Source organism: Heterocephalus glaber, unplaced genomic scaffold, assembly GCF_053883595.1.
Source record: "Heterocephalus glaber isolate CG9 unplaced genomic scaffold, H.glaber_assembly_v1.0 deba00000470, whole genome shotgun sequence".
Classification (NCBI taxonomy): Eukaryota; Metazoa; Chordata; class Mammalia; order Rodentia; family Bathyergidae; genus Heterocephalus; species Heterocephalus glaber.
Genome location: NW_028258145.1, coordinates 1,975,459 through 2,043,784, shown reverse-complemented (window position 1 = coordinate 2,043,784; position 68,326 = coordinate 1,975,459). Strand labels below are relative to the sequence as shown.

Genomic DNA, 68,326 nt, shown 5'->3' with positions numbered 1-68,326 from the left:
ATTTGTTGGTTGATGGCATTTAGGCTGTTTCCAAGATTTAGCTATTACAAATTGTGCTGCTATAAACATGGGTGTGCATATATCACTGTGGTGTGATGCTTTTAATTCTTTTGGGAAGACATCAAGAAAGAATAGCTGGGTCAGATGGAATCTCTAGCTTTACTTTTTGAGAAATCTCCACACTGATTTCCACAGTAGTTGCACCAGTCTACACTCCCACCAGCAGTGGAGAAGGGTTCCTTTTTCCCCACAGCCATGCCAACATTAGTTATTGGTTGATTTCTTGATAAAAGCCATTCTTTCTGGAGTGAGATGAATCTCAGCATTGCATTAATTTGCATCTCTCAGATGACCAGTGATGTTGAACATTTTTTCATATACTTACTTGCTGTTTCTACTTCTTCATCTGAGAAGAATTTCAGATGATCATTTTTGCATTGGGTCTTTAAATTTGGGGGGTCTGATTTTTAAAAAATTCTTTATATATTCTAGATAGTATTCCTTTGAGGAATAGCTGGAAAATTTTTTTTCCCACACCATGGTTGTCTCTTCACTCTGTTGGTGGTTTCTCTTGCTGTGCAAAAGCTTTTTAATAAGATGAAATCCCAATTGTTGATTGTGATAGTTCTTGTGCTATCAGGGTTTTGTTCATAAAGTCTTTGCCTACACCAATGTCTTTGAGAGTTTTATCTATTCCATCTTCCAGCAGATTAAGTGTTTCTGTTTTCATATTTAGATCTTTGATCCATTTCAATTTTAGTTTAGTGCAGTGAAAGACATGGGTCTAGTTTCAATCTTCAGCATGTAGAGAGCCAGTTTTTCCAGCACCATTTATTAAAGAGGCTGTCTTCTAGAGAAAGTGTTTGGCTCGTTTGTCAAAGATCAGATGGCTGAGTATGTCTGGAGTTGTTTCTACATCTTCTAATCTGTTCCACTGATCCGTAGGTCTTTTTTTTTTTTTTTTACAGTACCATGCTGTCTTTATCATGGTAGCTTTGTAGTATAACTTCAAGTCAGGGATTGTGATGTCCCCTGCCTTGCCTTTGTTGCCCAAATTTCCTTTGCTATTCTAGGTCTCTTCCAATTCCAAATGAATTTTAGGATTGCTTTTTCTATGAGATATGGTGTTGGAATTTTGATTGGAATTGCATTAAATTTGTATAACAATTTTGGAAGTATGGTCATCCTCACTATATCGGTTCTTCCTACCCAAAAACAAGGGATATCTTTCTGTTTTCTAATATCCTCTTTGATCTCTTTTTTCAGAGTACTGTAGTTTTCAATGTAGAGGTCTTTTACCTCTCTCATTAGGTTAATTCCTAGGTATCTCATTTTGGGGGATGCTATTGTGAAAGGTGTTGTTTCTTTAATTTCTCAGTGAGTTTGTTATTCATGTACAGAAAGGCTATTGATTTTTGAGTTTGTATCCAGCTATACTATTGAATTTGGTTATTAAATCTAGAAGTCTTCTGGTGAAGCTTTTGGGGTCTTCTATGTAGAGTATCGTGTCATCCACAAATAATGATAATTTAATTTCTTCCTTTCCTATCCTTATTCCCTTTATTTCTTTCTCTTGTCTAATTGCTGAGGCAAATGTTTCCAGAACTACACTGAACAAGAGTGGTGACAGTAGACATCCTTGTCTTCTTCCTGATTTTAGAGTGAAATCTTTGTTTTTGTCCATTTATAATGATGTCGGTTGTTGGTTTGTCATAGGTGGCTTTTATCAGATTGAGATAAAGACCATCTATTCCAATTTTCTGTATAGTTTTTTTTTTTTATCATGAATGGCTGTTGGACCTTGTCAAATGCTTTTTCTGTATCTGTTGAGAGGATCGTATAGTTTTTGTCCTTGGCTTTATTAATATAGTGTATTACATTTATTTGTGTATGTTGAACCAACCTGCATCCTTGGAATGAATCATATTTGGTCATGGTGTATAAACTTCTTGATGATTTGCTGCATTCTGTTTTCCAGTATCTTATTGAGGATTTTTTGCATCTTTGTTCATTCGGGAGATTAGCCTGTATTTCTCATTTTTAGGTTGGGTCCTTCTCTGGTTTTGGTATCAGGGTAATGCTTGCTTCCAGGAATGAATTTGGGAGTTTTGCTTCCCTGTCAATTTCATTAAAGAGTTTGAGAAGTAGCAGCATTAGGTCTTCTCTAAATTCTTGTAGAATTCAGCAGTGAATCCATCAGGGCCTGGGCTTTTCTTTATTGGTAGTTTTAAAATTACATCTTCAATTTCATTGGCTGATATTGGTTTATTTAGAATTTTTATATCTTCTTGATTCAGTTTTGGTAATTCATATGCATCTAGGAATCTGCCCATTTCTTCTGTGTTTTCCATCTTATTAGAATACAGTTTCTCAAAGTAGGCACGGATGATCTTCTGGATTTCTGCAGGATCAGATGAAATTAAAGAAGAAATCAGACAGTTTCTGCAATTAAATGATAATGACAATACAACATACTGGAACTTATGGGACATAATCCTACTAGGACTGTGTGAAAGCAGTCCTATGAAGGAAATTTATAGTAGTAAATATCAGGAAAACAGAGCAGGCTCAAATAAGCAACCTAAAATTGAACCTCAAGCTTCTAGAAAAAAAGAGCAAGTCAAGCCCAAAGCTTGTATGAGGGAGAAAATTATAAAAATCCGAGCAGAAATTAATGCAATAGAAACTAAAAAAAAAATACAAAGAATCAATGAATCAACGAGGTGGTTCTTTGAAAGATTAAATAAAATTGACAAACCCTTAGCCAAAAAAAAAAAAGGAAAGAAAAAACTCAAATCCATGCAATTAGGAATGAAAAGGGTGAGATCACAACAGATCCTGTAAAAGTTTTGCTCTTTAAAACACACTGGGATAAAAAGGAATAAAAAGACAAGAGACAAACTATGAAACTATAGAATCTCAAAAGTGGCAAAAGAGGCAGCCCTCCCCCATCCGACGCTCTCTAAGCTGCGACCGGCCAGGAGAGACAAGCACCTTGAAGCTCAGCGGCTGTCCCGGGCCACGCCCACGGCACGGTAAGGTCCGCTTAGCCGCGCTGGCGCCTCCAACGCCCAGTCCCGTCCCCCCCACCCCGTGCTCCGCCTACCTTCTGGCTTTTCTGCTACCTGGCCCCACACTACAGAGGCACAGGAGATTATAAAGACCCTTGTCCTGAGCACTACAAGATAGAGCAGAAGTTAGTAACAGAAAGAGGACCTCTCAGGCTCCTTGATGAAAACTGAAGCTCAGCAGAAAAGTAGAGAATCTTTACAATAAAGGCACATCAGACCACTGTACTTGGTCTGCTGCTGGCTTGCTGAGACTCATTGACTTGTATATGCACAGGGATTCCTACGTTGCCTATTGTGACAGCAGAGACATAACCTGAAGGAGGCCCATAATTTCTATTGCTATTTGCAAAAAAGAAAAAAAATTTTTTTCTCTTATTTTTAATTCTTAATTTTTACTTTTTTTCTACCCTTCAAAGTTTTGCTTTTCTTTCTTCTCTTTCTTTTATCTTTTCTCTCTCTCTCTCTCTCTCTCTCTCTCTCTCACTCATTCTCTCGCTGTCCCACATTGCTCCTCATCTCCCCATTTGTTCCTTTCTGCTCTGAATTCGGATTTCTCCCTTATTGTTTTTTTCTTCTCTTTTTCCTTCTCTTGATTATCATTAGGTTTAAAGGAAAGCAAATTCGGTATCTAGCTTCCCTGTTGCTGTTAGATGATTCTATTCACATCTTTGTTCTTTCATTCTGCCTTTTTCTCTTGCCTTTAACAACTTCTTAGAGTTTGTGTGATCTTTCTGTGTCTTCTGGCCTCACCACTAATCTTACCTGATCTTTCTACCTGTCCCTCCCTCCCCAACTCCTTTTAACTCCCCACCCCAAAGAGGAAAGATGCTATATTGAAGAGTTTATTCATTATAAACTTATGTTGGGTTGGTCCTTGGTTTTAATTTAACTCACATAGTTAAAAGTGATAGATTAAGAACTACCACAAATTGTCATTTTCTAAGCTGTGCTTGATGCTATGGTATTGCTGACTATGTCATTTGGGCTAACATGTTGTGATTGATCTAATTAGTTTTCCTTCCTGGTATAAGAAAATAAAATAGCTTCAGAGTCATTAGAGTCTCAAAACCCAAACACAAGCTATATCTGGAAGACACCTCTGAAAAGCAATCATTCCACAAGAGTTTCAAACACAAACAACAAAGATACCTACATTAAGCAATTTTGAAATATCAACCCAGGAATTAAACCAAGGACAGTATCAAAGACAAAAATGAGAAGACACTTAAGCAAGGCACAAACGCAGGCTTCCACACCACAAAAAGGAAATTCTGGGGGAAGTGAGGTGGAAAAGTCTGATAAGCAACCACTTGGACACCCTGAACTGATAGCACAGGAAGTAACAAAGCAGATGCATGAGGCTCTAGAAAATTGCAAAACAGAAATAATCTCCCAGATGAATACAGACATGGTGAGCAGAGTGAAAGACATGATTAGAAGCTCTAGAGGAGAAACAGATAAGAAAATAGATGAGATCAGAAACATGCTGGAAGCCATGAATGCCCAGCATAAGAAAGAAATGGAAAACATGATCACCCAACATAAGAAAGTAATGGAATCCATAAAACAGATTCAAACAGATATCCAGGAGATTAAAAACTCTATTGAAAGCATGCAGAGCAGACTAAGAGAATCTGAAGACAGAATATCAGATATAGAAGACAGGATAGGGGCTGGGGATTTTGCTCAGTGGTTCTGCCGCCTGCCTCACAAGCCGAAGGACCCAAGTTTGATCCTCAGTACCAAAAAAAAAAAAAAAAGACAGGATAGCATTTAAGGACTGTGAAAACAGAGATTTCTTAAAGATAGTAAGGGACCATGAGAAATCAATCCAACAGCTGCTAGATGATGCAAAGAAGAATAACATAAGACTCATAGGAGTCCATGAAAAAACAGGAGAAAATACAATTGACATTAAAAAAAACTGTTCACAGAAGTAATAGTAGAAAACTTCCCAGACAGAGGTAGAGAATTGGATGTACAGATAAGTGAGGCATACAGAACTCCAACCAGCCATGACCAAAAAAAAAATCGACACCTAGACATATAATAGTCAAGATCCCAGAAACCCAACAGAAGAACAAAATTCTACAGGCAGAGAAAAGAAACAAATCACCTACAAAGGAAAGCCCATCAGAATCACGGCAGATTTCTCAACACAAACCCTCAAATCAAGGAGAGCCTGGAGTGAAGTATTTCAAGCCCTAAAAGAAAATAACTTCTAACCTAGACTGTTGTATCCAGCAAAATTATCTTTCAAAATCGATGGGGAAATTAGATACTTCCGTGACAAAGAACACCTGAGAAATTTCGTGAACACCAAACCAGCACTCCAAACAATTTTAAGCAATATCCTAGAAAAAGACAATGAAGGTCACAACTCCTTGAGGCCCAGCAGAAAGAAGGCACCATGCAAGGTAAGACACTAAAGTGAAAGGGGGGAAAATAAGAAATAAAAGAGCCAACAAGAGTAAAACATCATGACAAGGATGAGTCAATATCTGTCAATAATAACTATCAATGTTAATGGCCTCAATTCACCAATCAAAAGAAACAGACTGACAGAATGGATTAGGAAGCAAAACCTAGCAATATGCTGTATACAAGAAACACACCTAACTCAAAAGGAAATCTATAGACTGAAAGTAAAAGGATGGAAAACAGTTCTCCACGTGACAGGAACACAGAAAAAAGCAGGGGTAGCGATCTTATTTGGAGACAAAGTAGATTTCAAACCAAAACTAATTAAGAGAGACAAAGATGGTCACTACATCCTTGTGAAAGGAACAATCCAAGAGGAAGAGAGGACAATCCTAAATATATATGCACCAAATACGAATGCCCCCAACTATACAAAACAAATATTAATGGACATGAAAAACCAAATAAGCACTAATACAATTGTAGTGGGGGACCTCAACACCCCTCTATCACAAATAGACAGATCAACTAGAAAAAAAATTAACAATGAAATTCTAGAACTGAACCAAGGTATTGAACAAATGGACTTAATAGATGTTTACAGAGTGTTCCACCCCACAAAATCAGAATACACATTCTTTTCAGCTGCACACAGGTCATTCTCCAAAATAGATCACATGCTAGCTCATAGGACATATCTAAGTAAATGTAAAAGAATTGAAGTTATCCCCTGTATATTATCAGACCATAGTGCAATACAATTGGAGATCAATAACATAAGAAAGCGCAAAACTCCCTCAAACACATGGAAATTGAACAACACCCTCCTGAACAACCAATGGGTGACAGAGGAAATTAAAGGAGAAATGAGACAGTTTCTACAAGTAAATGATAATGCCAGTACAACATACAGGAACCTGTGGGACACAATGAAAGCAATTCTATGCAGGAAATTTACAGCACTGAATGCCCATATTAGGACAACAGAGAGAACTCAGTTAAATAACCTCATGCTCCTAGAAAAAGAAGAACATAACAAACCCAAAGCTCATACAAGAAAGGAAATTATAAAGATCTGAGCAGAAAGCAATGCAATGGAGACTAAGAGAATGATACAAAAAAAATCAATGAATCAAAGAGTTGGTTTTTTGAGAGAATAAATAAAATCGATAAACCTTTAGCCAACCTTATCAAAAAAAGGAAAAAAAGGGCTCAAATCCATGCAATTAAGAATGAAAAAGGGGAAGCCACAACAAATCCAGCAGAAATCCAGAGAATCATCAATACCTACTTTGAGAACCTGTACTCTAATAAAAAGGAAAACACAGAAGAAATGGACAGATTCCTAGATACATACAAATTATCAAAATTAAATGAAGAGGATACAGAAATTCTAAACACCCCAATAACAATGAGTGAAATTGAAAATGTAATAAAAAACTTACCAACAAAGAAAAGCCCAGGTCCTGATGGCTTCACTGCTGAATTCTACAAGACATTTAAAGAAGAACTATCACCATTACTCTTTAAACTAACTCATCAAGGAAATTGAAAGGGAAGCAAGGCTTCCAAGATTCATTCCTGGAAGCAAGTGTTACTTTGATTCCAAAATCAGGGAAAGACTCAATTCAAAAAGAGAACTACAGACCAATCTCCCTAATGAACATATATGCAAAAATCCTCAACAAGATACTGGCAAACAGGTTGTGGAGAAACATACCGTCTGCCTTGACCTTTCTCTTTGACTTCTGTCGGCCCTGGGCCGCGTGGGAAGGAACCTGGGCGACACTCAAGTCCCACAATGGTGACGGGTCTGGAAGTTACCACACTCGAAGAAACACTTTGAACTCTGGTATCTACATGGAATGTGCAGGCAGTGACCTTTGAGGATGTGGCTGTGAACTTCACTTTGGAGGAATGGGTTTTGCTGCATTCATCCCAAAAGAAGCTTTACAGAGATGTGATGTCAGAGATATTTAAGAACTTGGCTGCTATAGAACAAAACTGGAATGGCCAGCAAATTGAAAATCAGTGCAAATGTTGGAGGAGAAATCTAAGTGAAGAGATAGAGGAGTGCTGTCAATATAAATTATGGTATCAACATGAAGAAATGTTTTTTGGGACTCCAGATCATAATGTGAACATGAAGCCACTTTTTACAGAACCAACTGAAAGGATTACTTGTAGAAATCCCCTAATTCTTCCATCATCACTAAATGTGCCTTTCATAACTCACACTGCACTCAAATCATATGAGTATCAGAAATTTGAAGAGAAGCTGTCTAACAAAAATGAACATGGGGAAACCTGCAGAGATTTCCAGTCCTTTCAGAAGGATGCAAGAACAAACCCTAGAGAGAAACCCTATGAATGTAAGCAATGTGAAAAATCCTTCTCTGATTGCATTAAAGAAACTCATATTGGAGAGAAGCCCGCTGTATGTAAACAAGATGCTAAAGCCTTCAATACAACCAGTTATTTTCAAATTCATGAAAATAATCACAGTGAAATGAATGTCTCTGTATGTATACAAAGTGGAAAAGCTTTTAATTTTCACCGCAGTGTTCAAATACATGAAAGGGCTCAGACTGGAGAAAAACCCCATGTATGTAAACAGTGTGGGAAAGCCTTCACTAATAAATTTTCTTTTTGCAGACATTAAAGAACTCACAAAGTGGAGAAACATGTATGTAAGCAGTGTGGAAAAGCCTTTACTGATAAAAGTTCATTTTGCAGTCATGAAAGAACTCACACAGGGGAGAAACCTTATGTATGTAAGCAATATGGGAAAGCATTCAGTAGAAACAGGTATTGCCAAATACACAAAAGAACTCACACTGTTCAGAAACCCTATGTATGCAAACAGTGTGGGAAAGCATTCACTTATGACAGTTCACTTTATAAACATAAAAAAAAAGATACTGCCAAACAGAATACAGAGGGTCATCAAGAAGATCATACACCCTGACCAAGTTGGATTTATCCCAGGGATGCAAGGATGGTTCAACATATGTAAATAAATAAATGTAATACACTATATTAACAGAGTCAAGGACAAAAACCACATAATCATCTCAATAGATGCAGAAAAAGCATTTGACAAAATCCAACACCTATTCATGATAAAAATGCTACAGAAAATTGGAATAGAAGGCCTTTATGTCAACCTGATTAAGGCTATCTATGAAAAACCAACAGCCAACATCATACTAAATGGTCAAAAACTGAAAACTTTCACACTAAAATCAGGAACAAGACAAGGATGCCCACGATCACCACTCCTGTTCAATATCGTTCTGGAAACATTAGCCATAGCAATTAGAAAAGAGAAAGAAATAAAAGAAATAAAGATAGGAAAGGAAGAGGTGAAACTCATTATTTGCTGATGATATGATACTTTACATAGAAGACCCAAAAAACTCAGTCAAAAGTCTTCTAGACCTAATTGACAGATTCAGTAGAGTAGCTGGATACAAGGTCAACACTCAAAAAACAATAGCCTTCTTATACACAAATAGCAGACCCATTGAGAGAGAAATTCGGGAAATAACTCCTTTTACAATAGCATCTAAAAAATGAAACATCTAGGAATCAACCTAACAAAGGAAGCAAAAGACCTCTACACTGAAAACTACAGCACTCTGAAGAAGGAGATCGAAGAGGATATAAGAAAATGGAAAGATATCCCTTGTTCCTGGGTAGGAAGAACAAATATAGTGAAAGTGGCCATACTTCCAAAACTAGTATATAGATTCAATGCAATGCCAATTGAAATTCCAACAATATACTTCACAGAACTAGAGAAAACAATCCAAAAATTCATTTGGAAGCAGAAGAAACCTAGAATAACAAAAACAATTCTAGGCAACAGAGACATGGCTGGGGGTATCACAATTCCCAACCTGAAACTATACTACAAAGCTACTGTGATAAAATCAGCATGGTACTGGCAGAGAAACAGACCCAAAGATCAGTGGAATCGATTAGAAGATCCAGAAACAACTCCAGACATAATCAGCCATCTCATCTTTGACAAAGGAACCAACCACCCTCATTGGAGGAAAGATAGCCTATTTAATAAATGCTGTTGGAAAAACTGGATTTCAACCTGTCAGAGATTAAACCTAAACCCATGCCTATCACTGCACACTAAACTAAGATAAAAGTGGATTAAAGATCTAAATATTAAGTCAGAAACACTAAACTTGCTGGAAGATAAGTTAGGTAGAACTCTTGATGACATTGGCATAGGAAAAGACTTTATGAACAAATCTTCAGTAGCACAGGAGCTAGCACAAAGAATCAACAACTGGGATCTCATTGTATTAAAAAGCTTCTGCACTGCAAGAGAAACTACCAACAGAGCTAAGAGACAACCTACAAGGTGGGAAGAAATATTTAGCACCTGTAGCTCAGACAAAGGTCTACTATTGAGAATATATAAAGAACTGAAAAAAAAAATCAGAACCCCCAAATTCAAAGACCGAATTCAAAAATGGCATCTGAAATGAACAGACATTTCTCAGACAAAGAAGTAAAAACAGTAAATAAACATATGAAAAAATGTTTAACATCACTGGTCATTCGAGAGATGCAGATGAAAACAACACTGAGTTCCACCTCACTCCAGAAAGAATGGCTGCTATCAAGAAATCAACCAATAACAAATGCTGGTGGGGTTGTGGGCAGAAAGGAACCCTTCTCCATTGTTGTTGGGAATGTAGATTGGTGCAACCACTGTGGAAATCAGTATGGAGATACCTCAAAGAACTAGGACTACAGGTCCCATTTGACCCAGCTATTCCCCTACTGGGAATCTTCCCCAAAGAATTAAAAGAATCATACCACAGCGATATATGTGCACCTATGTTTATAGTGGCACAGTTTGTAATAGCTAAAGCTTGGAAGCAGCCCAAGTGCCCACTGGCTGGAAACTGGATAAAGAAGATACAGGTTTTTAAAAAATAAAATGGAGTACTACTCAGCCATAAAGAATGAGAAACTAGAGACATTTATAGCTAAATGGGTGAATATTGAGGCCATACTCTTAAGTGAAATAAATAGGACACACATGTGTAAATACCGAATAGCTTCTCTAGTGTGAGAAATTGCAAGTGTAAATAAGGATGAAAATGATTAAAATGAATAATTGATAATTTGAAATAAGAAAAGGTCCAAGGGTTTGGGGATGGTGGGAGGGGAAGGGGAAAGGGAATAAGGGAAAGGAAAAAGTATGAGAAAAAAATGGAATAAAACTCTGTGTAAATAGGGAAGGGTGGAGGGGGTGAAGGGTGCACAGGTAATGGGAGAAAAAATGAGAACTAAGATACATCATGTTCTGGTACAAACACCCAATGATATATATATATATAAGTGGCAAAAGATTTGAACAGATACTTTACCAAAGAAGATGCAGATGGGACAATAAACACATCAAAAGATGCTTGACACCATTAGTAATTAAGGAAATGCAAATAAAAGCCATAACGAGGTACCATTACCAGGTATTTTAGGATGGATAAGATACAAATGCCAACAATACCATGTCCTGGCAGGATATGGAACAACTACATCTCTTGAACACTGTTGGTGGTAATACAAAACTATACAATTACTGTGGAAAACAGTTTGGTCCTGCCTTATAAAGATAAACATCCACTTAACAAAAGATCTAGTTATTTAACTCCCAGGTATTTATCCTAGAGAAATGAAAAATGATGTTCACATAAAAATTTATATACAAATGTTTAGTTTTATTCATAATCACCAAAGTTAAAAACCTAAATGTCCTTCAACGGGTGAGTGATGAAATGCTGTGAAGTATAAAATTGAAAGGATTAAATATTATACACAACATGGATAAATCTCAGGTATTACCCTTGCCAAGCTCATTAAACACTAAGTGGGTGAATTTAATTGTATGTAAAGTATACTTTGTTAAGTTACTTTATAAAAGTTCAAAGAGTTAGTTATTCTAAAAGACTAATATAATTGACAAACTTCTGGAAACAGAATCAAGCAAAAAAGATGATATAAAGAAGTAATATTGGGCCGGGGATTTAGCTCAGTGGTTCTGCCACCTGGTTCGCAAGCACAAGGACCCGAGTTCGATCCCTGGCACCAAAAAAAAAAAAAGAAAAAAAGAAAGAAGTAATATCAGGAAAGACAAAAGGGACACAATTATAGATAAAAAGGAAAATAAAAACATATTAACACCTTTATGACAAAATTATAAAATTTTAGCTGGGTGTGGTGGCACATGCCTTTAATAGCAGCACTCAGGAAGCTGAGGCAAGATGATTGTCAGGAGTTCAAGGCCAGACTGGACTACATAGCAAGACCTTATCTCAAAAAACAAAAACACAATTTTTTAGAAAAACTTAACAAAAACTTTCAAGAAAAAAAATAGAAATATCTGATTAGCCTCTAAAACCAATCAAAACACAATCCCAGTTTAAGACGTGAATGCAACTGAACATTCATGGAATTCAAACTCTTCTAGACATGTGAAAAAATCAATACATTGGGTAAATCCCAGGAACGCATGGATTCTTTCATATTAAAAAATATGTCAGTGTTCGATCCCTGGTACCAAAAAAAATGTCATGTAACTCACTACATTAAAAAAAACCATGTTTGGGCCAGGGATTTAGCTCAGTGGTTCTGCCGCCTGCCTCGCAAGCACAAGGTCCCAAGTTCAATCCCCAGTACCAAAAAACCCAAAAAAAAGAGAAAACCATGGTTACTATAAAAGATACACACTTTACTACTCTTTAAAGAAACTTACTAAAAACATAAAAAAGACTCATTCCATCATACTCACAGTCACTTTTATTGAGCTACACCATCATAAAGCACACATGGTGGATATCAGTCATATAAACGACTAAACAGTTGTATAGCACTTGATAGCTTACAAATCACATTTGTATCCATTTTCTACCTAATTCTAATCACTATCTCAAGTAGGTATCACATTTTTGAAACCTATATCAGGATGGATTTGAAAGGCTGAAGTGACTTGTCCTAAATCGCAATTATTTTCCTTTTTTGGTTGGCTGCCTGATATCATCTTACATATCAAATCAAAAGAGACACATATAATTAATAATTGTAAAAATTTCCAAAGTTGTAAATTAAAATTTCCAGGGGTTTTCAATGTTCTTGGAACAAAGATACAAATAAAAAATAATGCTATGGTTTACATTCTTAGTTATATCTATCTTTCCTTTTGAAGTCTATAATCCACAATTAAACAATGTTTTTTTCACCACTTAAAACAGTATGGCTTCTTCTAAGCTAGATGAAGTGAGGGAGCTTGTCTTTGGGGAACCAGTGAGTAGACCCCTCTGTACTCATTTCTGGGTAGCTTAAGTAACCTCTGTATGCCTCAGACTTTTGGGCTGTGCTCAACACAACTTGACCAGCCATTTCAGTGTCAAATCCAAGGATGGCAAGGGAAAGATGCAGTAAGACTTTCTCCTAATCCTCTAGGTACAGCTAAAAGTCCTGGAAATTATATATAAAACAAACATACAGGGGTTCTGAAAGGTGAAGAGGATGTACTGACTAGGCACCTAGAAACCTTAGGCACACCAGTGGTTTCTTGGGACTTGTTTTTGCCTTCCTGCCCCAGGCTGCTTTCTGAAGCAGCTGGAAATCCAGGAATCCCAACATTGATTTTTAAAAAGCATGAGAAAAGCCTACTCTATGGAAAAAGATCTGTAGCCCTATTCCCATCAAAAAGACTGAGTGGGGAGCCTCCATTCCTCCCTCATCAGGCTGGAATGGGCTGAACCCTCCACTCACCCTGGGAGGCCATGGGGACCGACAGGTCATCAGACCCCATGTCTGCCCCTTCCTCACCTGGCAGTGTCAATGGAGAGCACATGAGGTGACTGGGCTTCCAACTCTGCCCAGAGAGATGTCTATCCCTATCATTACTAGTGTCAGTGGGGCCCCATGGACAGTCAGGATTTATACCAATACCCACAGTAATGTGGTCATCCCAATCCCCTCTATGGTGAGGAGTAGTCATGAGGCATTCAAGACTCTCCCAGCCAGGGTGGCATCAGCAGAAGCCTAGTGGGGAGCTACCAATCCCACCCCTGCCCAGCAGTACTGAGAACCCCTATCCTAGTGTCAACAGAGGCCCATGATGGAACTGGACTTTTAATATCAACTTAAGTAATGAGGCAATACTTCCCCTTTTCCACTAGTAGTATAGAGGAGGCCTCCCACAATAGAAGACCTATGTAGGACACTGAGTCTCCAAATGACTAGATTTCAATATAAAATAACTAATCACACCAAGAACCAAGAAAATCTCAAATCAAGTGAAGATAACCCACAGATGATAGCACAGAGATGACACAGATGTTAGAATTGCCTTGTAAGGATTTTAGGGCATAAATTTTTTTTAAAAAATGGAAAGTCTCAAAAAAAATCAAATGGAGGGCCAGGGATTTAGCTCAGTGGTTCTGCCGCTTGCCTAGCAAGCATAAGGACCTGAGTTTGATCCCCAGTACCAAAAAAAAAAACAAACAAAAAAACAAATGGAACTGAAAAACAAAAACTGAAATAAAACTCAGTGACTGACTCAACAGTACAAAAGCACAGGATGAATCTTTTGTGAACTTGAAAACAATAGAAAGTATCCAAAGTGAACAGGTAAATAGTATTATGGAATGAACTGTCTCCTCCTCACCCCGCCCAAATTCATTATGTTGCAGCTCCATCCTCCAATGTGACTATATTTGGAGATGGGCTATTAGGAGGTAATTAAGGTTAAAAGTGGTTGTAAATGTGGGGGTCCTAATCCAACAGGACCAATGGTTTTATAAGAGGAAGACAGCTCTCTCCACACACATAACTAAGGCCACATGAAGACACAGTAAAAGGCAAACATCTACAAGTAAGGAAGAGAGCCTGCACCAGGAACTGCACCCTGATGGACTTGACTTTGGATCTGTAGCCTTGAGAAATACATTTGTAATAAATCTGTAGCCTGTGAGAAATAAATTTCTGTTGTTTGAGCCACCTTTTGTATGGTACTGTGTTATGACAACCTGAGCAGACTAAGATTTTGATCCTGAAAAGTGGGGTGCTGCTGTAACCTAATACCTAAACATGTGGAGACAGCTTTGGAATTGGGTCCTAGGCAGAGGCTAGAGAGTTGTGAGGTGTATGCTAGACATAAAATCTTTAAAGACTTTCTGGTGCAACTTAGATGGTAGTGAAGAACATGTTATTGACATGTAGAGGAAAGATGAATCTTATCAAGTTCCAAGGAACCTGTCTGACCTGTATTCTAGTATTCTGTAAAAGGTGAAACTTGGATGAAATTAGGTATTTAACAGAGAAAATTTCTAATTAGAGTACTGAAGGTGTAGCTTGGGTCATTTTTGCTTAGAGAGAGATGTAACAGTAGGATGAATGATGAATAGAATGTTAGGCAACAAGGAAGCAGAATTTAAAAGATATGGCAAATTCTATTCATATGGCAAAAAAAGAGAAAGCTAGGAAGAAAGAGCTAAGGATGTGACTGAATAATCATTTGATCAAGAGATCATGGGTATGGCTCAAAGGCTTACCCAGCCAGCTCATCTTTATTTTAATAGGCTGGAAAACCTCAACTGGATCCATAGAGACCAGACCACCTTGCAAAGCCCAGGGGATGGAGCCACCTGGCAGAGCCACAAAGTCAGAGGCAGGACTGCCTTACCGAGTAGGGCCACAGACAATGTACCAAATCAAACGGAATTATTTTAAAATCTTAAGATCTGGGCCAGGGATATAGCTCAATGGCACCTCGCCTGCCTGGCAAACACAAGGTCGTGAGTTCAATCCCTGGTAACAAGAAAAGAAAAATAATTTAAAAAATCTAAGATCTAATGGAATTTGCCTTGCTAGGTTTTGGCCTTGTTTGGGACCATCACCCATGCTCTCCTATTTCTCCCTTTTGGTATGGGCATGTCTAATCTATGTCAGGCCAACCAATGATTTTGGAAGTGCATAGATTGGTTTCACAGGTTCTCAGCTGGAGAGGAATTATGCCTCAGGATGAATCTTACTTTCTTTCACACTTATCTGATTTGGGTGACATTTAGATGAAACTTTAGACTCTAGACTTTACAGTCAATGCTGGAGTGAGTTAGGACTCTAGTGGTTGTTAGGATAGAATGGATAAATGTATTTTTCATTAACGGACATAAATCTGGGCAGAAATAAAATGCTATGTACTGAACTGTGACTCCCTAAAATTCATATGTTGAGGGCCAGGGATTTAGCTCAGTGGTTCCACTGCTTGCCTCACAAGCACAAGGTCCTGAGTTCAATCCCCAGTACAAAAAAAAAAAAAATTGTATGTTGAAGGTCTAATCCCCAATATAACTGTATTTGGAGAAAGGGCCTTTGGGAGGTAACTAAGGTACATGAGGCCATAAAGGTAAGGTCTAAATCTAATAGGATTGGTGGCCATACAAGAAGGGGGAAATAACTCTCTTTTTCTCTGAATATGCATTAAGGAAAATCTATGTGAAGACAAAGCAAGAAGGTAGCCATGGTAAGTTAGGAAAAGAACGCAAAGTAAAAATTGAGTCAGAGGGTACCCTGATATCAGACTCCCCAACCTCTAGAACATTATACATTTCTAGAGACACTTAGTCTATGGGATTTTGTTGTGGCAGATCGAGCAAATGAAGACAAAAATACATTTAAAAAAATGAATGAAGACTCTGAAACTTATGAGATCACAATCAAAGGTCAAACAATTCTGTCACCAGAGACTAAAGGAAAAAGGGGGTGGGGAAGTGGGCTGAAAATGTATTTTGAAGAAATTATGGTCTAAAAATACAAATTTGGCAAAACACATAAATGTACAGATTGAAGCTCAACAAACTCCAAACAAGAAATATACTAAAAAAAAAAAAATGAAAACCCCCAAAACAAACAAAAGAACACCAACACATATCACAGAGGAACTTCAAAAAAATAAAAACACTACACTCAAAATTATATTTCCAGTAATAACCTTGAAAATTTCAATCAAAAGTATATGTACACAAAAAATGTTATCTGCCTCTCTCCATAAGTAAAATGGTGATAGGACAAAATTTCAAAATCTTTTCAAGTTTCTCAGTCTTAATATATAACATCAGTGCAAGGCTACAATTAAATTTTACTATGGTATAAAAAAATCTAAGGTATAATCTACATAGAACTGAGGTAAATCTTTATAAATATTCTCAGGTAATTCAGATAGCTTAAAATAAACTGAACACATGAAACATCTCTAGTTTCTCTTTCTAGGCTGTTAGATTCCTGGTAAAGCTGCCCTCACAGGAACTGCAACTGACCAACTAACAAATCTAATTTCTTCCTAGTTGTGAATATTCAGTTGAGTAGTTATCTCAAGCAACACTTCTTGGGTTCTTTCCCCCAATTCTTAGTCTATCCTTTCCATTTATCTCTTTTGTGTCATACACTTAAGGGTGAAGGACAACTTCTATTTCTCCACTGTTCCTGGACAAACTCATTAGGAATTTTCAATCCCTTATTTCTGTATCTGCAATTTCCCTATAAGGATCACTTGCCTCTTTATAACTTTGGGCCCTCAGCATCATAAGACTATCACGTCCAGCCAACAAGTCCTCTTTCCACCATGACACACCCTATTTCTCTCTTAAGGATTTGGTCACTTACATACACATTATGGTATTAGAAATAAACTTCCTCTTTCCCCAGGGAAATTTACAGTGTCCTCCATTAGGACATTTTAAAAAGTGTAAAACCTTTCATTCAGTCTAAGTAAGCTATACCCTACATCTACAATGACTTCTCAATAACTGTCTTAAATTTCTTTGTAGCCCTCACAACATGTATGGTAAATGCTTTGTGATGATATTCTGAATATGCCATTTATCCAGTATGAATTCTCTTATGTTGGCCAAAGGCTGAATGCTCACTAAAGGCTTGGCCATATTCCCTGGTTTTCCCTCCAGCATGAGTTTTCTGATGTTGAGAAAGGGACGAACTCTGGCTGAAGGCTTTTCCACATTCCTTACATGTATAGGGTTTCTCACCAGTGTGAGTTTTCTGATGTTTTGTAAGAGATGAACTCTGGCTAAAAGCTTTCCCACAGTCCTTACACTTGTAAGGTTTTTCGCCAGTGTGTGTTCTCTGATGACGGATAAGGGCTGAGCGGTCACTGAAAGCCTTGGAACAATCACTGCATTTATAGGGTTTTTCCCCAGTGTGAGTTCTCTGGTGCTGAGTCAGAGCTGAACAGTAGCCAAAGGCTTTCCCACATTCATTACATTCATAAGGCCTCTCCCCAGTATGAGTTCTCTGGTGCTGAATAAGGCCTGAGCGGTCACTAAAGGTTTTGCCACATTCATTACACTTGTAAGGTTTCTCTCCAGTGTGAATGACCTGATGCTGGGTAAGGAATGTGCTCTGGCTGAAGGCTTTCCCACATTCATTACACTCATAAGGTTTCTCTCCAGTATGAATCCGCTGATGCTGTGTGAGGTATGAGCTCTGATTGAAGGCCTTCCCACATTCACTGCACTCATAGGGCTTCTCTCCAGTATGAATTATATAATGCCGAATAAGGGCTGAGCGGTGACTGAAGGCTTTCCCACACTCATGACATTCATAGGGCTTCTCTCCAGTGTGAATTCTCTGGTGAAGAGTAAGGTGTATGCTCTGGCTGAAGGCTTTCCCACATTCATTACATTCATAGGGTTTTTCTCCTGTGTGAACTCTCTGGTGCAAGACAAAAGCTGAGTAGTAATTGAAGGCCTTCTCACACTCATTGCACTTCCAAGGTTTCTTTCCTGCATAAATTCTCTCATGCCTGATTATATCTGAATTTTGCTTTAAGTTCTTTTTAAATGAATCAAAATTATGAAGTCTCTCTCTCTGTTGTTGAACAAGTAATGACCGCCGATTAAAACTTCTAAATTCATCACATTGGTAACTTCTCTCCCCAGAAAGTTTCTTGTGAGTGACAACCTCTTTTATTAGATGTTTTTCATGGTTTTCTTGCTGATTCTCTAAAGAGTCCTTACATTCACTGGAACCTTCCTTTGGAAATCTTTCTATTAACACCCCAGGGGCTGGTTCTTCAGAAAAGTCCTTCTCTGGAGTTAGCTCTCTGCTTTCTGGGATTGTCTCCCAGTCTGAAAGAGGCAAAAATACACAGGTATCATTTCCTACATTGAGAGAAAAACAACTGGTGTGGTTAAAAAAAAAAAAAAAAAACTACAGAAAAAAATGCTTACAGGAAACACAAAAATTTAAAAACCCTTAAAACTAGCCCTCCAATCTTGTTTTTTCTTTGTTTGTTTGTTTTGGGTACTGGGGATCAAACTCGGCACCTTGCGCTTACGAGGCAGGTGGTAGAACCACTGAGCTAAATCCCCAACCCTAGCCCTCTAATCTTAAGAGGACACAGGAAAAGAAATGTGACTGGGCAAAGAAGTACAGCTGCATAAAGAGAGAGGGTAAGCAGGGACTCAACATTCTTCTAGACAGCAGAGTAGGAAATGGAAAGTCATAACAGAGCAAGACTCAGCAGGGGTGGTTTAGGGAAATGGCTGAGAAAACACAGGGTCTGGAAAAGACAGGGCTGGGATCGGAAAAAGACAGTCTGGGAATTACCCACTGTACCAAGCTCACCAGAGCCTCTCACAGCAGGTTTCATGAAAGATCATGTTTATCCACCTCCTTGCCACTAATCTCTTCCCACTCCATTATGTCCTAATTAATAAGAGACCAGTTTTTCAAAACCACCCCTCTAGCCAGGCATGGTGGCGCACACCTGTAATTCTAACACTCTGGAAGGCTGAGGCAGGAGGATTTCAAGCGCAAGCCCAATGTGGGCAACTTAGCAACTTAGCAACTTAGTGAGACCCTGTCTCAATCAATCAATCAATCAATCAATTAAAAGGACCAAGAATATAGCTTGGGATGAAGGCCCCCAATACCACCAAAAAGAAAAAAAAGTATCTTATGCAAAAATCTGTTCCCAGTATCAAGATGAGACATAAATTCTAGTGGCTAGCTTTCAATGTGGTCTAGACTACAGATTCAAATTATCATAGAGCTTAGTAATTAGGAAGCAATTGATCACTAATTGCTTACCATCACCTCACACCCACCAAACTGGAGAGAGTAGAATAGAACCAAGTTAAAGATGAGAGAGAGAGAGAGAGAGAGAGAGAGAGAGAGAGAGAGAGAGAGAGAGAGAGAAAGAGAGAGAGAGGATGCTTCATGTCCTCAGACTGGTTCCCAAACTGTTATGATACCTATCTATCTCAAGATCCTTTCTGGGAAGAGTTTAGGGAGAAAATTTTCATGCTAAAACCATCTGCATACTTTCAGGCTCAGAGGGTGTTCCAGTTTGGATACAGTTTGAGTGTGTCCCACACAGGCCTATGTGCTACACACCTGGTGACCTAATGTGGCAGTATTGAGACAGTGCAATCTATAAGGGGTAGAGCCTATCAAAAGGTAATAGAAGCCACAGAGGCGCCACCCTTGCAAGTAATCCATGCTGGTCTGAAGGACTAAGTGAGTTCATGTGAGAAAGGGTTGTTACAAAGTACAGCCACCCAATGAGCTAGAGCTTTCTCTATACGATGAGTTTCTACTCTATTTCTCTGCTACACTGTGATGAGCCAAGGAGGAACTCACCAGGGTTGAGCAGATGCAGGAGTCATGCTTCATTTTTTTTACTTTTTTATTTTATGAAAAAAATTTCATCACAAAATAGTAAATGACTAACAATAGTTAATACACTGTGTACTGTTATCTTCAAAGTAGTTACTCAGGGTACAAGCCATAAACCAGAAAGATTCTTACAAAAAAGAAACAAACAGATAACACAAAACTTAGGGAATATGTAATTTGGGGAAGTATTTGAACTTCTCCCTACATCCTATCTATCTCTCTTCTATTTTGCTTTTTATGTGTGAGTATATATTTTTTCTCATATAAGAGAAATCATATGATATTTGATCTTGTATGTCTTATTTCACTTAACATTATGTTCTTAAATGTCCAGAACTGTGTGCTAAATAAAACTTTTGAAATAAAGTACTGAGTCTCAGATATTTGGTTATAGCAACAGAAAACATTAATACAGATGTCTTTCATATCTGAGTGTGTCTTTAAGTGAAATGAATCAATACAATACAATGTTATAAACTGCATCATATTCAGGGAAGTGCCTAGGATTTAAGGATAAATAAGTAGAAAAGATTAAAGGTAAACTGACCTCCAGCTAAGAGGAGTGAAAAATTAAATCTCCAAATGTTTGTGGAGAACACATAGGGAGTACAGGATACTAAGAAGCTTGACTATCTGGTGCTAAGGTTCAAGCTGAAGAATAGAGAAGGCAAAAAGTTTAGACAGGTAGCCTGACAAAGGCCTTGAAATTAGGTAGAGGACAAACAGCACTGGCAGAGGAAGCCATTAACTCGGGAATTTAGCAACACTATGCTGCCCTATTATATAAGGATCTGACAGAAGAAAGTATAATTTTCTGGGAGTCTAGTGCAGTAATCCAATGACAGAAGTAATAGGGTCAAATCCATGACATCATTCCAAAAACAGTTACCAATATTTAATTAATAACATTTATTTGTTTAGCATATAACCAGGAACTGTTCTAAACAATTCTCTTGAATTATCTCATTTGATCCTGAGCACAACTCTGAGTTAAGAGTCATTATTATTCCCATTTTATAGCTGGATAATCTGAGATAAAGGGAGGATAAGTCAACTTGTTAAAGATTACAGAGCTAGTGAGTAGCTAAGACAGGCTTTCAACCTAGGAAGACTGATTCCAAAGTCTGAACTCCGCTATGCTGTCTGTGCCAGGAGAGGGAAAACCCAGGGATCAATTGATAATCATTGGTCTGAGACTCAAAAAACAGCATTTAAGAACCAGGGATTTAGCTCAGTGGTTCCGCCGTCTGCCTTGCAAGCACAAGGTCCCAAGTTCAATCCCCGGTTTAAAAAAAAAAAAAAGCATTTATCCTGCAGAGATTAAAGAACATAAGCAAAAAGACCTGGTTTAGAGCCTTATATTCAAGCAAGTTGTTAACAACTATTAAAATATTGGTTTCATTTCATCTTATTTGGGAAAAAGAAATGGTTTGAAAGGGTGTAAAGTTATTTACTCACTAAAAAATAATATTCTAACTTTATAAAGAAATCATCAAACACAGAGCTAGAGTGAAGCCCAGGAAAGACTGCACACTGTTTCCTTGTTTCCATGGGTCTGTGAAACCTGGAAAGGCTCCTCCACAAGCACAGCTACAACCATTTAGATTTTATTTTCACTGTTTCCAACACTCACTCACCTGGACTGGTTGCTTTTGAGACTTTTCTTGCTAGCTCCTCCTCACACTCCAAATGAGAGATTACATCAGGCTTGGAAATTGGAAGTCCTGTTATGAGGAAAACAACAGGAGTGTGGTAAAGAACTTAGTGCTAGCTCCTTGGTCTTAAGAAAAGAGTATAAGAGACAGAAGTCAGTTCTGGATTTCTTCCCCAAATGTGCTCAAAAGAGGGTAGGAAGGTTGATACGGGTTTATTTGAGTTCCGAACAACCAAATCACTTGTTTTTACCTCTCTCTATTGACAACCATTCTTTTAAGAATAGTTTTCACCAGAACTTGTTTTGATATCCCTTGGACCTTGAGACCATACTTCTAAGTGAAATAAATCGGACACACATGTTTAAATACTGCATTGTTTCTCTGTCTGGTATGAGAAACCAAAAGTGGAAATAAGGACTGAAATGTATAATGGATGCTGGGAAATGGGAAGAAAGTGTTCAAATGGAAAGGGGAATAAGAGAGGAGGGGGAGAGAGAAAGGAAGGAAGGGACAAGAAAAAAAGTGAAAATAGAGGAAAAAATGGGAAACAAAGCTTTTGTACACAGGGAGGGGAGGGGGCTTGAGGGAAAGAATGGGATAAAATAAAATAAAATTTACTTTAAAAAAAGAACTTGCTTTGACATCTTTAGTCAAGGAATAGAGAAGAACGCTATGATAAAGGTGCCTATTGTTATTCTACCTGCCTTTCTAACTCAAGGAGTGCTAAGAAAATATCCTGAAACAAAAAGCAGAAATTGCCTGTCTCAGGTCTTACAGAAATTAAGAATCTTTGAATCTAAGTATTTCAGAGCACACAGGAACTAAGGAAGCAAAGATACCACACCAGGTAAATTCTCAGGGGACAGTGGAGCCATCCTTACCCAGCAAGACCAGATTCCTAGGCTTCTTGGGCACATCTCCCTGAGGAGAGTCCAGCTGCCCCCACTGGGCGAGAGCCGAAGCCATATCCCTGATCATCAAGGGTTTCTGAAAAACACAAAGCATTGGTGCTCACTGAAGGGCCTTCTAGAGGCCTCTGAGAAAGAGTAAAACTGACAGCATAGGAGAAGGTGGACAGGAAGGATGGAAGATGAGACAAAATGACTTTTTCAGCCCTTCCAACACTGATTCTCTGGCATATGTGTAGTCCACACTCTTACTCTCCATGCATTGGAACTGCATTTTACCTGCAGGTAGGATGGAAATGACCTTCAAAGTCAAACCTGAAGGTTCTGAGTTCCTCGTTTATGTATCAAAAAATTAAGATTATACAACTGTAGAACTTCTTACTGCTTATACACTGGAAAGGGTAAAATTATAAATTAAGTATTAAATATAGTATGGTTGTTAAAATACAAAGAGTTCATGAAATAAGAAGTATTTTTCTCCCTAGCTTTCCTTTCAGAATAAAATCAGCCCAATACATATACAGTATTAAAAATTGAGATTTTTTTCCTATGTTTGCCACAGAATATGGATTTATTCAAATCCTAATTATTATGCAAGTACTCAAAGTGCTTTGTCATTTTCACAATGGCCCTGATGGGCCTGACTCCTCATCTGCTCTCTACTTCCTTGTATACTACTCCTCCTCCGTTTCCCTGTGCTCAGGCCGGAAGTCTTTTTCAGTTGTTTGAAAGGTGTGCCACATTCCCTTGTGCTGCTTTTTACTTGCTGCTTCCTGTTCCTGAATGTTCTCCCCACTGTCCCCACCTTTCAGCTATTTGAATCATCCGTATACCTCAGATCTCAGCTCAGGTTCACCTCCTTGGGGAAGAATTCCTTGACTCCAGCTATAGCACCCTCTTCCTTCTTTACCTTTTCAGGAAAAATGGAGGGGAGGAAGGGTCTCTGTGATTAACAACTGTCTGTTCCATTAGACAGTCAGCTTCACAGAGCAGAGGCCAGGTCTCAGATCAAAATCAAAACTGGCAATTTCTCGCAGGGTTTTACATGGATCACTAGCACCTGTATGCTCTGAGGTCTGACCTAACACACATGAGTAATTCCAGCCTCTGTCCCAAAGGGACTGCTCCTCTCCCAGTGTTCCAGCCAGATCCTACTGAGGCATCTTTACTAATCTTCTGTCTTCAATCAATCACTACATGTTTCATCTTGCTGAGCCTTTAAAAACCTTCAAGGGGCCTATTTGCCTTTGGTGTATTTAAAATATATATATATTTCTTTATGCAGTTTAACTGTTTTACTTATCTATATGTCACTGCCTCAGGAAACTCTTCTGAGATGGGGCAAGTGGCTATTATTACTCTGCATCTCCCCACAAGGCCAAAGACAGTACCGAGTGATCAGTAAGTGTGCAGCAAGCACTCAGTGGATGGGGAAGAAGTACTGCAGAGAAGGAAAGTTCTGCTCAATTGAGGAGCATTTTCTGTGAATTTCATCACTCATCATTTACCAGGATGAATCCAATGGCCTTAGAATCAAGGTGGGACAGTTTCTTAGCAATGCAAAAAACCATACTCATGCTAAGAACTGAAGAAAAAAAAAAAAGAACAAGAAGAAATCTAAACTTACCTGGGACCCAGGGGTCAGCAGCACATCAGTCATGCCATTTTCTTTTGCATCTCCAGCACCGGGAAGGTCTGAGTCCTCAGCAAGCAATCCTACAAGTGGAGACAGGAGCCATCACAATTACTCTGGTCTTGCAGTGAACCAGAAACTTTATCTAAGAGTCAATATAGGGGATCAAAGGACAATCCCAGAAAATCCTTGACAGAAAACATTCATGACTCTTGCTGCCTCAAATTCCTTTTGCTCTCCTCTGCCCTTAAACTCCTTCGAATCCGGACACACAAACTAAATGCATACTTCTATCACTTATCTGCGGAGTAGCCAAAACAATACTCAAAGTCTCTGTGTGTCGATCAGAACCTCAAACAATGATTCGTTTCCGTTGTATTCCAGGATGAAAGGATGAAAGAGACTAAATGGGAATACTGGCTTTTCACATACAATACTAGCTGTCTTAGAAAAGCAACGGACTGGCGGACCCCCCATCCCCAGAAAACCTTACCACAACAGCATAAAAAACAGGATTGTAAACAAATCCCGTGCCTTCGCTTTTGCCATCTGCCAAATGTGTCAAATAGTTTCAGTTGTACAGCCTTACTTAGGAGGACAAAAAGGAAGTCATTATCAAAAGCCAAACTGTCAGGTCTGTTGATTTGGAGGACATGGAGGCATTCGTCACCCTAGACCAGCAGGGCAATGGGGACAGTGCGCGCGAGACCAATAGCAGGAAGCGGCTCTTGCCCGGGGAGAACGCGATGCCGGTCCTCCCTGCGCCTGCCTGCCCAGCCTGAGGGCAGCCTCTCTCCCTGCCCTCTCTCCCGCGTTACCGCGGCCGCCTCACTGCTGGATCCTCACCTCTGTCTCCAGGATCCATCGCGACTCCCTCCTCCGCCCAGGGCCGGGGCCGACCGCTCGGGTCCATAGAGAGGCCCGGAACGCGCGCCCTTCGCCGAGCCCCACTGCCGCCCTCCTTCGGGGCACTTAGACTCAGAAGGCTCCACGGTCAGCCCTCCTCCAACTCGGGACCGACCCGGAGGCAGCCAGGATAGCTGGGTGACAATGGCAACTAAGAGCAGGAGGGGCCGGATCTCGAGGTTGAACTACAATTCCCAGAATCCTCCGCAGGACGCGTCTCGCTCCCGGGCGCCGCTTCCCAGAGAACCCCGCGGCGCGTTCCCCCCTTTCCTCTAGTTTGTGGGAGTGCGCGGCAATTCAACTGCGTCTTCTCTCCATGCTGAAGCTGGCTGCTGGACGCGTCACACCCAGGACGTGTGTTCCCCGTTGCTGTAGCCCCGGAAGCGCACCCCCCCGCCCGCCCCTTGGCCTCGCAAACTTCCCACCTTAGCTGCTCTTCTTCTTTTAAGAGGAAATGCCTGTTAATTAGTTTTGGTTTGAAATCTACTTTGTCTGCAAATAAGATTGCTAGCCCTGCTTTCTTCTGGGTTCCTGTGGCGTGGAGAACTGTTTTCCATCCTTTTACTTTCAGTCTGTGAGTTTCTTTTTGAGTTAGGTGTGTTTCTTGTATACAGCATATTGTTGCGTTTTCCTTTTTAATCCATTCTGCCAGTCTGTTTCTTTTGATTGGTGAATTGAGGCCATTAACATTGATGGTTATAATTGATAGATACTGATTTATCCTTGTCATGATGTTTTACTTTTGTTGGCTCTTTTATTTCTTATTTTTTCCCCTTTCCCTTTAGTGTCTTACCTTGCCTGGTGGTTTCCCTCTGTTGGGCCTCATGGAGTTGTGACCTTCATTGCTTTTTTCTAGGATATTGTTTAGAATTGCTTGTAGTGCTGGTTTGGTGTTCATGAAATTTCTCAGGTGTTCTTTGTCATGGAAGTATCTAATTTCCCCATCGACTTTGAAAGATAATTTTGCAGGATACAGCAGTCTAGGTTGGAAGTTATTTTCTTTTAGGGCTTGAAATACTTCACTCCAGGCTCTCCTTGATTTGAGGGTTTGTGTTGAGAAGTCTGCTGTGATTCTGATGGGCTTTCCTTTGTAGGTGATTTGTTTCTTTTCTCTAACTGCTTGTAGGATTTTTTTTTTCTCGGGTTTCTGGGATCTTGACTATTATATGTCTAGATGTAGATTTTTTTTGATCATGGCTAGTTGGAGTTCTATATGCCTCACTTATCTGTATGTCCAGTTTTTTACCTCTGTCTGGGAAGTTTTCCACTATTACTTCTGTGAACAGGTTGTTTTTTTATGTCAATTGTATTTTCTCCTGTTTTTTCATGGACTCCTGTCAGTCTTATGTAATTCTTCTTTGCATCGTCTAGCAGTTGTTGGATTGATTTCTTGTGGTCCCTTATTATTTTTAAGAAATCTCTATTTTCATGGTCTCTAACTGCGAACCTGTCTTCTATATCTGATATTTTATCTTCAGATTCCCTTAATCTGCTGTGGATACTTTCAGTGGAGTTTTTGATCTCCTGAATATCTGTTTGAATCTGTTTCATGGATTCCATTTCTTTCTTATGTTGGGCGATCATGGTTTCCATTTCTTTCTTGTGCTGGGTATTCATGGCTTCCAGCATGTTTCTGAGCTCATCTATTTTTTTATCTGTAAAATCAGCATGGTACTGGCAAAGGAACAGACCTGAGGATCAGTGGAATAGATTAGAAGATGCAGAAACAACTCCAGACATGCTCAGCCACCTCATCTTTGACAAAGGAGCCAACCACCATCATTGGAGGAAAGATAGCCTATTTAACAAATGGTGTTGGAAAAACTGGATTTCAACCTGCCAAAGATTGAAACTAGACCCATACCTATCACCATGCACAAAACTAAGATCAAAGTGGATTAAAGATATAAATATTAAGACAGAAACACTAAACTTGCTGGAAGATAAGTTAGGTAGAACTCTTGAAGACATTGGCATAGGAAAAGACTTCATGAACAAAACCTCAGCATCACAGAACTAGCAGAAAGAATCAACAACTGGGATCTTATTTGCACTGCAAAAGAAACCACCAACAGAGCTAATAGACAACCTACAATATGGAAAAAAAATTTTAGCAGCTGTACCTCAGACAAAGGACTACTATCTAGAATATATAAAGAATTGAAAAAAATCATACCCCCCAAATTCAAAGACACAGTTCAAAAATGGGCATCTGAAATGAACAGACATTTCTCAGACAAGGAAGTAAAAGCAGCAAACAAATATATGAAAAAATGTTCATCACTCGTCATTCAAGAGATGCAGATGAAAACAACACTGAGATTCCACCTCACCCCAGAAAGAATGGCTGCTATCAAGAAATCAACCAATAACAAATGCTGGCAGAGGTGTGGAGAGAAGGGAACCCTTCTCCATTGTTGTTGGGAATGTAGATTGGTGCAACCACTGTGGAAATCAGTATGGAGATACCTCAAAGAACTAGGACTAGAGGTCCCATTTGACCCAGCTATTCCCCTGCTGGGTATCTTCCCAAAAGAATTAAAAGAATCATACCACAGTGATATATGTGCACCCATGTTCATAGTGGTACAGTTTGTAATAGCTAAAGCTTGGAAGCAGCCCAAGGCCCATCAACTGGAAACTGGATAAAGAAAATGTGGTTTTTTATAAAATGGAGTACTACTCAGCCATAAAGAATGAAAAACTAGAGTCATTTATAGTTAAATGGATGCATATCGAGGCCATGCTCTTAAGTGAAATAAATAGGACACACGTGTAAATACTGAATAGTTTCACTAGTGTGAGAAACTGATAGTGTAAACAAGAGTTAAAATGATTAAAATGAATAATTGATAATTTGAAATAGGAAGAAAGGTCCAAAGACGAAGGAGTGAAGGGAGGGGAAGGGGAAAGGAGAAGAGGGAAAAGAAAAACTATGAGAAAAGAAAAAAAAAATGGAAATGAAATCTATGTAAGTAGGGAAGGGTGGAGGGGGTGAAGGGCGCACAGGTAATGGGGAAAAAAAAATAACCAAGATATATCATGTACAGGTACCAACACCCAATGATAAATGTAAATGAATTGTATACCTAAAATGTACCAATAAAATTAATTTTTTTTTAAAAAAGAGGAAATGCCTGAATGCTCCCCCACCGCCATTCTTTCCTTTCTACTGAGTCTCTACAATTAGGTTCATTGTGGTTGAGATTGCTTCAGTTTACTTTGAGTAAGCAGGGATGTTTGTGCCAGGCTACCCTTCTGAATCAGGAAGGATGGAATTTCAGTTACAGAAATTACCTTGATACAGAAGTAGCCAAGTCCCAAGAAATACCTGTAAGGTACTGCTGCCGCCAGGAGACAGGAACCTGAAAAGTCGTTTCCAACACAGCGTGTTCTTGCTTATCTTCCCACAGTGAAATCGCCAATTTGTTGGCCCAGTTTATATTCTCAAGAAAGAAAATTTGATTAGCATAAATATGATTCAGAAGCCACAAGGTCCAATTGCCCTTTCTTCAGTAGACTCCCCCCTACTTTTAGCTAGGCCTAAGGCTCCAAGGTCAATTTCATTTCTCCATTCCTGCCTTTTGCCAAGGGGGTGAAAGCAAAAGTGCTTCTTAAAGGAAAGGGAGATCTTTCCTTTGACACCTTCTTCCCTGCTGGCTGGATCACAGACAAGAAGGCATGGACCATGTAGACGAGATCAACACCTTTGGAATGGCAAACAAGACGGGGAACTGAGCCCCTGACAGTTTTCTGGAAATGAATTTGGGCCTCAACATGAAAAAAATATAAACTTCTCATTTGTAGGAGCCACTATTATTTGGAGTTTCTACTACGTAGAAAGTCACACTAATCTAACTGGTCTGTAGATTAGGTTGGAGAGAGGGCCTGTAATGGAGAAAAAGCCATGCCAGCTCAAACTGCAGCTGAAGAGTATCTCCTCACCCTTCTATTAGCAGGTGATAAGAGATGGGCAGTTTTCCTTCAGAAGATGTATTTGAAGGACACTCCCAGCTGATCTCTGGAACACCAGGACATGCCTTTTTTTCTTGTTCCTAACTATCCTCATCGCAGAATTCCTTTTGTTACCAAACCAAATTGTCAGTTCTCATTCCTCATCTCTCAACCTGTTGACAGCAGATGAAACAACTTGACTACTACTTTGCACCTGAAAACTGGTTTTCCTCCTTGACTAAGATTATTAATTGAGCTGTGGTACTACATGGAGGCATGAAGATAAGCAGAAGTTAGAAGGTCCTCAAACATAAATCTTTATTATCTTCCACAAAAGCATTTTATGTCTGTGTGGGGATCTCTTGTCTGGCTGACATTCTTCCATATTCTAAAACCTATTTGGCCTAATGTTACTGATGTTGGACCGTAACTGAATACTCCCACACATGCTGCATTGGTAGGACTTTTCTCCATTGTGCATTCTCTTAATGTTGAATAAGCTATCCTTTCTGGAAGAAAGCTTTCTCTCATTTAGTGCTTGTCTCCTCCATGATTTTTCTTTTTTCTTTTTTTTCTGGTACTGGGCATCAAACTCAGGACCTTGTGTTTATGAGGCAGGCACAGTACCACTGAGCTAAATCCCCAGGCCCACTATGATTTTTCTGATGCAGATAGAGGGGTAAGCAGACAAAGATGTTTCCACACTTATCAAATCCAAAAGGAGTATCCAACATGCACTCTGCTGTGATGAATGGGAGATGAATGGTCAAACAAACTTTGCCCCAAACCCCTGGCTGCTCTCTGGTGTGAATTTATGGGGAGCAATAGACTTTTCTGGCTAAAGGAGTTCCCACATTGTGTACATTCATAAGGACTTTCCCCAGTATGAATTTTCTGATGCCAAGTAAAAGATAAGTGGGCAAAGAAGGGCTTCCCATATATGTTACACTGAAAGGGTTTCTCTAGTAGAATTCACTGATGCTCGGTAAGGCTTAATTAGTCATAAATTTTTTTCTCATATTCACTGTATATAGAGGGGATCTCCTCTGTGTGTGACATCACATGCTTCCAAAGACTACTCCTGTAGCTGAAGATTACATTCTTGAAAATCTAGGACTTCTCTCCAGTGTGAGTCCTTTGGTGGCAGATGAGAGATAAATGGTTATACAAGGTGTTTCAAAATATGCTGTGTTCATATTTTCTTATGTTACTGCTGGCTTTCTTGGGAGGAGTGGATCCTTCCCTTGAGTCATTCTCCCTGAGTGAAGATTTCTTCCGTTTCCTCTAAAGGCTTTCCTTCTTTCTGCCCTCAGGTTTTTCAAGGCCATATGTGGAATAGAGAAGACTGTGTGTCCCGAGTTTTTCCCATTAATTTTTTGTTTGATTTTACTTTTTTCATAAACAGCCTACATTTGGATTGAATCCTGGTTGTTGGGACTAGCTTTCTAAAGCAAAGAGAAAACATATAACTGGCCTTCAATGTTTGTGAAAAGTAAAATAGTGTATATGTTAAGAATCAATATAAAATATTGCCTGGTTTATTGGCAGTGCCTTAACATCAGGAAGAGCCTGAAAAAATAGCAAAAGAAAAGGTTTAAATAAAAATTAGAACTGGAAGATGGGCATTTAGCCCCAAAATATGTTTCATTTGTTCATCCTTTTGCTACTTGTCAAATATGCCTTTTAAGTGCCAGTACAGAAAAAGTCACTGAGACTCTAATAAACAAGACAGAAACAGTCCTTGCCCTCATGATGATTATATTCTACTAGACATATAACAAAGGAGAAATAAAACAATATTGTGCTTGGTGATGAGTGTGGAGTGGGAATTGGATGAGGAGCTTCTTTAGAGGGACCCTAAATAATGGTCATCTGAAAGTGACATTTGAGGTGAGAGCTGACAGAGGGAAGTTAACCATATGAACAGCCAAAAGAGCATTTCAGAAAGAGGTGTGTGACAAAAAAAAAAAAGGAACTACATGGAGAAACATAGGGATGACCAAGGCAGTTGATTATGTGTTGAGAACAGTAGGCAATAAGCAGGGAAACAAAACCTCAATAGTTTTTTAACATCACCTTCCTGCAAAGGACCCTCTGAGGAGGGAACAGCTGCTTCTCCTTATCCTTTGAGAATTTCACAGTCACATCCTTAAACTTGAGTGATGTCTGAAAAGACAAATTCATTCTTGCTCAGCTATGTGCCTTCTTTCATGTCTTACTGAGTAGGAAAAAAGAACAGCATCCAAAGACAAATAGAAAAAATGGTTTTGAAGATGTCAGAGATGCTTGATATATTAGAGACAAGGTACAAGTCTGTGACCTGAGCCATAAAAGTCTTCGTTATGGTTTTATGCTATCCTATCCATGGTGGACTTTCCAAATTTAAAGGACAGTTATTTGGCTTCAGTTTTTTAACTATAAAATAAAAAAATTGGATCAGATGATTGTTAAAACTCTCGACTCTAATATTAATTGTTTGGTAAGATCTCAGACTGACCAAGTGGTTCTTTTCAAGGAACAGATGAGAGTCTAAGAGGAACTGAAACTGGAGAGACAAGATTGAAGATGCAGTGCACTTTTGAAATGATTCCGAGTTTTCATATTCTCTTGAAAATTCTCTAAATACTTCCTGAGCCGCTGGGCTCATTGCCAGAGAGAGCTGCCTCAACTCTCTCCTCCTCAACTATTGGATGCAAACTTAAGAGGGGGACCAGTGGCCACTCAAAAGGAAGGCCCCTGCAGCTGGGTTGCAAGGGAGGAAGGAAAGAGTCTGGTGCCAAAAAGGGTATGGGAGAGCATTCAGAGCCCAGCTTCCACGGGGATGGAACTAGTTTCCAGGCATTCACTCCCTGGCTGGCAGGCAGTGCTGGACTGAAGAAAGTCCAATTCACCTGCCATCTAGCTGTTCGGGAAAGCGCTGCCTTTTTGTCTTCTGTGTTCTTTTAGAAGAGACTCAGCTCAGAGACAGCAAAGCTAGGAAAAAAAACATAAAAGAGACCAATCCTACTATCCTATTGTGATAGTTAATCTTGATTGTCAGCTTGATAGGTTGCAGAGATGCCTAGGAGATTAGTAAAGCACACTTCTGGGTGTAATCGGGGTGTGACCTTGAGGACAATATGTGGTCCTTGGCCCTGCTCTTCCTAGCTTTTCCTGCTCACCGTGCTTCCTGGCTGCCACAAACTGGGCAACTTTTGTCCACTATACTGTTTCACCATGATGTTTTCCCTTGGAGCCAGCCAACCATGCTGGAGACCTCTGAAACCATGAGTTGAAATGAACCCTTCTTCATTTAATTGTGTTTGTGTTAGCTACTTTGTCCCAGCAACAAGAAAGCCGACTAATACACCTACTGAGTGCAAAGCAGGCCTACAAACAAAACCACCCTTTCCAAGGGGTGGATGTTACAATTACTGGCAGGGCTTTGTTTCCTGGGTTAGCAGATTCCTGGGAACAGAACTCTATTCCTACATCAGAAAACTATTGAAGATCAAATAGTTCATGCCAAAGTTAACTTTTACTCCATTTTCTAAACCTACAGTTCACATTTAACTCTCTAGTCTGTAGTATTTTGTTTTGATATAAATAAGCAATTTAATAGATTACTCAAATTAATTTGATTTTTAAATTCAATTTGGCTATGAGGATGCTATACTAGCTACTTAAAAAGCAAATATGAAACCTATAAGGTCAAGCATTTAAAAAGTAATGTAAAAGAAAATAGACAACTGTGTACTACTCAAGTATTGTTTAGTTGTGAGGTCCAGAAGTACATTTGAGCCAGCTCAGGTTAAGTGGGGTGCTATTTTTAGGGTTCAGTGGGCATTACAAAGACACTGTGATGAAACTGTACCCGGACCTCATTGCATTTGTGGCCCCTACTGGGATCCAAGAGCATGAGCCTCCTGTCCTGCTTCCTCCTGAGTGCAAGGAGTCCCACCTGACAAGAGTGCATCTCACCAAGAAAGGAAAGCAGAAGCTGGATGCTGGAAAGTCCAGCCAGTTTTTTAGAGTCATTTTCTGCAAAACTAGGAGGTTGTGCTCAAAATGATACCTAGCTCTTCAATGGTCAGTCTAAGATTAATATAGCTGCTCCTCTAGCAAGATGGGGACCAAGCAGGACAGACTCCCCCTCCAACCCCCCACCTGCAATACAGCACTGGCTGGCATCGCAGGAGAGAATGGGAGATAAAGGACTGACCAGAGAACTAGGGGATCTGGAGTATCATGTGCAGAGGTAGGTGGATCCCCACCCATAGTGGGGTTCTGCTGTTGAAACTGAAGACACACATGCACCAAGGGAGCCTGAAAGGTTTATTACATGACTCGGGTCTCTGGGGAAACCAGGGGAGGCTTGTCTAGCAAGCCTGAAATGCTTGAGAGCAGGAAAAGGAGCCCTGCCTGGATTTCTACTGTGTTCACACATGGTCAAGGGAAAGCTGACAAAGAAGAAAGCATCAAGCTTTCTGATCTGCCTGTCTAGATGTAGGAGGAGGAAGAGGTGAGGCTTAAAAGCTGCCAGCAACCAAACGTCAAAATGTGGAGGCAGCCGTCTCTGATGGTACATATCTCTAATCCCAGCTACTAGGGAGGCTGAGGCAAGGGAATCACAAGTTCAAGGCCAGCTTTGGTAATGTAGCAAGATCCTATAAATAAATATGTAAATAAAAAGAACTGAAAATGTATTTACACACAATAGAGTATAACTCTGCCATAAAGAAAGATAATGCATTTGTAGGAAAGTGGGTGCACATTGAGACCATAATGTTAAGTGAAATAAGACACAAAAGCTTAAATATCACGTGGTTTCTCTTATGTGAGAAACCAAAATTATAAAGAGCAAAATAAAAGATAGGTAACAGGAAATAGGGAGATCTTTCTCAAATGGAAGGGGGATCCAGAGATGGAGAGAAGGGGGAAGAAGAGGAGGGAAAGGGATTGAAAAAAGGAATTAAGATGTGTTATATACAAATACCAACTCCACACAAGGAATGTAAACATTGTGTACTGCAAACATTAAAAAAATAAAAATAGCTCAGGATGTAGTTTAGTGGTTGAACACTTGCCTAGCATATGTGAGGCCCTAAATTCAATCCCCAGACCAACAAAAAAATCAAAGCAGGGCTGGGGATTTAGCTCAGTGGTTTCGCCACCTGCTGCGCAAGCACAAGGACCCAAGTTTGATCCCTGGTACCAAAAAATAAAAAACAAAAACAAAAACAAAAGCAAAGCAGAGGCTCATTACACAGAGCAAGTATACATCCAGGGCAGGATAGAGAAACTGTCTCCTAATGCTCTCCAGTTCTTTTCCTCTTAGAACTTGATGCAAGTACAACCTTATAACACCTGGAAAATATAAGGAATAATAATCTCAAGGGAAAGGTTTATTCATTTGGTGGAAGGTTTTTTTTTTTTTTCTGAGCCTTGAAAGATCCAACAACAGTCTTCCCAGACTTGCCCGCATAAAATGACAAAATAATATTCTGGACATTTATTACAAATAGATCTCATCTTTTGGAAGGGCAGAAGAGAGAAAAGAGGAAAGGACTTAGTGATAATGGGATCCACCAGTGGCCCTCTGAAATTGACTGTTGATAGACTGCTATACAATCCAATGTGATGTCACATTTGGTAGCACTCTCAGAATTCCAACTATGGTTATGATCCTCTGCTGATCAGATTTCTTTCTTATGTTAACAGACTTGTATGCCCCACTGGGTACTGAAGGAACAATGATAGTAATAGAGAAAAGTTTTAAAGTAAGTTTAGTAGATTAGCTATTAAAGTAGTTATGGAAGCAAAATAGGTAGTGTATCCCTTTAAAAGCTTGCCTTAGCCCATTGCTTCTGTTGTTTAAAGTGAAGGTTATATAGCTCCTTTGATCTGTAGCTCCACTATAGATAACACCTCAGCTCTGAAGAACAAAGTGGTAATCCCTGAACAAACTTGTTATATATGTGCTGTAACTGTCACGTGTTTAGGACTGTAATCAGTGACAGAAACCACCTGTTTAACCATTAAGCAGAAATTGGTACTTTGTTTACTTAACAAAGACCACTAGGGATGAGATAATGACTAACAAAAGTATAAAAGGTGACTAACAAAGAACGCAGCTTGCGGACACTAACCAGACCAATTTTCTGGCAGTCCCGCCTGCTTGCCAGTAAAACTTTTATTATTTTAGGGCGGGAGATTTAGCTCAGTGGTTCTACTGCCTGCCTCACAAGTGCAAGATCCCAAGTTCAATCCCTGGTACCAAAAAAAAAAAAATTGTGCTGCTATTTTACCTGAATTCTGTGTCTCCGTGTGCATTTCTTTCTGCGACTCCGAAACAATAGTGGTGTCCAACTTCATTTCTTGTTACATGAGGTCTCGAGACAGAGAATCTGGATTTGCAGTCTTAAACTTTCAGAATGGCCAGTGCCAAGGCTGTACAGTGCTTATGCTTTCTTGGTGTGCACAGGACATCTATCATGTGCCATGTGAACACCGCTTCATGCCATATTGGGAGATATTAATTAAAGGTAAAATGGCCCTTTCCTGAGTTTTTACCAATTGATGGAACAATATCCCACATTTTAGAAAATGCTGTGCATACTACCAGATTTTAAAAGGAAACAAAGAGAAAGCCATCAGAATACTCTGTTTCAGTTAACATTGTACTCAAAAGTCCATTCTAATTCTGATTTGTTTCAAACTCATCTTGCTGACAATTGCAGAATGTTTTAGGGAAATAGTTGACTCTCAATGTATTTTAAACAAGGCAGGAAAGTAAACATTCAGCACACTCAGAGACAGTCAACAGCCAAGTTTATCAGTAGTCCCATTTATTTTCTACATTATTAAACAACATCAGATATTATCTATACCCATAGATTCTGTCACATTTTCTTCAACTTGCTTCAAAAACCCACACATCAGAAGTTTTCCCTGACATTTATTTGCTCTAAGGTGGACCAAGATTAATAGGCAATATAAATAGGTTAGGGAGGGATCTGTTTGGCAATGTGGCTTTTTGAATCTTTCACTTCTGGGGGAAATCCACCTTAGTTCACTGGGATTCATGTAACCTAATTCCACACAGCTTTGCAGAACTATGTCCTTTTCTGGGCTTCACTTTAAGTAAATAGAAAGGGAATACAGACACCTAGAGTCAAGGTGCCTAACACTTAAAAAAAAAAAAAAAGCATTGGGTGAGGACTAGGAAATAGAAAAGTTTTGGGAATCAGGATGTGAAGTTTTTGGTAATGGGACTCACATTAAGGCAGATCATAAGTATTCAGAGAAATTTTCACTAAATAGGGAGTTTTTTTAGGTCCTGAGTTCAAGGTGATAAGCAAGAAGGGGGTCATGTGAAAAGAATGACCTAAGAGTAATATGCAAAATTTAATGGGTGGCTCTTGGTGTTAACCAAATATGGAGGTGCCTGTTTCTGTTCCTAGTCTCCAGGTGCTGGATTTTGGTTTATGAGATGTAAGCAAGAGATATAAGTCTGGGCCTTAAAAGTATCCCATCAATTCCTCTAGCTCTCTCTTCCTTCTTCATAGTGACTTTGGATGCCAAATATTCTAAATGATGAGGATGGAATGAGACAGACTGACTCACATCAGACTGGATGTGAGGCACAGATCTTTATCCGGGGACTTCCTTATTACTGCACCATAGCTTAGCATATCCCTCTTCTGCAATGAAGAAGAAACAACTAAAATTAAGAAGTGACTATTGCTGCGATGGATCTAGGATGATAAAGCTTCAGATAGGGCTGTGAAAATTCAGAGAAAGGATATGAATCAGAGGTGTTTTGATTGGAGAGGACTTGGTATTCATTCAGTTAAATATTGACTGAGCACTATTTGCAAGGCACTGTATGAGACACAAAGTCCTATAAGTCACACTTCCAAGTGCTTACAATCTAGTTGAGGAGGTAATACGTGCACATAAATTATAAAACAAAACTTAGAGCATGATGGTAAAGAGAATAGACTTTGAAAGAGACTAATTCAAGACCTGGTTTCACCTTTTACTACTGTGTCACCTTGGGCAAGTTACTCAATCTCTCTACACTTCAGTGTGCTCATCTGTCCAATGCAGACAGCAACAGCACCTATTTCATGGAGCTGGTGAGATGACTGAACAATCTTGTCCTTGTACAACTCTTAGCTGAGTGTTTACCACACAATAAGTGCTCAATAAGTGCTAGTGACTACTAGAAATATTAAGAAATATAAAAGCTGGGACACACAAAAACAAGGTCAGTGCCCAGAAAAGCTGTGAGAGAGGGGGACTAACAGCTATAAAAACAACTTAGTGTAAAAAACAGTTGCTCTGGTATAATTGTGCTTTTCCCCCTATTGTAGCCTCCAGTTGTTTAAAGTGCAGTGATACCTGGAGCCAAGGTTCTGACAAGAAGTATCTCTGAGGATCCCCTCCTAATATCTATCTATTTCTGATAACCTCAACAAAATTTTTTTGCAATGCTGGTGATTAAACGCAGGGCCTTGCACATGCAAGACAAGTGCTCTATCACTGAGCTACATCCCCAGCCCCTCTCCCAATTTTGACTCTGTAGAGTCATTTCCTACTTTCATACCCCACATCAGTTCTACAATACAGCAGGTACAGAGTGTTTATTCAAACATTGTGGAGCAGAAGCCAGAAAGGACAGGAGCCAGAGGGGGTAAAATGAACAGATGCTGGGCTTCAGTGGGGGAGGGGAGACCTGTCTTAAGTTTGTACAGAGGTCCTTGGTCTGACTGAAGCTCCCACCCAACTCAGTCCATCACCTGTTTGGCATAACGCCGTTGATGTTGAATGACTGAGGATTTCGAGCTGAAAACTTTCCCACACACGCTGCATTCAAAGGGCTTCTCCCCTGTATGAACTCTCTGGTGCCTCGTGAGTCGGCACCTCTGGCTGAAGGCCTTGCCACACTCAGTACACTCATATGGCTTGTCACCCGTGTGGATCTTCTGGTGCTGTGTGAGGGATGAGCGGTCAAAGAAGGCTTTGCTGCACTCGTTACACTGGTATCGAGGCTCCCCTGCATGAGCTTTCTGGTGTCTGTTGAGCGATGAGACTCCATAAAAGGCTTTCCCACACTCGCTGCATTCATATGGCTTCCTGCCTGTGTGGATGAGCAGGTGGCGTGTGAGAATGCTCTTCTGGCTAAAGGCCTTCCCACACTGATGGCACTCGTAAGGACTCTCTCCCGTGTGGATTCTCTGGTGCCGAGTGAGGGATGATCGGTCGAAGAAGGCTTTCCCACACTCACTGCACTTGAAAGGCTTCTCTCCTGTGTGGATGCGCTGGTGCACAGTTAGGGAGGATCGGTCAAAGAAGGCTTTGCCACATGCTCCACACTCATAAGGGCTCTCCCCAGTGTGCGACATCAGGTGTCGGCTCAGGCTGCTCCTGTGGCTGAAGGCCTTCCCACACTCTCGACAGTCATAGGGCTTCTCCCCAGTGTGTGTCCTCTGATGGCGGATGAGTGAAGAGTGGTCAAAAAAAGTCTTCCCACAGTCGCTGCATTCCTGGTCTCTCTCTTTAGGGAGGATTTTCCGGGACGGGGCCAATCCTCGACACAGACTTTTGTCTTGGGAAGGGGCCTTCTTGCAAGTCCCCACTGCAGGTCTTTCTCTCTCTGCCCTCAACCCTCCCTCTGGTGCTTGAACTTTAAGTTTGGGACACAGAGGACTTTGCCTGCGAAGGCTCTGCCTCAGTGTTTCTTCTGGGTTTTCTTCTTTGGAGGCATCTTGAGTCTCCAGCTTGGTCTCCAAGTCTGGAACAAACAGAAAAGAATGCAGTTTGTTTTCTGGGCTAGGAGATGTTAGAGCAGCTAGAAGAGACACCATGATGAATCTGAAAGTAATGTATAGTCATAGCACTGCTTGCTCCCACAAAGTCTAGGGAAGGCACAAGTCATGGGGATGAAGATGGCAGCAAAGAGATCTGATAGCAGACATCTCAGCACATAGGAGAATCAGGAGAGGAAGCTGAGTGGAAAGGGTGGCAACCAGTAGGAATATCAGAGTGTGGGCGGGCAACATGACAGACATGGTGAATGCAGATGAATACTTCAAGGCATAGAGAAAAACAGTGCAAGCTGATGGGTGATATAAAACAAGCACTTGAACAAAAGGTAGCACCCCATGTTTCCTCCCTGCCCCCACACACCAAGACACACACAAAATAAAACTCTGTCCTGCTTTGTTCATACTCAGTTACCTAGAGAGATACTCTGTGGACATTCTCTCTCCTCAGATCCTTGAGGACCCTCTCTCCATGGCTCATCCCCTCTCTTCAACCAAAAAATCACATCGGGTGGAGGGACTGGAAGTCCTGCTCATAGAGACAGAAACAAGCTGTGAGGCTGGACATGCAGGTTAACTGTTCTGAAGCTTAATCCTAGCTTCCACATCTATCAGAGAGAGTGCAGAGAAGGCGGAAAGTACAAGCCAGGAAGGCAGGACACAAAGTAGGGGAACCTCTGATTGGCGGTCAGGACTGACGTTCTAGAGAGGAACCAGAGGTACTTGGCCAGAGTGTTGACAAAATAAATCTACTAGAATTCACATGAAAGGGATGGAAAGCTTCCTGCCTGGGCTCAAATCCTCCTTTTGCCCTGGCTCCCAAGTAGCTGGAACTACAGACTTACGTCACTACACTTGGCTTCAGCCCCTTATTCCTGAATCTCCTGAGAGGTTCTCATTACCTACAGGGGCCCAACTTAACTTCTCACTAATACCTGACATCAGCAACTGCTCTTAACTTCCCCTTTGTCACACACAAAACTCGGTAACTGCAATTGCCTCTATGGGATCTCTAAGACTGTCCTTAAATAGTCAAAATCAAACACATCTCTGGTGACCTATGTGGACACACGAGCTTGTAGTCATACCCATACACACCCCTTTCTTTAAAGGAGGATAATTCATTTCTCTCCTCTGGCTTCCAGGAGGGGAACCTCCCCTCTCCAAGATGGCCCCTTGCCTACAACTTAGTCCTCCCAACAGAGTGGGAAGCCAACTGCTGAGGGAGGGGACCAGACGTGAACAGCACAGGGCCAGGGGAGCACGGTGAACTCAGATGCAGGAAGAGGTACCAATGTCTCGGCCCCTCAGCCCCACAATGCAGGACAGCTTCTGACTCCTTCTGGACGTCCCCTTACCCAGCGAGACAATGCTCTCATAGTTCTCCAGCATCACCGCCTGGTACAGTGCCCTCTGCACAGGAACCAGATGCCTCCACTCTTCATCTGTGAAGATCACAGCCACGTCCTCGAATGTCACTGATTCCTGAAAACACAACCACACTCTCCCTTACTCCCAACACTTCTCTTTTCTTAGATCGGCCTGAAATGTCATAGACAACAGCCCTGAAGGAGGTGAAGAAGGCAGGATGGAAATGGTTCTGACAAGGTGGGGCTTTAAAACACTTGGAGAAAGCAGCCCACCCACCAAGGCATGAAGTTCTTGGCCATAATCCCATCTCCCAAGCATTAAGTGTGGGCCACAATCTCACACCAGTGTACTTGGCACTGACATTTAGAAGCTCTTTTCTCAGACTTACAGGAAACTTGCCAGAACAGAAAAATTCCCAAACACCCTTCACTCAGCTTCCCTAAATATTAACATTTTCCTCAACTGCTTTATCTTTCTGTCCCTCCCTGTATTATACACTCCCCTATCTTTTTCCTGAGCTTATTGAGTAACTTGTGAATATCACATCCCTGTACTCCTAAACTTTTGGTGTATATTTTATAAAAACAAGGAATAAATATACTCTTGTATAATCAGAGTATAATTATAAAAGACAAAAAAGAGTATAAGTACTACACTATGATCTAATCTATAACCTTATGTAAAATTTGCAAATCTTTCAGCTAGTGATGCTGAGTAGATTATTTCTGGGGTCCCTCTTGCTTCCCTTGGAGGTCTGCAATGATTCTGTAAGCCTGCATCCTTACCCCCACAGGAATCCCTGAAAGTTCTGGGCTAGTGCAGGGAACTGAAGACTCTGCCCTATAATGGAGTAAGTTGCACATCTATAGCTAGCAGGACTGTCTCTGGGACCCTGCTGGCATTACTGAGGTATGTTAAGCATGTATCCCATTCCCCAGCCTAACCCTGACACACTGGGGTCTACTCTCAGTCCATTCATGGATGCACTAAAGTCAGGACCAGAACCAGCCCAAGTTTGCTCCCCAAACTTGCCAATAAGACCTATACACTGGCTGTTAGGGAAAAACACTAAGAGCAAAGGCTGCAAGGGTTGTGTGCCTGGTGATGGACTAGCAAAGGCAAGAGGTCACTGGAAGACACATCAGCCAAATGGGAAGTACTCCCAGGGGAGCCCTTTAACTGCTCAGGATGTGCTCCCACATAGAGAAAGACAACTGGGACCTCATGGAGACTAACAGAGTATTTCAAAAACACCAAAGTCCACCTCACCTGGCATCTGGCAGGTAGAGATGCAACAGCCATTCCCTCCTGGATGCTCACTGTGTAGGAAAGGGCAGAGTCCTAAGGAGGCAGAAGTGTGAGATGAGAAGGAAATTATGAGAAAAACCAGTCCTGTAGTCTGACCATGAAGCAAGGACTCGCCATATGTTACTGAGCTATTACCTGTCCCATTTCCAATACCCTGCAAAAGAGCATGTAAAGTAAAGCAAGGCCAACAGCAATCCTGGCTCACCCCAGAGCTGGAGCCCCAGGCCGTGGATATTGCAAGTTAGACCATCATGATCCTCGGGACAAAGTTCTGTTCCCATGAGTCGGAACATATTAAGGGTCATATAGTATTTATACATTCACATTCAATATTGTCTTGAATGTTTACTGGACAAAAAAATGTAAGAAAATCTGTAAATGACTGTATGAATAAGACAGGTCAAATAAAACCTGAGGTTTCTTCAAAAGGAAAATACCCCACTCACAGTCATTGCTAAAGAAGCAGCCACGTTTTGTACCACATGACCCTATGTCTCACTCCCAGAGCCACACTGACCAGGTCACAGGTGGGCAATGCATACACAGACTGAGATGTGATCTGGTGTGAAAATGTAACATCTTTCCTTAGGACATGAGCTAAGAAATGTCCAGATAACATCTGGCTGATGAGCTGAAAGGACATCATGAGGTCTTGAAGTAGCCATGAGGATCAGGACAACCAACGTTACCAGAAAGCAGGGCCCATGGCTGTGAGATACTCAAGACAGAGAAAAGCAGTTAATAGAGTCAGACATGAAGCAGGCAGAGGACAACATCTCAGTCACATCAGTGGGGAAGAACTGAAGCAGATACCTAAGAGTTTTTGGCCCTGATCCTTCTCCTTACCTAAAACCACTTGTGTGGGTGCCAATCTCCCTGTAGACCAAGATTTCCATAAGGCTAGATCCCTCCTGGGCTGTGTGAATCCTCATTGCTAAGGCCCTTTGCATCAGTTAGCCGGGGACTCTGTCGTACAATCTAGAGTCTAACTGAATGATGTAGGCAAAGCCAGCACTTCTGGGACTCCTGGGCAGATGGGATAGTGAGGTCCTGAGAGGGAGGAAGGAAAGGTATATGTGTGGCTCACTGGGGACTTTTCTGCAGTCAGGGAATATGTTCTCTATTCCTTGTGGTTCATTCATCTACCTAGCATTGCTACCAGCATAGCAACCATCATTGCTCAGCCCAAACTATTTATAAAAATTCAAGATGCTGTCCTTGTCCTCCAGAAGCAATAGCCTCACACTTAGACAAGTAAACAAGGTGGGTAAAAGCTGTAAAGAGAGACATGGGGGGAAATGTGAGGGCAATTCAGGGGCTCCCAACCCAGACAGAAAGAAGGAAGGAGAGAGGGGAGAATGCTGCACCTTGTATGACAGAAATGTGATCTTAGTTTTGATTTGGGGGAGGAGATGGAATGTCTAGGCAGGAAAAACCTTGAGTTTTTCAAAAGTAAGGAGGCAAGTTCTTTTTTTTTTTTTCTTTGATACTGGGAATTGAACTCAGGACTTTGTGCTTGCCAGGCAGGTGTGGCACCACTGAGCTAAATCCCTGGCTCCAAGGAGGCAAGTCCTTAATGGAAAGGATTAACAACTAAAATCAGAAGGTCAAACACCTAGGCTGTGAGCAGCACTGAGGAGAGATGAAGCTGGAGCAGCAGGCAGAGACCAGCCACATGCAGGAGAACTCAGCATGGCACCTTCCCCCAGGCACACGGTGTAGCATCATCAGATCTGAGCATTAGGGAGATCACTGTGACTTGTGGCAGGGGCTTTGAAACATGCATACTCTTCTCTCCTGGGAATGCATCCTCAGGAGCTATAAAAGAATATATGCAAAGCTTTTAAATAATCAACACTAACCCTTATTTTTTTCCAGTACCGGGGATCCAACTCAGGACTTTGAACTTTTGAGGCAGGCGTGGCACCACTGAGCTAAATCCCTGGCCCAACACTAACCCTTATTAAAGGCTACGTGCTAGGCAACTTCCTAAGCATGGCACCTGTATTATCTCCTTTAATCTTTGTAATAATACAGCAAAATGTGAAATATCCTAAACATCTAAAACAGGAGATTTGGTTAAATAATTTATGGTCCAACTCATTCATACAACAGAACATTATTAGACCTCATGCTAATATATTAACAACTAGCCCTTACTGAGCATTTGCTCTTTACCAGGCACTGTGCTAAGCACTTTTATAAGATTAATTCCATCTTCATAAATCAAAAAAGTAGGTTCTATTTTACAGAAAGGAGGAAATTTAGGCTTTGTTAGAGGATGAGGTAGAATTTGAGCCCAGGTTTGCCTGGCAGCTTTTAATTCTATGCTATTATGTTTTATTTTCAGGGAAAGATAGCCACAAGGACAGAAGACAAACAGATTAAAACAGAAAATACTCAAACACATCCCAGCATTTAGGGAAGGTTGATATATGACTGAGGTGGCATTACAACTTTTTAGGGAAAAGATCACAAGCGATCAACTGCAGGCAGCTTTAATGTTTATCAATGGGATAACAGATAAATTGTGACATTTATACAAATATATCCATGAATATTATAGTCCCCAACTGTGACAAGAATTCAGCAGAAATCGTACTTCATATTTTGTGTTTTGATCTTTTCCCAGGCTGGGCACAGGCTGTGTGACACTCCTGTGTCATTGGGTACCGGCTCCCTGCTGCAGCCCCAGTCAGCCATGGGATCATGAGGGGTGACAAGTGACACACTGCAGTGCACTGCACTGCTAAGCTGTCAGTCAGCAGCTTTGGTGTGTTAAATGCATTTTTGGTTTAGGATATTTTCAATTTATGATGGATTTACCAGGACATAATGCCTTCCTAAGTCTGAGTATTAGTATAGACTAGTTAAGATGAACTAGAGCCTCATGTTAACAACAGAGATAAATTACAAAAACATCATTACTGAAGGAAAAAAAGTTATAGAATGCCTTATAGCATGACATGTATACAAAAATTAAAGAATGAGTAAATATCTGCAAAAATATATATGAGACTATATATATATATATATATATATATATATATATATATATATATATATATGAGTACCACAAATAGAGTTTTTCTCAGAAGAAAATGAAATTAGGGAAGGAAACAGAGACTTCAACTTTGACTTTAATGTTTTTTCTTAAAAAATTCACAAAATATTAAGTGAAGAATACAGTCTTTTAAAATGACACATCTGTGCATATTCAAATGTATAGAAAAGACTATTGAAATGTAAATGAGATTTGAATGATGGCATTACAAGTGAGTTTTATTTTATTTCTTATAGTTCTTTACATCTCCTGATTGTTTAAATAAGTGTATGTAAACCAGTTGTGGTGGCACATGCCTGAAATCCCAGCACTCAGGAGGTGGAGGCAGGGGATCACTGTGAGTTTGAGGTCAGCCTGGGCTACACAGCAAGACCTTGCCTCAAAAAAAAAAAAAAAGTGTATGCAATTACTTTAGTGTACAGAAAAAACAGGAAGGAAAGAAGAGTGTATGCAGAAAAGTTACAGCAGACCTGAGACTGCAGTTCTTAGAAAGTTCAGCTTGCAAGGTTGAGCCTTTGCTGGCATTAGGGAACTTCAATTCTGAGAGGGTCCCTTGGTTCCTTAAGAGAAAAGGGTGGTCTACTATACCTACAGTATTTATGCAAACAATGTGGTTTCAATGAACATCTGCTTTCTTGCTGGCGGGGATGGAATATGGTGTGTTAGGCAGAGCATGTCATGTGCCCACGCCTCAATAAAAACCTGGACACTGAGTCTCTGAGGAGTTTCCTGGGGCAGAGACATCACACACACTGCTGTGTTTTTGGTGGCAGAGGAGGAGTGTGCTCTGTGTGCCCTTGTAGTGAAGTAGAGAAGCCACATAAACCCATACATGGACTCCTCTGGACTCTGCCCGTGTATCCTTGCAGGATCATTGTCATAAACTTAGCCATGAGGACTACTACAGGCTAGGTCCTAAGTCTTTCTTGTGAGTCCCTGAATGGAATTGGGGTGGGGGGTGATCTTGGGTACTGCTGACCAAGGTGGCCATACCATTCGGAGATGCTGTAGCAGGATGGCACTAGAGAGCAAGGATGGAGACCAGTGAGGATAATTAATTAAGCAAGAAATGATGAAGAACTGAGTAGAAGTAATGGCAGCAGAAATGGAGAGAATGGAAAACACTGTCAAGACACTAAGATCAGCCAGGTATGGTGGCACACACCTGTAATCCCAGCAATGAGGAGGCTGAGGCAGAGGACTGTCACAAGTTCCAGGCCAGCCAGGGCTACACAGTGAGTTCAAAGCCAGGGTGAACTACATAGCAAGATCCTGTCACAAACAAACAAGAATAGACAAAGATGACTGGAAGGGGAGGTTTAAGGGGACAGGAGAACAAGAATGACTTATGGGTCACTAACCTGAGCAACAGAGAAGTAGGACTGAAAGGAAAGCTAACAAGGGTAGTTTGGGACACAGAATTTGAGCCAATCCCATTGTGTGTGTGTGTGTGTGTGTGTGTGTGTGTGTGTGTGTGTGTGTGTGCTGGCAATCTAAACCAGGCCTTGCACAGCCACACATCCTTGAATAAGAAAACTCAGATGACTCTGGCTCCCAGTGGCCAAGTAAACAAATTTTATTATTGCTGAATAAAACAATTTGAATTTTGAAAGACTGAGTTTCAATCTGACTCTAAAGAGGCAAAGTAACTGTGCAGACATAACCTGCGTGCTGCAGGAATGAGCCCTCCAACTGGATTTATTAATTATACAATAGAAGAAACAATTACATCTTCAAAAAATGCCAAAACTCAGACCAATATCTTTTTTTTTTAAATTATGGAACGCATGAATTTGTGTGTCATCCTTGTGCAGGGGCCATGCTAATCTTCTCTGTATCATTCCAATTTTAGTATATGTGCTGCCGAAGCGAGCACCCAATATCTTTATATTTATTGGTCTGTCTGGTAGTTTCTAACTCTATAATGAGTCTATTATATTCTTGGATATGCTTTGGTATTTTCTAATCTATTGGTCTATTATCTATGTGGCTATACTTTTGTGAAAATAAATCATTATAATGAAAATATTAACAGAACTAAAAGTTTCTAGACAGACCTGTGTTATTTCACAATGGGTTATTTAACACTGGCTGAACAAAATTTTAAAAGAATATTACCTTAAGGGTGGATATCAGTTTGTAAAAACTAAAACCTATGTGAAAAGCAAAACCTCAAAGAAAAAAATCTTACTAGAAAAATAAGTTTGGCCTAACTATAGAATTTTTTTTTAAAAAAGCAACCTAAGGAAGTGAGCCTGGGGTTTGAAACTCATTGGGAGGAAGCAGAGAATAATGTATACCCAAAAGGAAACTAAATATTTCTGGTTGATAATCAGAACCATATGTATATTTTTTGTTTTTTTGAGACAGTCTTGTTATGTAGTTCAGGCTGGACTTGAACTCACTATGTAGCCCAAGCTGGCCTTGAACTCTCGGCAATCCTCCTGCCTTAGCCTCCTCAGTGTGTGGGCCACTGTGCCTGGCAGAACCCTACTTGTATTATCTAACACTGTTCTTTTTCTTTTTTGTCTATTAAGATTCCTATTTCGCCAGGCCAGAGTCCAAATAAATACTCTTAGGCCCAAGGAAGATGTCAGAATAAATATTTAGAAATAAAGGCAAGTATAGTGATTATAAGTATCAGCTCTGGCATCAGATTGCCTGAAAATTAAAATCCAGCACTGCCTTTCTCTACTTGTGCAACCTTAGGAAAGTTTCTTAAACTGTCTCACTTCATCTGTAAAATTTGAATAATGTATGTAGTTATCTCATGTGTTTAATGTAATAGTTAAATAGGTTAATACCTACAAAGCCTTTGGAATAATGTGCTAAGCTAATGTTAGCATTAGAGAAAAGTGATAATCCTAGGAAGGTAGAAATAATGAAATTAATGACACTGTGTTGCTGCTACTTTAGATAGGTTAAGTGTAAGGACAGTAAGAACTTTGTTTTTTTCCCCTCATATATATTGTTTTATTACTTGTGGGTTTATTTCTTTTACCTTAACATGTTTAGAGATCCTTCCATGATACATTTATCCTACTTTTATCTTCCTTTTTTAAATTAGTGTACATTTATATACATAATCCATTCATTGTTGAGCACTGGTACATATACATATCACATCTCGATCCCTTTTATGTCCCCTTCCTCTTCCTAGTAAGAAATTTGGAATCAGGGTATTTGTAATATGTTGTCTAACACACTGAAGCTTTTTGAACAAATCAAACTACATCTGAAATTGTACTTGGAGTTGCTTAAAGTTTAAATGCTTAAAGAAAAAATTCAAAGTTTTGTTTATTAGATGATGACTTTAATAAAGCAACCATTGAACAGATTACAAATGGCATTGGGCATAACAGCTCCTCAGGCATTAATCCAGTTGACACACCCAAAGTGCTTATCACCTGGGACTCCCTGCCAGGTAGATGTCACTCCCCATAGCTTTAGATTCCACCAGCAGTCACTTCAGTAGGTCCTCATTGACCCTCAGCCCCACCAAGCTCACATGGAGTTACTGCCAGCCAAGGGTCCCCTCCACTTCTGTTTTCTCTTTTCCTATTCCTGGATCGTTGAGTATCAGTAGAGAAAATTCTTCAAATTTACATTTTATAAACTTCAAGTGCGCCCTTACTTGACATTGCCTCAAAAGCCTTTACTTCTCTCAACATAGCCACATGCCTATTCCATGCCTCTTCTCTCCACAGGTATCTAAACCTCTAAGGCTATCAATCAACTTCAGCATAACTTTGTCTTCTACACTTCAAGATTTGCATGGGTGAGTCTCATGGGAGGCAGGACTGTGTGGCAGAAACCACTTCACAGGCCTATAATTATGAACCATGAATCCTTGCCAAGTTACTTCAAGCAACCATCAACACAGCAGTTTAATACAAAGTAGTCATAAATAGTAAATGAGATAATGTAGCATTTACCATACAGTTTGTTCAATAAATGAAAGTTCTCTTCCTTTCTAATGGCAACCCATTCATTCACTCATTCATCCCATTATTTGACAAATATTTATTAAGTACCTATTATGGGTAGGCAGCAAGATGCGTAAAGTCAACAACACATCTTGTCTGTCTCCAGGATTTGACCTTTATGTCCTACCTCCATGTCCTACTTTCTTCCACTACTATTTTCTCTCAGAATTTGCTATCTGCCTTTCCAGTCCTCTTTCCCCCAGCATCTTCCATCTCTCTAGTAGTTCCTTTCCATGCCTTCAAGCACATACAAGCCTCCTTTACCTGAGACTATCCTGAATCCCATGGCCTCTCTCTAGCAAAACAACTCTCCTTTAGGCTTCCCTCCATGATCAAACTTCTTAGATAAGTAATGCTTATGTACTGGCTCCACACTGTCCCTGTTTAGTGGAATCCCTGTTATTCTGCTCTTGCCTCTCACACACCTGAAATGACATGCTTGAAAATTAGCAATGCATTTCTGATGTCAATTCCAACAATCTTTTCCTCATTTTCATTTCTGTACAGCTCTTAAATGTTTTGACAAATTTCTGCCTTAAGTAGTTACTGTATGTTGTGATACTGCACTAACTTTCTTCCTAACCCTAATAAAACTGCTGATTCCCTGCGATTTTTTCCCACTTTTGCCCTGATATATGGATGCTGCTCATAGCCTATCTTTGTATAATGTTTTTCTTATACAAAAGGCTACCTCAGAAAGTCCATTCCCATCCAGGGCTGTTACCCACCTTTACAAAGATGGCTCCAAGGTCCAATCCCAACTCCTCTTCCAACTACATGTTGCATTTCCAAGTGACTGCACATTTTGCTTTAAGCACTCTGCCACCACCTCAAACCACCTTCCTCTATCTCTCCTCCCCAGTCAACTCTTCCTGCTTTACATTTCTTTTTTTGAGACAGGGTCTCACTAAGTAGTTCAGGCCGGCCTCGAACTCATTATGGAACCCAGGCTGGCCTCGAACTCGTGGTGATCCTCCTGCTGGGATTACAGGCATTCACCGCTACGCCCGGCTACTATACATTTCTATCAGAAGTTATACGATTCCCAGTGGTCCCAAATCCAAATTCTTCACTTTTTCCTCCTAAATCTAGTCACCAGGTCCTTTGGGCTCTTCTGCAATGTCATTTGCAACCTTTCCCTACCACAAACACCATCAAAATTCAAGGTCCTAAATAGCCTGCTTCAGAACTATTACACATTCCTCACTTATTTTATTCCCTGCAATTGGTTTCGTCCACTCTCTCCTAAATGTGACCTCTTGAGTAACTATAAGGAAATTTCTATTCGAGGCAGTGTACGGGTCGGGCACATACAATCCACCCTGATGGCTGGGTCTTATCTCGAGATTCTATGCCCTGGCCTCAGTTATATTTCTTCCCCCTTTTCTTTCGTTATTCCTCGACACTGCACGCCATAAAAACATCTCCCTTTCAGATCTGCCTATCGCTTCACTACTTCTTTAGCCTCCCATCCTCCTCCATCAAATCCTATTCTGCGCTCGCACGGAGGCCCAAGGCAGGGAGCTAAATGAGGCGGTGTGGGGCGCTTTTCTGGGTAGAAGGGTGGGACCGGAGTGGGTGGCAACACAGACTGTCATTTCCACCCACGTTCAGCAAGCACACAACACGGGAAGAAGGAACAGCCCTCAGACTTCCAACCTGAAAGCCCGGGATCTGGCATGCGATGCGGGCACACCGTAAGCCCATGCCAACAGTGCCCACACCCCACGGAACACAAGAGCACGCCGGGGGACAACTTTCCCTCCACACCCCTCGGAGCCGGGGCGTCGCCACACACCCTCTGTAGGCTGGGTCCGCCCGCGTCACCCCGTTCTGCTCCCACAGCACCTCCACCACGTCCCCAAAGTCCCCTTCTTTCGGCCGCTGTGCTCACTCGGCTCCTCGAAGGCAGATCCGAAACCCTCACCTCCTGCACAGAGCGCTGGGACCTGGAAAGACGGCGCCGCTTTAGGTTGGAAAAACAATGCGCTTGCGCAGAGGTCTTTGGCCGCCGCGCGCCCAGTCTTTGCACCGCCTTCTCATGGACTCCGTTTCCCAGAAGTCTCTGCCCCCGGCTCGCTTCAAAATGACGTTAAAAATCTGCGCAGGCGTACACTCCTGAGAAAAACTAGTGGTGCTGAACCCGGTAGGACAAGACTGTATAGTCTCTTTAGTGGGCAGAGGGAGTGGTCATGCCTGGGAGGTTTAAGGTCTTTCTGAAGTACTGCCTACGTGTGATGTCACACTGCTCCATTCCTCCAATTGTAGGGCTGTCCGAAGGAAACTCGTCTCCCTGATCCTACTGTCTCCTCCCTATTCCTAGGGAGGATCCAAGTTACTCGAGCCTTCGGGCCTTGGAAAAGGCATTTTGGCCAGAGAGACGTGGAGTTTGGTTCTGAGGAAGGGTCTGTGCGAGTATGTGCACTGGAAGAATAGAAGGATCCGGTGTGTACTTAATTGGGCAGGGGGGAATGACTTCCAACAGTCCGAGCACACACCATCCTGCCTTTCTTGGTGTTGCTGAAAGGGCCCTGGCCAGAGACATGGCAGGAATTCTCAACCTTGGCTGCAGCTGGAATCATTTGGAAAGGTGGAGACATAATGATGTCTGGGGCTCACTGAAGATCGAGAGTTTGTAAAGATCCTCTGGTGATTCTAATATGCAGGTGAAGCTAAGAACCATTGAGATTGAAAATTACAAAGAATGTAATAAAATGTTTCAAGAACAAGTCTACATTTTCACTCAAAAAATTTCCTTCTATAAGCAAGTATGTTACAAAAAGGAACAAGACAGGATTACTGCCCTAAATGAACTCATGGCCCAGTGGAAAGATCAAAACATGAAATTACGGCAGTGTAGTATGTTCAATAACTACAGGGGTACAATGGGGGAAGCAATTAACCATGGCGAGGAAAGGTGGAAAACCTTCCTATAACTGTTACATTTCAAAATAAACAATTACATTGTTAAGAAAATACTTCCTATAGCTGGTACATTTGAGCAGTTACATTGTTAAGAAAAAGTGCAATCTATGCAGAGAATAGCACATGCAAAGATATAGACTAGATGATAAAATACAAAGAATTAGTAGCAAGATGAATGGCTGGTGGATAAGGTTTAGGACAGTGCCTTGATGTTATGTTGTGGCAGATTTTGTACTGCACTGGGTTGGACCTTCCTGAAGGATTAAAATTTCATTAAATTCACAACATCTAAGATGTATATTTTCTTGCTGGTCTCATATGCTGCTGCTGCTGCTGCTGCTGATGATGATGATGATTATTATTATTCACCTAGCCTTATACTGAGAGAGGAAAGGCTGGGGTCCTAAACAGGTTACCTTCTAGAGTTCCCCACACACTGGCAGGTCCTAGGCTTTATTATCTCAGGTCAAAGTGGAAGTGTATGTGTGTTCTGTAGAACTTACCAGTGTAAAAGTCAGGTTTGCTTCTCACTTCTCAGGACCCCAGCTCACACTTTATGTATTCATTTTAAAACAATAATTTATTATTTTTCAATTTTGTGTAGATGAGGCAGTAATCCTGCTTCACATGGTGTTAGCTGGACTGCAGGGGTGGCTGAAAGATCTGACATGTCCGTACTCGAGTGGCCAGTTGGTGCTGGCTGCCAGTGGGGGACTTCATGTGAGTTGTTGGCAGGATAACAGTTCTCTTCCACTGGGGCTTCTGACAACATGGTTTGAGGGGAACATTCCAAGGCGTGAATGAAGAAGCAACAGACCTAAGGCCTTCACACTTAGCTACAATCTCAGCTCCTTTTTTATTTTTCATTTTGAAACAGCATCTCACTAAGTTGCTAAGTTTCTCAGGCTGGCTTGAACTTGAGATCTTCCTGCCTTGGCCTCCCAGAGTGCTAGGATTTCAGGAGTGCACCACCACACCTGGCTGAACCTACAGATCTTTTAAGGCTCAGCCTCAGATGTTCCCACCATGTTCTTTATACCTTCAAATCCATCCATTCTTACTATTAATTCTATTGTGTAAGTTCAGTAATTGCACCAGCAGAGTCCTTACTGTTCCTTTATTTAAAAAATCTTTTCAAGGTCTTTCCTTTTATGCCTGATCACTAGTGTACTTATTTATAAAGATGTTTATAATTTTTCAACATTTTTAGTTTTTACAACCAGGAAGGTTGTTGGAACTGTTAATTTTCCTTGTTGCTAGGAAGATTAAGAGAATTTTTGCTGATTTTCACTTAAGAGTTAGGAAGAGTATGTGGAAGCTAAATAGCCAAGAAGTGGCAGACATTGTTGTTTATGATAAAACAGGTGTCTCCTGGGCCCTCTAGATAGGAGTCTGCCAAACTGCAGAATGTTATGGCTCGCTGCTGCTGTCAAATGAACCTCTTCAAACTCTGTGGCTAAAAACAACAAATTCATTAGGCAAATAAATTTTGTGGGTCAGGAACTTGGACAGGGAACAGCAAGGGTGGCTTGTTTCTGCTTCATGATTTCTGGACTCTTGAGTTGGGAGAGCTGTGTCTGCCACCTGGATTGGTATCCACGGCTTGAGTCCCCACTTATAGCCTCTCTTTGTGCTTGGACTTGCTTACAGCATGGTGGCTGCAGAGTAATCAAGCTTCTTCTTCTCCTTCTCCTTCTTCTTTTTAAAATTATGCCCTTATTTCTTGTTTTGCCAGTCAGGCAGGCTGAGTAGTTTGCTTTTTGGTAATCAGTCAAAGAGACCAAATCCCAATTCCTCAAATATATGGAATGCCTCATGAATTTGCGTGTCATCCTTGTGCAGGGGCCATGCTAATCTTCTCTGTATCATTCTAATTTTAATATATGTGCTACTGAAGCGAGCACTGAGTTAGACTTCTTACAGGTCAACTCAGGGATCCAAGAGTGTCTCAGTGTACCAGTCAGAAGCTGCATGCCTTTTATGACCTAGCCTCAAAGAAAAATGAAACAGACTGAAAAAGCAAGAAAGGACAATAGCCCTTTTGCCTTGATTTTGTGAATTATTTGCTTGGAACCCCTAAACAGGGTTGTAAAGCAACTGCTCTGTCCTCACAAATCTCCCCTCTCTAAGGAAGAAAACCACGCTTTCAATGCTCAGATTGTGTTTTAGGCTCTTGGGACGGTTAACAAAATACCTTTGGCTGGGTAATTTATAAATAACAGACATTTATTGCTTATAGTTCTGAAGGCTAGGAAATCCAAGACCAAGGTGCCAGCAGATTCAGGATCTGGTCAAAGCCCCTTCCTCATTGATGGTTCCTTCATTGGGTCCTATGGTAGTAGGGGGAAGGGAGCTAACAAGCTCCCTCAGGCCTTGTTTTTTTTTTTTTTACAAGGTTATTAATCCCTTCATGAGCCCACACAAACCTAATCAATCACCTCCAAATAAATAACAAAGAACTTCTTAATTCCATCACTTTGAGAGTTTTTTTCTTTTGAAGAGGTCTCACTATGTAGTTCAGACTGGCCTTGCACTCACTATGTAGCTCAGGTTGGCTCCTCCTGCCTCAACCTCCTGGGTGCTAAGATTATAAGCATGAGCCGCCACTTTCGGCTCAAGAATTAGTTTTCTTTTTCTTTTCTTTTCTTTTCTTTTTTTTTTTTTTGGTACCGGGCATAGAACTCGGGTCCTTGCGCTTCCGCAGCAGGCGGTGAAACCACTGAGCTAAATCCCCGGTCCAAGAATTAGTTTTCAATGTATTAAATTTGGGGAAGACACACATTCAAACCATACCAGGCCGTTTCTCCATTTCTCTTGGGTCCTAAATGATAACGATTTCTCTAGGGAGTCTAAAGTGCTCTCTTCACTATCACCCTTTGCTGAACTGAAAACTGTGGGTAGCGGGAGAAGGCAGAAGGAGACAGCAGCCTGTATAACAGAGGCATCTATCACTGCACCACCGTTGCACCACCAGCACTGGGCATCTTGTAAGAAACAGATTTTCTGTCTTTTTAACAAAATGTCAGTGGCTTCTGTAAAGTCTGCCCCAAAGTGGGCCATGGGACCCAGCTACCAAAGGCACTTGCTACGGAGAAAGAAAGGCTTCTATTTCCTAGCTGAACGCCTCTGAGCCGGCCCACAAGCGCCCCTGCCGCTAGGGGAGCAGCAGCAGGTGGCTAGGGTGCAGGCACAGGCCCCAGAGTGCAGGCGCGCTTGGGAACTGACAGTACGCCGGCAGTGAGGATCCCTGGGTGCCAGTGTAGCAGGTGTCTCCTGGTGGCGTGAGCCCGCCGCGGGTGTAAATGGGCGCGAGAACTGAGTGCCATAGGAGTGGGGCGGCCGAGCGAGGCCGTGGGAGGAGGCCAGGCTCTCGGGGTCTGAGATTGCGCTCTGGAGCGGAAGGAGCGCGTGGCCCGGGCAGCGGCGTTCTGGGCCCTGTCGTCCGTCCAGATTTGTTGTTGGTCCTGCTCGGGGCCCTGCGGTCTGAGGACCTCTCCGTGCCCAGCGGGGATGCCCCGTGTCATCCAGGCGGCCCAGAGTTTGCCCCCTTCCCTGAACCATCCGGAGGACCGCAGGGCTGCGCCAGGAAGGCAGAAATTTGGACCTAGAGGGAGGACGCCGCCCCTTAGCCCCCGCTATGGAGACCACAGCATCAGGTTTGGCTCTGGAGCGTGCAGAGGTTCAGTGTCCTCCTGGGAAGTTAGCACTGGGCCTAGGAGGAGGGGTCCCCCAGGAAGAGTCTGGCGAATGCTTCTAAGGGGCACAGCCTGAGCCTGCATTTTCTGTGGCGATTCCTGATCATCCAGACCTAAGAAGCTGAAGTCCCAGGAACCATGGACTGTAGCTGATCTGGAAGACTTGTCCTAGAGATGGGAGCAGAATGGGCAGAGCAGGAGAGGAGCTAAACAAACCGGAGAGGAAGTGGCCCTTGGGCATAGATCGGAGGATGGTAGGGCCATTTGCAGCTTTGTCACCACTTTCTTAATCATTTCATTAATAAAATAATTCCATTTCTTCTGGCTGAGCAGTGTGCAAGGTCAGCAATGTAGTGGTAGCACCTTCTGTGAGTCCCCTGCCCCCAGTGTTGGGGTCAGGGCAATCCAGGTGACCTGGAGGTTTTAAGCCATTCCTTTCTAAGTTTGTAATGCCCTATCCTTTGCCAGTTGTGCATTTTACTTTGTTCATTCTTCATCATGCATGCTCAAGGTCACAAAAATGGCCAGTGGAAGAATTGGACCAAATTTTCCTTGTGGTCTTTGTGTCCTTGCTTCTCAGTGTGGCCCATGGCCAGCAGCATGGGCATGGGGAAGCTCTCTAGAAATGCAGATTCTCAAACCGTACCCCACATTCAGTAAACCAGAGCCTTAAGTCTCAAACCAGAGTTTAACAAGATCATTGGAATCCATACATGTAGAAAATGTCTGTAGTTGTAAACCTGTCTTATATCTGCAAAGTAGATTTAAAGTTCACTGAAGCGCTTCTCCATGTCTGTATTTCCAAAACACCTATTCAGAAGGCCCAGTAAGTAACTCTCCAGGGGAGTGGCCAGGCTGGTCACATTCCACTAACCTCTGTGGGCTCCTGGGCAAGTAGGAGCCTCATGCAGCTGTGTACAGGGGCCCTTCTCTCAGATGTAGGCAGGCTAGAAGCTGGCTCTTGGTTCCCTTTGATCCATCTGTGCTCCTAGAACCATGGAGGTGACCCTCAGACCTGTGTAGGGGTCTCTAGCTTGGGGAGTCTGGAAGCCATACATGCCATAAGGCTTACCCTCCCATGTGCCTGTTTTTACCTTCCAGCTGTCACTTCTCAGGAGCCTGCTCCAGAGAGATACCCAGGAGAAAAGGGAACAACTAGTTCATTCCTAAAAGCCAGGCCCCAGGTAAGTTGGAGTTTTCTTCATTTTTCTGTAAATGACTGAACTATAGAAAGCTTTGCCACCTCTTTTCTAGAATCTCTTTGTTCACCAAAGGGAACTGACCCTAATTCCTGTTCTATAGGAGGCTGAGCCAATCATGGGGACAGTGAACTTCCCGCCTCTTGCCTAGAACCCTTTCTTCTCTGCTTGGCATGTACTCACTCACTTGGATCCTTTGGGCTTATTCGGGCTTGTTTCAGTAATGGGCACTCAGTTGTCTACCAAGTAATGTGGTAGAGCCCCAGTGACAGCCATGTGGGGAGAGGACTGATACCCAGGATGTCATACCACGTGCATACCACTGTTTTCTTACTCATAAATGTTCACTTCCTTTCCTCCTGCACACAAATGCCTCTTCAAGACAGAGAACTCAAAATGTATTCAATCAGAGGATCATGATCAAAGTGTCAGCTGTGGGTCTGGATGTTTTTCATCTGGATCAGGACACCTATGAGCTTAAAGGACAAACTACTAGAACCTGTGTTTCCAGCATGCAGTGGGACAGTTAGGGCAGGGAAACTGCAGCGGGCACTCCTTTCCTGAAAGAGCGAGCCTGGGCTGAGTGCAGCAGCCCCATGTCCATAACAGTCATTAAATTCTACTGGACAGGCAGTGGAGTGGGAAAGTCTGGATTATGGTTCACTCTTGGTGGAGCTCCCCGAACTGTTGTCTTGGGCTGTTGGCTATGGCCTTGGGAAATTTCTTTTGTAAACTCCTTCTTGGTCACATATGAAGATGATAGTGGAGAGCAAGTTCTCTGGAGCTGTTTTTCTTCTAGCCCAATTAGGTTGATGGTCCAAGGATTGCTGTGAATATTTGAGGCAGCTCTCAAAACTTTAATCAGCTTTTTATGTATTTCTGGTCAGCTCCATGTGTCATTTGATTTACCCACAGTTCTTTTTGAAATATGCCCATCTCTTTACACTGTGAGCTTTTTCAGTGGCTCCAGGAAACCGATTTCTTTTCCACTCTGAGGGATTTGATCTCACTGAAAGGATTTATTGGGAGCCATCTGAAATGACTTAAAGGTTGAAAAAAAAGGTTGACAATCACCCCCAAGATTTGGTCCTTCTAGTTAGGCTGTTTTTAAAAAAATCATCCTTTGTCATGAAAAACCGTATGTGTATTGTCTTTGGTCAGTTGGAAATGAGAATTGGTTAAGTCTCCAAACTTGCAAGACCTGACATTTATGGACACTTCCTTTTGCCTTCCATTTTTTTTGTTTTACAAACCAGCAAACTCTAGAGTTCATAATTTTTCTTGTAATACTTTGTCAAATTCAGTCAATGACAGTCTGTTCACACTGCTAATGTTAGGTTTCCAGCCTCTTCTCAAGCTTATTCTTACATGAATATCTTTCAAGTTATTGCAGGGAATAGTTTTATTAAGCCATTCATCAGCTACCTTACCAATACAATTTCTCATCTCACTACCTTGCCTTGAATCCAATATCATATATTTCAGAATTTTTTTTATGGCAGAACTTCATTTTGAGTTCTAGTTTTTTAATGAGCCAGTTTAAGCTGGTTATGTCACAGTAACAACAGCAAACTCCTAGAGACACCAAACAAGGTAGATCTCTTGCCCACGTGACATGTCACACTCAGCTTTGTCCCTTATCTTCCCTCGGATTGATCATTTCCCGTACTTAAGGTAGGAGGAAAGAGGAATTGCAGAAACCCTAGTGGCTCTGAAAGCTTTTGTTCACATGTAGCTTCTGCCTTTTCCTTCATGTTCCATTTGGAAAGCTGATTTCATGGCCACACCCAGATTGGGGGACAGGAAGCTCAATCCTACAGGGGGGGCCAGAGGATATTTTGGAGAAAGAAGATAATCCACTACTAGTGAGTTTTCCTCATTTGATTGTTTTGGCTGACTTATGCTAATATAAAATTGTTATTTTAACTTAATCTCTAGGATCAGTATCTAAATGGGATTTGAATTTTAAATACTCCAGGGTAAAAATAACAGGAATTTATACTACTTTCATCTATTCTATTTTTTTGGTCATATTATATGGATTGCCATACAACATAAGTCAAATGAGAGGTATTCTAATTGCCAAGGATGATTAGGAGGGTTCTAGCCAAGACCTACAGTGTGGCGATAACCTTGTAATTGTGACCTGAGATGAAAAGTCTCACACACAGCTTTGTAGACTCAAGAACTGAATAATGATTAGGCTTCGGTGGATGGGATTCATGTTTATCAAACTTACAGAACAGACTGATTAGAAAGACATTTGATTTACTTTTGCTAAACTGTGTGTTGGGAGGTGAGTAGAGGGATAAGTCTTTGTAAGTCTCAAGTTATTTAGGCTTTAGTAAAAAATGTTGTTAAAATTATAGTTCATGTAGTTTCATAAATATTATGAGAACTGATATTTGTGATTTTGAGAATGCAAAGTGTAATAGTCTGGAAATTCTAAGGGATTCTATTAAAACCTCCTGACAAATGAGGAAAAGGATTGCATTCATCTTTTCTGAGACTCCGATTATGTTTCTTAGCAGCTAGATGTCAGCAGGCATGTAAGTGGGCACCAGGTGGGATAATGAATACTAAGAATGATACAAACCTTGGAGCAACTTAAAATACTTTTTTTTTCTTGAATTTGACTTTTATTTTAAAATACATTTAGCATAGAACTGTCATAGGACAGGAAGTAACAAAACACCAAGAAATAGTAATTTCAAGTACTTTTTAAGCTAGACAAAAATCAGTAGGCTAGCACAGACCCAGATTTTGGGAAACAATTCTTAAAATTCAATTCATTACACATTTTGAACAAAAAGTTGTCACATTTTCCAATGTACCGACAAGTTTCTAGGTGCCCTGCTTTCTTTTCAACTAATAAGTAAACAGCCCAAATTCAGTTGCTTTACTTAAAATTATCAGATTCAGTTTTGGTAAAAATTACCATGCCCTTAAATTCTCAATCAGGATTATAAAAATATGAGCTCAAATAATTATGTTGTCCAAAATAGAAACATCTTAATTGCTACTTCTGGATAACCATATAGATATTGAACTAAAATCAGTAATCATACTTGATAATTCATTTATATGGAAAGTTGATTTAATTTTATTTTCTTGAGACAAAGTCTCACTATTTAATTCAGTAATTCAGGCTGACCTTGAACTCACTATGCAGATGAGGCTGGCCTCAAACTCACCGCCATCTTCCAGTCTCAGCCTCCTGAATGCTGGGATTACAGGCATGCGCCACCACACCTGGCAATTTTCTTCTTTATGAAAATTTTACTACAAATAAACTTAATGTTAAACTAATTACAGTCACACTTCAAAATATAAAGTTACACAAAGAAAAAAGAATAGTTTAATACTATACACACTATACTCAAATTTTCCACTGTGAAAATAAAAAGTTGGAAAAAAAAGGATCTAAACTACTAATACTACTTTTAGATTTTTTTTTTACAATTTATCTTTTATAACTAGTAAGTAGGTATTAAAAGTTAATTGTGGGAAATCCAATCCTTTCCAAGCAATTTAGAGAAACAGTTTGTTTACATAGGAAGCATGTGCACTGTTCCATCTATGAACTCCAACACCCTTTCCATGCACTGGAAACATCTACTTGTAGTATAAACAATCAGGACAATGTACAAAAATACATCTTGTTCCTATAACTTACAGTACACAGAAAAATACCTACAAAAATGGAAATATTTATCTATTTAGCTTTCCAATAAATTAGTGAGAAAGTTTAGCCCAGTTCAATTTCTTTCTAAAGAAAGACTAAAGAGTTACATACTGGTGGTTTACTTCTATCCCTGTTAGTTTGACATATATTTTTAAAATATTTGCCTAGGTATATGCAACTTAGAGTCTTACTTTTATATCACAGTATACATGGTGTTTAAGTCAGCAACAGAAAGGCACAATTAGCAAGCAATAAAATTCAGTATCTGATTTATTAAACTGATGCCCAAAACAGTTGCAAAAGAAGTACATTCAATACAGTGTACAGAACTTAAAAAAATAAGGACTCCAAAAACAAATTCTAAAGTTTGGTCCATTAAAAATGCTCCACATGTTCAACCTCATGTGTAACATGAAAGATGGTGGCAGTGTAAAAAGAGGCAGTAAATCAGTATGTGGTAGCATAAGAATTCTGGTCTAGTAATTATGCAATTCAGTTAGGAAATGGCTCCCATAGTAAATAAATGCTAAACCTTATTTGTTGTGGTTTTTTTGGTACCAGGGATTGAACTCGGGACCTTGTGACTTGCAAGGCAGGTGGCAGAACCACTGAGCTAAGTCCCTGGCCCAAGAAGTTAGGAAGTGACCACTCCACGTCACACAGCTGGTGCTAGGGTCAGGTTTTGTTTCTTTTTTTTTTTTGGTACTAGGGATCGAACTTAGGTCCTTGTGCTTGCGAGGCAGGCAGCAGAACCACTGAGTTAAATCCCCGGCCCTAAACATTACTTGTTAGTAACAACATACCTGTATTAATTCCAAATACACAGGCACAATTGTTTGCCTATTATTCTTGATTTTATAATACGCACCCTACTGTTTAAAAAAACTTAGGTATATTATTTTATATATAACATATATTAGATATATCATTGCATATTATGTACCTTAATATATATTATCTATATAACTTGAATCCATAAAAGCACAAAACTCTCCAAACATATGAACATTCTAAATGGAAACTTAGCATTTTCTCAGTGTTAAATAGATCAGCCTACCTAAAACAATGCCTGGATGTGCAATGGTAAAATGTACTGACTCTTAAGAATTTACTTGCCAAAGCCTAACTCTGACCTTTTACTTACAGTATATTTTTAGATGTCAGTAACTGATATTCTCCTTTCTTATTATAAACAATATTTCCCCATCAAGAGATACCAATAAACAAAAATATGTAGGGAACTAAAAATGTGATAGAGAAACCAACCATTCCATAGGTAATATATTGATAAGGAAGTTCAACTTCCATATGCTGTCTTGCTTTTCGAATATCATCACAAGGTATTTTAAAGATTTTACAGGCCAAAGGAATGGTGATCTTTTTCATTATATTTCTAACTATGAGTACAACTCCCAATCCTGTGAGGACCCGCAATATGGCTTTTGCAAAGACAGTCAGAGCAATGGGAGGGGTAGGCAGAGGTAAAATGTCTGGAGAAGGATCTAATATTAGAGCCATGCTGTGAGTAACATGAGATCCACATGCAATTCCAGCACCACTTCCTAGAATCTGGGCTATGTCTCCTTGGGATGTGCTCCAGGTGTCCAGAGTGAAAGATAAGATCCCCAAAGCTAAATGGAGCCCAATGATGATCAATGGAGCATATTTGTGAGTTTGGTTGAAGTTGTCAATCAGGTCCTCAAACGGATAGAAGACAGCCAAGATTAAAATGGTGTATAGGAAGCCAGCAATAATGTCCAGCAGGGAGTGCATGCCCATATACATCCTGCTCAGGCACACCAGCAAGCTCCAGCAGGGAATGAGCACCTGGCCGTACAGCAGAGGGTACTGCCAGCGGCCGTAGGTGAGCAGGACCAGGGTGATGGGGATGGTGGTGCCGGACATGGCGTGGGTAGAGGGCAGGCCGTACTCGGAGTTGTACAGCACCTCCAGCTTGACCAGGGGCAGCGAGGCGGGCCGCGGCCAGCGGATCACGTCCTTGGTGCACTGGCCCAGGTACATGACCATCACCCAGATGATCACCAGCCTGCGGCCCACCAGGGGGTCCAGGTTCCAGATCCGGAAGAGGAAGAAGAGTATGTAGAAGAGCTCGTTGCCCAGCTCGGTGCTCAGGCAGAACAGGTAGTAGAGCGGCCAGTTGCTCACGCGCGCCGGCTCGCCCTCCTCGCCCGTCTGCGAGCTGCGGCGCTGAGCGCCCCTCAGCCATGCCGCGCCCGGGCCACGCTCAGCCGCAAGCCTGTTGCGCACGCCATTGGAGGCGCCGCCACCGTCCCCGGGTTGGGGTGGGGGTGGGGGTGGGGTGGGGTGGGGTGGGGGTGGGGTGGGGTGGGGGTGGGGTGGGGTGGGGTGGGGTGGGGCTGGGGGGCTGGGGCTTCCGGCCGGGGGCGCCACAGCCTCCCGGCTCAGCTTCGCTGGGCTGCGGCGCCTGCACGCCGCACAGCCGCTGGAAGCGGGCCACCTTCTGCGGCTCCTGCAGCCAGCCGGCCAGCCGGGCCAGGCGCTGCCCCAGCGACATTGCCGACCGGACCCGCGGTAGGGCGCAAGGGCCCCAGCGCAGCCCAGAACCATCTCCGCGCGCCCGGCCCGCGGCGCGGCTGCTCCTCCTCGCTCCACTCGCCCGAGTCGGCTGGGGATGGCGCCTTAAAATACTTTGAAAATAAACCCACAACTGTCTGGGCGGTGGGTAGCTGGGAAGTCTGGGGATCCCTTCGTGCACACCCCAAGGTGCTACTGAGATGCCTGTCCACCCTCTCCTCAGGGTGTAACTGCTCCTCAAGGTAACAGGAGTATCTTCTGTTTCAGGGCCTGATAACCTTCGAGGATGTAGCTGTGGAATTCACCCAGTGGGAGTGGGGGCAGCTGGTGCCTGCACAGAAGGACCTGTACAGGGAGGTGATGCTGGAGAACATCAGGAACCTGGTCTCCCTGGGTGAGCCCAAAGTCTGTCCATGAGGCTGCCTTGAGTTCCTTCATGTTTAAAAGCTACAGGTGTCTGGGCCTGTTAGCTGAGTTTTGCCCTGGGGTTCTGGAACCAGACATTTACATTCTCTTTGGGGCCCGTAGGTAATTTGTGCTCCTAGTTTTAGTAAAAGTCCTGCTTCTTACAGAGTTGAAATAGGAAGTTTCCTGACTCTGCTCATGGTGTTTCACGATGTCTGTTCTCTCCACTGTGAAGATCAAGGTCCAAAGACTTGGCCTCCAGCACACACAGCAACAGTCCTTTTCTTTCTCTACCCTCAGGGCTTCCAGTTTTCAAACCATATGTAATCTGGCAGTGGGAGGATAGGGAAAAGCCCTGTGTGTCAGAGAGAGAAATTTCAATGGGACCCCATCCAGGTAAGCAAGTGAGACAATGCAACATGGCACCTAATAAGGGAATATTGGGGGCAGGAAGTTGTTTGTGCTCTTGGTCAGGGGGCTCTCTTTTGGGAAGATGAGGCCACTTTGCAGAAGCCCTCAACTGCAGTATTCTGAATTTTACACTCATTTCCTGTGTCAGAAAAGGAGATATTCATTTTCCTTTCTAGCATTTCCCCTTCATTGGTACTACCCATGTTGGGGTTATTGTTGCCACACATCATCACTGGATGTCTCAGAGTCAAGGTGGGATGGATCAACAGTTGCTTATAGACAGATAGTCCTATATCAATAGGGTTAAGGGAGTTAGTGGGGGAATCAAACTGCCAAGGGGGATTGACAGCCAAGAAATGAAAGGGTTATGGGCAAGGGAAGACAGAGGCTGTCAGGAAGATCAGGTAGGAGACACTTTACTCTTGATTTAACTAAACCTCAGCAGAGGTGGTCCTGGGAACGAGGACTATTCCTTACCAGTTGTTGGTGGCATGTCTTTTATTCCCAGATGCTTGTGAGTACCTGGTAGCCTCCACCTCAGAATTCTGAACTCCAAGCTGATCCCCAGAGCTGTTGTGTGTATCCTGAGCTTACTGGAGGTGAATGACATTCTCTGCCAATTGTTGTCTATGTCTGAGGCAGAACTATAGCCTCAGCTCAGAGCTGAAGCTCGGGAAAGCAGTCCTCACATCCTGAAAGGATAGGGTAAGCCTCATCATAGGAGCCTAGAATTAGGACAGAGAGGAAACATGCTGATCTCTTGTGTATTAGTACTTTCTTGATCTCTTTTCATTCCAGAATGAGATCAAGGTTCTGACATCTGGATCTGGTCTCATGATCAATATGTTTATTTACACTAGTCCAAAGCATGGCTGTGTTTCAGGGTGTCCCAGGGAGCTTTTTTTTTAGATATTTTGATTCCCAGGAACCATACAGGATCTATTAACTCAGAATCTGGCTGAGGACATTTCTGGGGTCCCTGGTGGGGCATTGCCAGTCATGTCCCTCTTCAGAAGTATCATTATTGTGTTTTCTATTGTTGTTGGAATGAGTTACCACAAACATTGTAGGTTTACATGTTTGTTTGTTTGTTTTTGGTACTGGAGATTGAACTCGGGTCCTTGTGCTTGCTCAGCAGGCAGTGAAACCACTGAGCTAAATCCCTGGCCCAATTGTAGCTTTAAACAACACAAATATATTAGTTCCCTGTGTGTAGGTAAGAAGTCTGGCATAGGTCTCATTTGGCTGTAGCCAAGGGGTCCATAAGGCTGTGTTCCTTTCTTTCCTGCCTAGGAGAGAACCTGTTTCCTGTTCATTCAGGTTGCTGGCAAAATCACTTCCTTTGTAGTTGTTAATCCAAGGCTCTTGTTTCCTTGCTGGCTGTAAACTGAGGGGTGTTCCCACCTGCTAGACTGCCATATTCTTGGCTCATGGTGCCCACTGTTATCTCTCTGCCCATATAGGAAATGTTATCTGATGTTAAGGATTTATGTGATTAGACTAGGCCTGTTTGAATAATCCAGGATAATCTTCCTGTCTCAAGGTTTGTGCCCTTCATCGTAGCTGAAAAGTCCTTTTTGCTTTGTAAGGTAACCTGTTCATAAGTTCTTAGGATTAGGACATGGAGAATTATCCTGCCTACCACAATTCTACCCAATAATAGGACAATATATGCATGTGTATATAATACAAAACAACATGTGTTTTGGACTGAGGTGTGAGGAGATGAGGTGAAAGCTTGTTCCTGGAAGATGTGCAAAGCTTTAGAAAAAGAGAGAGTTAAGTATGGAGATATTGGGAGAAGGGAGGTGGCCAGTGTGCTGAAGAAGACAAGACCCTTAGTTAAGTACTGTGGACCAGAGTGAGAGATTGAGGAGTTATCCTGAGGTACGGGAGAGCCCTTGGGGAGAAAAACAAGGAAAGAGACATCTTAGGAGGATAAAAATGATGCAGAGTACTTCAGGAGAGATTGGAGGTAAGGCTGAATAGGAATCTGTGACATTTAATTAGGCCTGAAGAAATTGTGGGGACACAGAGTCTGTACCCATGTGACTTATCACCATACATTTCTCCTATTTCTCTTTGTCTTCATCCTTATGCTTAGTCTCTTTCCCTTGTTACCCTTCCCATCCTCCTGTCATCTGTATAGCCTCTGAACTTTCCTTGTGTGCTGGAGTCCAAACATCTCTCAGGTTTTCTTAACCACCAACCACCAATCACCTGTTCATCGCTTCTTCTTCTTTTGTTGTTGTTCAGTTTTTATTTTTTATTCCTACATGTACTTTTGATCACATTCCTATTGAGGAGGTGGTACATATACCTAATATATCTCAAATTCTTTTTTTAAAATCCCCTTCATCTCCTCTTGTTTATTAGTTATTCTTAACACTTTGAAAAGCAACTTCTGACACATGCTTGAAAGAATCTGCGTACCCTTTTTAGATGTCATTTAAAAGCATAATTATATTTATTATTATTTACTTCTTCTTAGCACATAGGATGCGTAATACTAAGAATGCCTTCTTTTTTCCCTTATAGACTGGAAAAGAAGACCTAAAGCAAAGGAATCATTGTCAAGTCAAGGAATTTTCAAAGAATTATTCCAGATAGCATCAGTGGAAAAACACATTCAAGATGTCCTATGGTCCTCCAAACTGAAGACAACCTGTGGTTGTGATGATTCTAGGTCAGAGATTCAACAGATAATACAGAGAAATTGGAAAGAAATCTCACCCACTCACAAATCCACCACCCCTAGCAAAGATCATGAATGCAGTGAATTTGGGGGTTTAGGTTGCAGACCAGTCTGTAAGCCTAAACTTAACCAACACAGTGTTCCCACAGGAGAAGAAATCTATAAGCATGATATAGAATTCAAACAAATTTCAGATAGAAGTAACTCTCGGAGAACCTGCCCAGGGAAGAAATATTGTACATGTAACGAATGTGGGAAGTCCTTCCATTTCCAGTCAGAACTGAGGCGCCATCAGAGATGTCACACTGGAGAAAAGCCTTATAAATGCACTGAATGTGGGAGAGCCTTTGGCCATATTTCATCCCTTATTAAACATCAGAGAATTCACACTGGAGAAAAGCCTTACGAGTGTAGTGAATGTGGGAGAGCATTCACCCAGAGTTCATCTCTTGTTTTACATTATAGATTCCATACTGGAGAGAAACCCTACAAATGTAATGAATTTGGACGTGCCTTTGGTCATACTTCCTCCCTTATTAAACACCAGCGAACTCATACTGGAGAAAAGCCCTATGAATGCAGAGAATGTGGGAGAACCTTCAGCCAGAGTTCATCTCTCCATTGTGCATTACAGATTTCATACTGGAGAGAAACCCTACAAATGTAATAAATGTGGGAGAGCCTTCAGTCAGAGTTCATCTGTCACTCAACATTATAGGTTTCACACAGGAGAGAAACCCTACAAATGTAAAGAATATGGAAGGGCCTTTGCTCATACTGCATCCCTTATTAAACATCAAAAAAGTCATGCTGGAAAAAAAATCCCTATGAACTCAGCAGATGTAGGAAGGCTTTCAGCTGGAGTACACACAATACCACACCTCAGAGATTTATGCTGAAGAGAGAAACTGGAAATGTACCATAAGTGGGAAGACCTTTGATAGGAAGACACATCTTATTTAACGTCAAATACTAAAAAGATGTCCTTTTAGCCACACCCCTTCTCTTACCAAACACTGGTGAATTCATACCAGTGATAAACCTTGTGAATATAATGGATGTGGAAAAAGTTCAGCTGGAAGACATGTCCAACCATCAAACACCTTACCGTGGGGAGAAGCCTTACCACTGTAATGACTGAAGTATATCCTTTGTCACATACTGTTTCTTTAAAAAAAAAAAACATAGCTAACCTTGGAGAGGAATTCTGTAAATGTGGTTAAGTATGGAGAAATCCTCAGTAGTACTTCTTCCCTTAGTGAGCATCAAGAGCATATACTAGAGAGAAGCCCGATGAAAGGAGTAAACATGGGTAGGCCACTAGCTCACCCATTTAAAAGTCAGAATTCATACTTGAGCGAAACCCTCTTTGAGTGTATTGAATGTGGAACACCTTCAGCCAGACCTCAGCCCTTTGTAACCCTCAGAGAACTCGCACTACCAATTATATTCTCCAGGAGTGCCATGCATGTGGAGAAGACTGTGTGGATGTTCCATTCTTTTGCACAGAATTTGTACTAGAGCAACTCTTCAGATTTGGTAAAACTGGGAAGACCCACTAGTGTAGTTGAGGCCTTAGAAGTCTTCATCTCAAAGAGAAACCCTAGGAACTTGAATGTGAGAAAAGTTCCTTTCAGACTTGTGATTCATGAAACTGGAGATGAAAGGAAGCTGAGAAGTCATCTTTTCTGGTGATTTTGTACCTGATGGGGGCCATTTGTATGTCTGCACTTGTGCTCTGCCTCCCTTTTCAGTTACTCCTTGGGGCAAGGTGGTACTGGTAGATAAGGAGGATGGAAGCTGGGCAAGGTGGAGAGCCACCAGTGATCTAGCCCAAATTTATGTAAAATGCTTTGGTTTGTGAGCATAATTCATTCTGGAAACATGCTAATAATCCACACCACTTGTGGATTATCAAAGCAAATTTCCCCAT

The 68,326-nt window shown here is 41.3% G+C and overlaps 3 protein-coding genes, 2 non-coding genes and 1 pseudogene across 12 annotated transcripts; 1 reads left to right on the top strand and 5 right to left on the bottom strand.

Annotated features, from left to right (window-relative positions):
* Window positions 1-12,305: 12,305 nt before the first annotated feature.
* On the bottom strand, window positions 12,306-25,517 carry Znf892 (zinc finger protein 892). The gene is made up of 5 exons (XM_004844341.3): window positions 25,271-25,517; window positions 24,419-24,507; window positions 22,765-22,870; window positions 21,866-21,952; window positions 12,306-18,676 (listed from the first exon to the last, which is right to left on the bottom strand). The coding sequence occupies exons 1-5, from the start codon at window positions 25,335-25,337 to the stop codon at window positions 17,412-17,414; spliced, it is 1,614 nt and encodes a 537-aa protein (XP_004844398.2). The 5' UTR covers window positions 25,338-25,517; the 3' UTR covers window positions 12,306-17,411.
* A 10,577-nt stretch (window positions 25,518-36,094) lies between these two features.
* Znf2 (zinc finger protein 2) lies at window positions 36,095-51,018 on the bottom strand. Of its 8 annotated transcripts, none has more exons than XM_004844342.4 (5): window positions 50,621-51,017; window positions 41,734-41,805; window positions 40,452-40,578; window positions 39,509-39,622; window positions 36,095-39,062 (listed from the first exon to the last, which is right to left on the bottom strand). In XM_004844342.4, exons 2-5 carry the CDS (start codon window positions 41,764-41,766, stop codon window positions 38,056-38,058), a joined length of 1,281 nt encoding a protein of 426 aa, XP_004844399.1. In that variant the 5' UTR covers window positions 41,767-41,805; window positions 50,621-51,017; the 3' UTR covers window positions 36,095-38,055. The 8 variants fall into 8 exon arrangements, with proteins under 8 accessions (XP_004844399.1, XP_021113651.1, XP_021113652.1 ...); XM_021257992.2 differs by having other exon boundaries at window positions 50,671-51,017; XM_021257993.2 differs by having other exon boundaries at window positions 50,717-51,016.
* Window positions 46,609-46,712, bottom strand: LOC147829740 (U6 spliceosomal RNA). The gene has a single exon (XR_015448569.1). It is a non-coding gene; the product is annotated as a U6 spliceosomal RNA (small nuclear RNA).
* Window positions 51,019-53,544: 2,526 nt separating the features above from the next.
* LOC147829738 (U6 spliceosomal RNA) lies at window positions 53,545-53,651 on the bottom strand. Its single transcript, XR_015448584.1, has one exon. It is a non-coding gene; the product is annotated as a U6 spliceosomal RNA (small nuclear RNA).
* Window positions 53,652-54,950: 1,299 nt separating this feature from the next.
* Window positions 54,951-67,189, top strand: Znf514 (zinc finger protein 514). Its single transcript, XM_021257997.2, has 5 exons — window positions 54,951-55,403; window positions 56,544-56,626; window positions 63,150-63,276; window positions 63,588-63,683; window positions 66,237-67,189. Exons 1-5 carry the CDS (start codon window positions 55,385-55,387, stop codon window positions 67,058-67,060), a joined length of 1,149 nt encoding a protein of 382 aa, XP_021113656.2. The 5' UTR covers window positions 54,951-55,384; the 3' UTR covers window positions 67,061-67,189.
* Window positions 61,107-62,862, bottom strand: LOC101698443 (sphingosine-1-phosphate phosphatase 1 pseudogene; annotated as a pseudogene).
* Window positions 67,190-68,326: the final 1,137 nt, after the last annotated feature.

Bases quoted from the DNA above. Each gene is read 5' to 3' on its own strand.
- Znf892 (XM_004844341.3), bottom strand. From the start codon at position 25,337: ATGGACCCGAGCGGTCGGCCCCGGCCCTGGGCGGAGGAGGGAGTCGCG. The intron at 21,953-22,764 runs GTAAGGATGGCT...TCCTCATAACAG, and splicing joins TAGGAATCTGGTCTTGCTGG to GACTTCCAATTTCCAAGCCT. The intron at 18,677-21,865 runs GTGAGTGAGTGT...TGCCTCTTTCAG, and splicing joins CTCAAAAGCAACCAGTCCAG to ACTGGGAGACAATCCCAGAA.
- Znf2 (XM_004844342.4), bottom strand. From the start codon at position 41,766: ATGGCTGTTGCATCTCTACCTGCCAGATGCCAG. The intron at 39,623-40,451 runs GTAAGGGGACGT...CTCTATGAGCAG, and splicing joins TGAGAGCATTGTCTCGCTGG to GACTTCCAGTCCCTCCACCC. The intron at 39,063-39,508 runs GTAACTGAGTAT...TGTTTGTTCCAG, and splicing joins TCCACAGAGTATCTCTCTAG to ACTTGGAGACCAAGCTGGAG.
- Znf514 (XM_021257997.2), top strand. The intron at 56,627-63,149 runs GTAAGTTGGAGT...CTTCTGTTTCAG, and splicing joins TCCTAAAAGCCAGGCCCCAG to GGCCTGATAACCTTCGAGGA. The intron at 63,684-66,236 runs GTAAGCAAGTGA...TTTCCCTTATAG, and splicing joins TTCAATGGGACCCCATCCAG to ACTGGAAAAGAAGACCTAAA.